General features: G+C 37.7%; 1 pseudogene; it reads right to left on the bottom strand.

Moving 5' to 3' along the window:
* Positions 1-12,571: 12,571 nt before the first annotated feature.
* Positions 12,572-54,242, bottom strand: LOC111825162 (annotated as a pseudogene).
* Positions 54,243-72,089: the final 17,847 nt, after the last annotated feature.

A 72,089-nucleotide genomic window follows, 5' to 3' on the forward strand; every position in this document is an offset into this window, starting at 1 on the left:
GGAGCATTAATAATACATTCTTTTTGTTGACAAATGTTATTTCATTGTATGGATATAAATATGTCATATTCAGTCTGTTCATTCACCAATTTTTGGACATTTGGGTTGTTTCAGTTTTTTGGCTATTACGAATAATGCTGCGGTAGACGTTTATGTGCAAGTGGACAGATGTTTTCAATTTCCTTGGATTTATTATCTAGGAGTTGAATTGTTGGGTCACGCGGTAACTCTATGTTTAACATTTTGATGCGTTATTTTTCAAAGTGGCTGCACCATTTTACATTCTCACCAGCAATGTATGAGAGTTCCAACTTCTCTACAGCCTCATGAAAAACACATTGTCTACCTTTTTTTAAATAATAGCTATCCTAGTGCTTGTGAAATGCTATCTCATTATGGTTTTAACTTCATTTCCCTAGTGACACATGATGGTGAACATCTTTGCATGTTCTTAGCACCTTGTATATCTTTTTAGGAGAAATGCCCATTAAAATGAATACCCGTTTTAATTGGGATGTTTATCTTTATTTAGATTAAGTTGCAGGAGTGTGTGTGTTTTTTTTCATTTCTTTCTGGATATTAGACCTTTATCAGATTGATTTAAAAAATATTTTGTCTCATTCTGTGTGTTGTTTTTCTCTTTCTTCATGATATTCTAATGCAGCAAAAACGCTTTTAAATTTGATAAAATCTAATTTATTTTTTTGACTTTGTCACTTGTGCTTTTGCAGATAAGACTATGATCTAATTTGAGTGATTTTTTTTTAGAATGGTGTAAGGTAGGTATCTAATTTCTTTCTTTTGCATCTGGGTGTCTATAATTTTAACTTATGTGAATGTTACTCAACATGGAAGTAATTGCCTTCTCTTGAGATTACTTGAGACCTTTAATTCTCTCTATATACTGTGTTTAGACTTGACATTAGATAGTTCAATAAAAGGTCTACAGGGATAACATTTAGGTTTATTTATCATATTATATCCTGTATCAAATTCATTCATTAAAATTAGTTTTGAGGACAGTGTGTAGCATGTTTATTTTCTAAAGTTATAGAAAGTCTAATGCCACCGAAGGACTTAAAGCATAGCAGGAATGGAAACCCTTTCTTTCTAAGTCACATCTTTGTTTTAGTGCTTGCAATAACTCATTTCTATATTGAGGCTAGAATTCAGAAAGTTTTCTCAGATCAAATGGTGTTAAAAAAATTTTATAGCAAGAAAGAGTAAAAATGAAATTGTCATTTTAACTGCTTTGGGATGGTATATTTACTTAGCCGGTCTTATCTTCGTTTTCCTCCTGGGTTTATGATTCAAACCCTTAAATTCACATAAAAAGAATTAAGGTTTTTTGATACGGAGATTTTTTTTAAAGTTCAAGTTTGTGCACATGAAAAGGACAATGAATCTTTTTAAAGGAAATGCATTTTATTAAGTGAATTATAATATTTTTTTCCTTTCAGTTGGGAACAACATTGATGTAAATGGAATTTAAGGTGCCAAATTTTGAAGAAAGAGGCTACTGACATTTGTAGTAACTATTATAAAAAACATATTAAATGAACTTTAATACATAGAAGTTAAAGATGGTCAATGCAAATCAATGGCCAGACCATTTAACATGACTTCAATAGATAATTTTTGGTGAAGCAATTTCACATAAATGACTTTGAGTCTGAATACATCAAATTTCACCCTCATGGCCAATAGAATTATTGAGAACTAGTGTCCCAATACATGGATTTGTGCACATGGAAAGGAAATTAGTCCCTCCGGTGCAGGGACTAATGCAGGCGGTCCCGGGTGGTGGCAGTAGGGGCAGGACAGGGCAAGATGGGCGGACATGCCCTGAAGCCAACCTCCCGTGGTCCCTCCCCAACCGGCCAAGTGAGTGGGGTCCTTCTGGCAGGTGGGGTCCCTTGGCCTGGCCTGCAGGGATTGGGCCAAAACCGGCTCTCCAACATCTCCCGAGGGGTCCCGGAGTGTAAGAGGAATTGCAAGGAATCGGGCTCCCTCCTCTTTGGTTCTGGGGTGCATCACCCAAGAACCGCCACTGCCAAGTGACCACAGCTCGGCAGCTCCTGTGTTGAGCGTCTGCCCCCCTGGTGGTCAGTGCGCATCATAGCTACTGGATGGTCGGATAGTCGTATGGTCGCTTAGCCTTTTATGTATATAGACTGTGTAAATTATTAAGTCCATTTGTTTGCATATATTCCCGGTGACTATCCAGGGAACATAAAGACACTGGACCAATAATAGCAATTCATCATGACTCAATTTAGCCTTCACCTGCTTAGCATTCAGTCTTAAATAGACATCTTTTCATTCTCTCAATTATTGATGGCAACTAACCCAAAAAAGTTTTGGTCCAGTACTTCACTAAGCTTAGATAAACAAATACCTCTCTGTCTCTCTCTCTCACCTAATTATCTTTCTTTTTTTGTTGTTGTTGTAATTAGTCATGATGTTTCTGTCCTGCTTTTGAATCCATTATAACTACTGGGAGTGATTTTCCTATAATTTGTTTCCCTCTGGCTGTCACGGAGGCAGGATGAGGTGGAGCTGGTGATTATTATGCTCAAAATACTAGGGGATAAGATGCAATTATCCCAGTTAGTGTGGACTTCGGCAAGCTTGTGCTGCTTCCTTTCAGTAGAGGGATTATTTTTAGACATTAAGCTCCTTTGTATGATGTTAACTTGTTCATTTAGGAGAAAAAAATCAGAAAACTCCAAGGGTGGAATTAACCTTGATGAATCAGCACTACTTATGAAAAGTAGTGAAGCAAAAACCAAAAGGTAATTTAGCAAAATGGCTCTTGAAATGATTAAAATTAATTACAGCCTCTGGCAAGAGTTTAGTCTTGAGCCAAGGCACCTTGCATCTCCTCTCTAGTCCACCCTAGCCGGCCAAGTATTTACCCTCAAACACTCCGTTCTGTCCTACCTCCCTTTCTTTAGTAACTCCCCATTTCCCCCAAGTTGGCTGCTTGATGTTCCTGAGGGCCCTTTCACTTCCTGTTCAGCACCCCTTTTGTTCTGTAACAGCCTAAGAATTATTCCAGTGCTGCTTCGTATGTTATAATTAAATATATAGGTATATATGCATTATATATAACATATATAATAAGTAAAATATAGCATGTATAGAATGATACCATTTTGTAAAATATTATCGCCACATGACAGATTCATAGAAACATTCTGGAAGAATAGATATTAAAAGTTTAATGTGGTAAAGGAATCGTGGGTGATTTTATTTTATTTATTTTTATATCTATTTTTAAAAATTAAAAAAAAAAAAAACCACATGAGGGAGATATATTAGTCTGCGGCCAGAACAAAATATTTCCACTAAAAACCTGTCAAAGTTTGGGAAAATTTTCTTCAGAGGCCCCAATTTCATTATAAAGGAAATTCAAAAAATATTTGAATGACAATAGCATTACTGGAAAAATAAGTACATATAGTACAAAGAAGGTAGACTATACTTTTATATATGTAAAATGTTGGTTTATTTTTAGAATTCAAATAAGCACTATATTGATTTATTTTTTTTTTTTGCCCCGAGCATACTTGAATTGTTACTCTCCACATTCAAAATTAATGGCAAATAAGAATTTGCAGTATTCAAAAATATACATCAGTTTACTTTGGCTTTGGATGAAGAGAAAAAATTCCTCATGCTTAAATAAGTTCAACCATTCTATTAAAACATTTAAAATGCCATCTTTATCCTCATTGGCTTCTTCACTTAGTTGACAAGTCTGGATGAATTTGGTTTTGTTCTAAGTGCAGAGCCAGTGGCCCTGAAGTGCAATGAAGTGTTTTTCAGGCTTTCTCATAGCTTTGTACTTTGATCTCACTCTTCTGTTCTCTTGGCCAAATCCTTCCCTTCCTTTTGTATCCCACAAAGCTTATTCCATATCTGAGTCCTTTGAAGTCAAAGGCAAAACAAGACTTGGATAAGTTGATTTTCCCACGTCTCTCCAGATGAGTTTTGCTAGAGACCGGATGTATTACCAAGGCTCAGGTAGACATGTTCTCCAGCAAACAGCTAAGGGTGATTCCTAGTGATTGTCTGTGATGAAGAATAGGGAGGAAGCATGGGTGTATATGTGTTTATAGACATAGGGTATAGCTTCCAAGTATGTTCTCTTTAAAATTAACGGAGGAAAAGCTATCATAAGTGTGTTTGCTGCAGAAAACCTGTAGACCAAGATAGGGAAAGACCCCCAGAGCTATGCGTCCTTTAAGATTCCTTATCCTGCCAAAAATGAAAACTCTTTTTTTTTCTTAGCAGGAAGTCAGGTTCATTATAAAATTATTTGTTATGTTATCATTTATCAATTTATCTTTATTTTCAGGTAATTGCATTATAATCTATAGAAAGTCAATAAATACCTATGAATAACTATTTTATTATTCATGTATTTGTTCAGATTAGTTATTAATAACTTTGAGAAATCCTTAATTTCAATATGAAGAACTATTTGAAATTAATATACATGGCAAAGGAAGATAAGTTGGATATAATTAAGTGATTTGGAATCCCACCCCTGCTGCATAATAATTCTTTTTTACCTTACTTTCCTGCTCTTCATACATTAGGATGAAAAAATGCTTTTTATAAACTTTTTTTGTTTGTCATTAAAGGGATTTCCTAATGTCTGGGCTAGTTGTACTGCTCTTCAGAAATCTTTGGCTTTTTGTGAAACTGTATTTTGGAATGAATACTACAACTCTATTTATATTGCAATAGTGCAATATTATAACTTACTGTTGTGATTTTTTTAAAACTGTGATGCAGATGGTTTGAGTGGGCAAACATTTATCTATCAAACACCCAGGATTTCCACAAATTGTTTTAAAAGCAGCCAGGATTTTATTGAATCCCCAAACAATTGTTGTTGCTTTTTCCAAAATAGAGTTTAAAATAAAGATATTTATATAAAACACTCAAATTTAATATTTAAAATAATTTTTTTAAAATTTTCTTATATTGTGAGAAATCCTTCAGGGGGTAAGTAGTAATTTTCTAGAAACTTGTAAGGTTTCCTTTAGAGTAACTTTGGATCATTTGTGATAGTTATATTATCTATAATAACAAAAGCGTAATATGCTAATTAGACTGGACAGCCAAACAGCCTTCTGGACGTCATTCCGGATGTCATTCCGGACGTCCTTCCGGACGAAACTGCAGTGGCGGGGGCCGAGGCAGAGGCAGTTAGGGGCGATCAGGCAGGCAGGCGAGAAGTTAGGGGCATCAGGCAGACAAGCAGAGTGGTTAGGGGCAATCAGGCAGACAGGCAGGCGAGTGGTTAGGAGCCAGCGGTCCCAGATTGCGAGAGGGTGCAGGCTGGGCTGAGGGACCCCCTCCCATGCACGAATTTCATGCACTGGGCCCCTAGTTCCTATATAATTATTTACACAGATTACCTATATGAATGCACAAGAAACAAAAAAGATTCTGCATGAGAAAGTTGCTAATTGATGCTTTAAATGTATTGTACTCATTACTAATTTCATTTTAGCCCATGACTAGATAATTATATCTTTTGAGGAGAGTTAAAAATTAATGCAAGATTTAAGAATTTGGGAAGGATGCATAGGAAACTTAAGAGTATTAAATCTAAGTGGAGTAAAACTACAGGGTTTTTTTTAAGTAAAGGGACTTTTAATTTTTGCTTTTTATCCTTCGAATAGCTTGAGATTTTTACAATGAGTATGTTTTACTATTATAATGAAATCAATTAAAAAATGCTGCTGGTGTGCTATTGAACTATTCCAGAAGAGAGAAATTTCATATGCATGTAGCCTTTAGTGGCCTGTAAGAATTCAAGAATAATTATATTTTAATTTTAGTAGTTGCCATTTAGGTCAGGTTCTCAGAAATCTGATTGTAAATAAGGGAAATTTCCTTCATAAAGATACACATAGATTTCCCATCAAATGACTTCTATCCCATTCCCATTTTTACATAGAACTGGTAATGAAATTTTCAGAGGCTGCCACTTAATATAAGCAATGTTATTGTTTAATAGTTATAACTTTTATGGTGTCCTGCTGTAGGGAGGAAACAGTCATTTTCCCTCTACCCTTCTGAGTTCTTAGCTGAGACCCCCTCAAATAAAAGACAGTAATAAGAGAAAATAAAAAACAAGTTTATCAACATGCACAATTCATGTATACCTGGGAGATATCTAGAAAAAAACGAGTTACTCAAAGAGGTGGTTTAGAATTCAGGCTTCAATGTTGTCTTAATAGGGAAAGGGATGAGGGAGTACAGGCCTCTTAAAGGAGAATAAATGATTTTAGGAAAGATTAATGGACCTTTAGAAGATAGATGGGAGGAATGGTAGTTTGTGACAAAGTTTGTCTGGGTGAAGTATGGACTGACTTCCAGTCTTCGCTCCTGTGATGAGAGTTTATTTTCCGATTGATGAAACTCCTGGAGAGGGAATTTATGACAATTGAGTTCCTTTTGAAGGACCTGTCTTTAGGAAGATAAGGGAAGTTCAGATAAAGCCTCTCTCTGCATTTGCTGTTTTTCAAGTGCTACACCTTAAAATAATCAATATGCCAAAGCGGCTTATTTTGGGGTGGCAAATTGTGCTACCCTCCACTGCCTTTCAGAATAACCATACTTACACCACAATTAGTTAATTTAATATCCTGTACTAGAGGCTACCTTCAAAGATCAACAAAATCTTGAGAATAGCTAACTTATGGCTCTCTAGTAAACAAACCCTTATATCCTAAGAATTTTTTACCCTTTTGTACTTCATGATAGTTTTTACCTAGATCCAGGAATCAGAGTTTAACCAAAATACAGCACAGAGCATTTTCAATGGTATTTGAAGGAGTTGGTCAATATCCCTAGACTGATTAACTTGATAAACCAATACATAAACATAAAAGGCAATAGCAAAAAAAAAATTAAAAATAAACCTAGTTCAAAAAAATCTTGCCAATATGTAAGGAGGAATTCCAAAATAATTTGCTATTGAATTGGATTTTTAAAAACACACATGACTCTTCCATTACTATTCCAATGTCTAATCTCCAAATTTAGAAACCCATGAGTATTGAAGCTAAGTTCACATTCATAAATAAAATCTCCAGAGCAGAAGATTAAAAGCACTAATGAAGATCACTTTACTACCAGGTCAATGCAATCAGTGGGTGGATTCCGGGACCCACCGAGTCACCTGCAGATGTTGTGTTGGTCTGTAATCCTCATGAAAGCCTGCATTGCTGTTCTCACCTTGGTATTCACATGGCCACCCCTGGTATTCACAGTAGCACAATGTGTTCTCCATGGAGTGCTTTTTCCCCCCCAGCTTTAAATGTGGTACAGGAAAATGCTGCATCTCTGACTTTGTCTTTGGGACATTGTCACAGTATTAAATATAATGGCATGTCATTTTGTGACACCAGACAATCTATTCAAAACTTTAAGAAAAAACAAGCATCTCTCAATCAAGAGACATGATCAGTTCTGTGAAAGTGTTTTATATAATGTTTCTTTCTTTCTTTCACTAATGTTACATTTCAGAAGTCCTTCTATGTATGAAATCTTTTTGTGTATATTTCTTTACTTAGAAAATAAGTGAAAAAATGTACTTGAAAATAAGTCATATTGAAAACAGTATAAAGCCTATATTTCATATTTGAGTGAAAGAGTAGTGAAAGTTATATATATATATTTTGGTGCTGATATTAAAAATATGGATATTCATATGCATGATCATTATCTTTTCTTACATGGGCTTTATATCTGAATGGTTTCCAAAATTAGTAGGGGCAAAGTAGAATTTAAATTGAAGTTATGAGTTATGGCCTTGAATTAATATAAATGAAATTTCTTCATTGCAAAGCTCAACCACAATCTCTAAATTTAATCCTTTTCCTGACTGCTTCTCAAGGCTGCTATTATCTTGAACCTATTTTATTTTCTTTCAGACCTTTTTATTCCCTCTTCAGAGCTCATATTTAGAGTCCCAAAAGTCCTTAAAAAGAAGTCAGCTTGTGGTAAATTTTCACTAAGATTGTTACCTATATTTAGATTTTACCTGGAAGTTATTTTTCTTTGAATCAATAAGATAAAATATTTTTCAGTATGCTGCACATTTGCCATTAAAAAGTATTTTCTTTGGAAGAAATAAAACTTGAAATTTACAATGTAACAATTTTCTTCCTCCTAAACAAAACACGAATAATTACTTGCTGAATTGTAGATTCAATATCTAGTATAAAACCTATATAATTCTATTAAAATTTTTAAATGATCTTCTCATTTGAAAAAAGATTGTATGTAGATTCTTTTCTTCATTGTTATTTGCTTTTGTAAGTTTTAATAATTAAGTATAATTTTGATAAAGTATGTCAGGAAAGAGGTTTTTAAATCGTAGCTTTTCCCCAGAAAATACACATACATGCTCCCCAATAATGAGTATCTAGGGGAAAAAATGATTTGAACCCTTTTGTTATAAACAAGCAATTTGTAAGGAATTTCCTACCAAGAAAGTTTCCTCTCTTTTTCATTTCTCCACATTTTTCACATCTTCCAGAAACAAATATCGTTAGGTAGTGTCAGCATAGTCAAGATACTAAGGAGAGGCATAACATAAAGAAACCAAATCATCCAAATGTGGTCTTTAGAAAGCAGAATGTAAACAAATAAACATTTTATAAAAATACATGGTGTCCCCTCAAAAATGTATACACATTTTTTTCTGATAGCTCAATTGATGTTTCTTTATTTTCAAATTTAATCAATTAGAACTAATAATTATTCAAAGTGTGTACACATTTTTTGGGGACACCCTATCTATACATATATATTTAAAAGGTAGTCTGATGCACGTAAATACTAATGAAATATGGCCTATCCCATAGAGAAAATGCTTTGACCCGCTAGTTCATACTCAGAATGGCATAGCCAATTGTATAATGTGCATAGCAACTGTGGATAATAAACGCTGGTTGCTTAGCCATAATGATAATATCTCATTGTTGAGTAGTACTTTTACAGTTTAAATATAGTGCTTTCATATCTCCAATAACATTATAAAATAGTTGCAATCACTTTTGGCAAATGAGAACACAGATGCTGGCAGATTGCAAATGTTCTATGGGGTTACTCACCAAGCAAATGCAGGCCATGCCTGAATCTCAAGGTTGTCTAAATTAAAAACGTTGGCTCTTTCCTCCAACTCATGCTGTCTCAATCTTGCAATGAAGAGTCCAGAGTCCACTAGTAATGATTTGGCAGTTAAATTCTTGGCAGGGACTCTGGCTCCTGAGGTGTGCATTTTCTGCCTGTTATCTTTCTCTTCTCAGCCACAGCTTGGTTTGGTCTGCTTTTGAATTGCCCCATAGGCAGCGGTAGGGCATTTAGTCCTGCCTTTCCTGGAAGACCTGAGTGAAAGGTGAGCCATGAAGTCCACTCAAGGTTTCAGTTCCTGGATTTATCTCCAGGGAAAGAAAATGACCCATGTGACACAGGGCTTCTTCAAATCTGTACTGTACAGACTGTAGTGACTCAGAATTCTAGTCTACTTCCAACCCTTGTTCTGTGCCTTGGCGGAATTCCTTCAGCATTGCTTTTTAATATTCCCTGAGGAAGAGTACAGCTAGTTCTGGAAGTGGAAGGCTGAGGGTTGAAGGATGAAGACCTTTCGGTGAGAGGCAGTGTAGTGCAGCAGCTAGGAGCTGACTGTGGACTCTGGGTTCTCTCTTTGGCTCTGTGGCTTTCTATCCCTGTGACTTTGACATTACAAGTCTCAGTTTCCCCATTTGTAAAATGGAGATGATGATGATGATGGTGATAATAATACCTATCTGACAATGGCCTTATGAGATAGGTATCTGTGAAGTCGTTACAGTGGTGCCAGCGGTTGCAGTGGATACAGTGGGTACAGAAGTGCTACATAAATGTTGGCTATCATTTGTCATTGAAGAACTTTTTCTGCATTTGAAAAAAATAGTGGCACAGCAAATTTGAAAAAATATTGAATTTATTGGGGTGACTTTTTAAGTATACAATTCTATAACACATTATATATGTACTAGGGGCCCGGTACACGAATTTGTGCATGGTAGGGTCCCTCAGGGTGGCCTGTGGGGATCAGGCCCCAGCTCGCACCCCCAGGCTTGCAGCCCCAGCTTACACCCCCAGCCTTGCAGCCCTGCAGCCCCACATGGCACCCCGCCTTGGCCTGGTGCCACTCCCTCACCTGCTCCACCATCCCGCCTGTGGGGTGATCAATTGGGGCTGGGCCCCCTACCTGGTTCCCATAGCACCTGAGAGTCGGGCGGTGGCCCTGCCCCTACAGCCGCTGCTTGTTGCCATCTGTGGGGTGATTGGGTCCCTGCTCACACCCACCTTGGCCTGGCGCCGCTTGCTCACTTGCTCCACCATCCCACCGCAGTCCCACTCTGTTTGGGACCTACTGGGGCCAGCAGTGCCTCCATTGCCGCCCACTGCCAGCGCCGCATGGCCTACACTCACCATGTTCCGCACCGCCCCCTGGTGGTCAGCGCACATCATAGTGAGTGGTCGAACTCCCGGTTGAACTCCTGGTTGAATTCCTGATTGAACAATTTGCATATTAGGCTTTTATTATATAGGATTGTATTGTGTGTTCACTACCCACAAGTCCCCTTCTGTCACCATTTAGCTTCACTTTACATGCTTCTACCTGCCCCTCCCCTCCACCATACTGTTGTCTGTGCTGTGAGGTTTTTTTTTTCTTAATCCTTCACTTTTTTCCTCCAGACTCCCTTCTCCTCTGACAGCCGTCAGTGTCTGAGTTTATTTCTATTTTGTTTGTTTATTTTATCATTAGATATGAGTGAAATCATATGGTATTTGCCTTTCTCTGCCTGGCTTACTTAATTTAACATAATACTCTCTAGGTCCATTCATGCTGTCATAAAAGGTAAGATTTCCTTTATTTTTTATTTTTTATGTCTGGGTAGTATTTTATTGTATAGATGTACCACAGCTTTTTTATTCACTCATCTACTGTTGGGTACACTTAGCCTGCTTCCAAATCTTGGCTATTGTAAATAATGTTGCAATGAGTTTAGGGGTGCATATATTCTTTCAAATTAGTGTTTTGGGTTTCTTCGGGTGTATTCCCAGAAGAGGAATCGCTGGATCATAAGAAAGCATATCTTTATGATGCCTAAAGATAATGTTCAAAAGTATAGCAAGAGCACAATTGTGTCAAATATACCCAGATCATTGCACTGGAATAGGATTACCATGTGTAAATCAGAACCAAGTACATGTACATAATCAGTGCATAGACCTAGGGATACTATTTGCAGTGGCTGAAATAGTGAAAAGGAAGTGTTGGGTAAATGATTTACAGATAGTTTGTTAAAGGAAAACCTCTCTAGTTCAATAAATCAGTCCACTAGCAAGTATGTATTGGTTTATGACTTCTAAAAAATTGATAATTTTTCATGCTAAACTCACATGCCTGAAGAATCAAGCAGGGAAACTGCTTATGGCAGTCTACAAACTTCTTATTTAAAAGTTAAAATGAAGAGCCCTAAAGCTGGTTTGGCTCAGTGGATAGAGCGTCGGAAGGGTCCCGGGTTCAATCTGGTCAAGGGCACCTACCTCTGTTATAGGTTCCTCCCTGGCTTGGGCCCTGTCAGGGCTCATGCAGGAGGCAACCAATCAATGTGTTTCTCTTACATGGATATTTCTCTCTGTTTTTTCCTCTCTTTCACTCTCTTGAAAAAATCAATGGAAAAATATCCTTGGGTGAAGATAAAAAAAAGTTGAAATGAAGGGGCGGAGCTATAAAGAATTACATATTTTAAAGGAGCGTCTAAGCCTGTATCTTTCTGTTTACTCAGCCATCTGAGTCATGTGAGAGGCAGCACATGATGGTCACTTTGCTTCCTGTGAAGGGCCATAGGTTGGCTTCAGCCCTCTCCGAGTTTGAATCCAGCTCTGCCACTTGCAAGATGTGTCAGTTTAGACATTTTAATCTTCCCTACACTCAGCAAAAATGGTCATGAGAGTAATAATACTTACCCCATAGAATTGTTTAATCTATGTGAAGTGTCTAGATCTGTTAACAATATAATTTAACTCTTTTAAACGAATAGTTTAATCTCCACTCTTGATGTTATTTCTCTGGAGTTCCCAAGACAGAAACCTGGGGATCATCTTCTATTTATTTTTCTCTCTTAAATCACTCCTAACACACATTCAGTTGTTTAGCTAGGGTCTTGCCAATGGTAATCTCCCTGATCCATCTTATAGTTAGCCTGTCATTTCTGCTTCCATTTTTCTTGATGGGGTTTTTTAATAATCTCTTACTTTATCTCCTACTCAATAAGTGTATATCGTAAGTACTTTAACTAACTACTTATGGGCGCAAGGGTGGTTTTGTTTATTTTTTTATGTTTGTAACCTAATGCCATCTCAGTGCCTTACACACCATAGATACTAAATACACGTGAGCGCGCATGCACACACACACACACACACACACACACACACTTTTTTAAATTGTGGTTTCATAATTTTATTTGACAATCAGTGATTAATTTCCATCCATATTAACAGTTTGTATGTGTTTTAAAGCGGTGACAGCTACGTAGGTAACCAATGTATGGGACTTGTTTGGTGACTCTTCATCCTCATTATGTTTTCTGGACAACCACACCTGGATACTGTATGGGACATTCCATATTCCTTTGGCCCAGACAGCTTTGTTGGGCCTGTTGTCAATGCACACATCTGGAGTTCCCATCTCCTTCAGGGCAAATTTCCAGATCTCTTTGAGTGCCCGAGGGGCACGCTTCTTGAAACCCACTCCATGGATGTGCTTGTGAATGTTGATGGTGCATTCTCTGCTCACTACCTTGTTGATGGCAGAATGGCCCTTCTTTTTGCTGCCCTTGTTTGTGGGAGCCTTTCTATCAAGCCTAGGTTGGAAAGGAACACACACACACACACACACACACACACACACACACACGCACACACACGCGTGCACACACACACACTTTTAAAAAAATTAACAAAATGTAAAATGGATCATGTTATTCTCTGCTTACAACCTTTTGGTGATTTTCCTTTTGTATTAATTGGGATTCTCTCAGAGAAATAGTGACACAAAATTAACATTGACATCATTGCTCAGAAAGTAATATCAAACTCTTGGCATCGAATTTAAGACCTTTCATGATTTGGTCTCTGTCTAGCTCTTCAACTGCATTGCCCACCATCCTAAAGCACTCACAGTGCCACTCATGAGTCGTGTAACATTACCCTTCTGAGCTGTGACAGCTGCTGCTTCCTCCACACCGAAGTCCCTGTCACCTTGCTACATGCCTTTACTCTTCAAAACTTTTAAAAAACATTTTTCCTTTTCTGAAGGCTTTCATTGTGTTTCTCATTCTGTCTCACTTGGAAGATTTGGGCCCTGCTAGCTTGTGCCTCTTCTGTTCCATGTGCATATGGAACTGATAGCACGAGTGTAATGATTGTTTCGTGGTTTCTTCTAGGACTTTCCTGCAAGCAAAGTCTAGGACTTTCCTGTTTTAGTCATCTTTTTTGTTGTTGTTAATCCTCACCTGAGGATATTTTTTCCATTGATTTTTTGAGAGAGTGGAAGGAACGGAGAGAGACAGAGAGAGAAACATTGATGTAAGAGAGACACATCGATTGATTGCCTCCCACATGTGCCCCAACCAGGGCCAGGAATTGAGCTTGGGATTGAGCCTGCAACTGAAGTATGTGCCCTTGACTAGAGTTGAACCAAGATACTTTATTTAGTCCATGGGCTGACGAGGAATTGAGCTTGGGGTTGAGCCTGCAACTGAAGTATGTGCCTTTGACCGGAGTTGAACCCAAGATACTTTAGTCCATGGGCTGACGCTCTAGCCACTGAGCTGAGCCGGCCAGGGCTGTTTTGGTCACCTTTTTATTTGCATCTCTATTAGGAAGACAAGTTCTTAGCAGGTGCCTAGTTAATGTTGTTGAATTTCTTCATGGGGAAATGAATTAGTGTGTTGATGATTTTTAAAAAATAGAACGCTCCCCATTTTTCTTATTCTTATTATTCTGCTTTTCTCTTTTTAGAATCCAAATCACATTTTGAATTATTGATGTTACAAGGTACTGTCTATCCCAAACTTCAGAGAGTTGAAATTCTCAGCAATAGAATTTCCAGAAGCTTCCATTATATCACAGACATCACCTCTGAGGGGTAACATACTAGTATAGGAAAGAGCCTTAAGAAAGAAACGGGTCATGAATAATAAAATTGTAATTTTACAAGCTTTTTTGACCCATGTTCTAGCAGCATGACTTTTAAGTTTTCAATGCACATATAAATAAAAACATGAATTTATGAAAGAACCACAGACTCAACTACCCATGATAATGATAAATAACTGCTGATGAGCAGGAGGGTACAGATAAATTTTCTCAGTCTAGTAACATGGAAATCATTTACATATGCTATTCAATTATTTACTGAAAGATATATACTGAGCATTGAAGCCATCAATTCAAATATATTTAAAATGTAACATAGATGGACCTGTAAGATGAATAAATTGCTTAATCATTTCATGCTTCATTCTTATAATTTTTGTGCTTTTTCAATTCTTATATATTTTTTTGGAATTTTAGCTAATGTATAATTGGTGCTGGCTTTCCATTTTCTCTAAAAAATGTGTAACTATAAAAATAATGTTTAAAGTCCCATTCTACTTAGAGATTAAAAGCTTATGCTAGTTATTCAGAGCTTATACTTAGGTGAATGCTGAAAATATTTCTGTAGCTAGCATGGCTCTCTAAAATGAAGATCCCCTCTATCCCTGGCATTATAGAATAGGCTGGAAAGGCATGATAACAAATATGTTTCATTTATTTGCTTTTCATGATAATTGAAACCAGGAACTGGGAAATAATTCCTGCATTATATTCTGCGCTGCTGTGGCACCAATTCAGACATTTCTCAGATATTCACACTGCAGATGAATTAATATTAAAAGGAAGAGGTGACCCCATTTCTTTTGCCAAGTTTCAGCTTCAGGAGGCATTAGAAAATCAAAGAGAATTTTCCTCCCCTGAGCTGTCTACTCCTAAGGTGATCTTTGGTAAATCAAGCTAAGCCGGTGTGCTTTCTTAGAGGGCGCTTTGTTGTTATGGGGAAAGCAGTCCCATTCCTCACACTCTGGAGGCTAGCACTGACTTGAAAAGGGCAGCGTGTGTGTTCTTTAACACAGAACTTCATGGCGCTTGGAGTCAGATGACCAGGTTCAAATTCAGGGCAAGTTATCTAACCATTCTAGGATTTCATTTCTTTAGCTTGAAAATCCAAATGTTTAATAGTACCAGTTCCTTGCATTGTTGTGAGCTTTGATAATCCACTTACCCTTGCACTAAGTATACAACAAATATTATCTATTTTTTAAAATATATTTTTATTGATTTCAGAGAGGAAGGGAAAGAAGAGAGAGATAGAAACATCATTGTTGAGACAATCATTGATCAGCTGCCTCCTGCATGTCCACACTGGGGATCAAGCCTACAACCCAGGCATGTGCCTTGACAGGGAATCGAATCGTGACCTCCTGGTTCATAGGTTCACGCTCAACCACTGAGCCATGCCAGCCGGGCCAAATATTATCTATTTTTATGATTCCCTCCCCCCTGTTTGGTTTTCTGTTTTGTTGTTTGTTTGTTTTTATTAACAAGCATTTTTGGAGAAAAGTCAGAGCCTGATTTTAAAATTTGGCAATCTTGGCAGTTTTATGAGTTATGTTTTTTATTGCAAAGATACAAATTTTGCTAGTTGGTTTGATATATATATATATATACACACACATATATATATATATATACATATATATATATATTTAACTTTTAGTTTATGTGTATAATGTCACTTTCCCATCCTCCTCCCCCTGATCTCCACCAACTCCTCACATTTAACATTTTTGGCTAGGATATATAAGAAGTTAGAGGCTGGGGGTGGTTTTTCTTCAATATTTCTCTCTATTTCTAAAATTTGTCTTTTCTCTCAGTTATATTTTGCTCCAGGTTCACACGTATGCAGGGAACTGATGACGAGGCAGTGCCATTCGATGCTGTGCTTCAGACTGGTGTGTTTATCAGTGGAGAGCCTGGCCGCCAGACCTAGATAAACACATGCTTATCAACAACCAACACCATATGGCAGGAAACAGCCTCTGACTTGGGCAGTGGCATCCAGGATCGGCTCTCCTGGTGTCTGCACGGGGCCCAGCTGCCAGAGTGAAGTACAAATTAATTGCTTCTCTTCTTTTTGCTCCCCTGGAAGGTACTAGTATATATATCCCAAAGCCTTTGTTCTGGCCATCATACTATTTTTACCAACCATTCTATGCCAGTGCTATCCCTTCTATGACAAGCAACTTCTAGTTGTTTAATCCATTAATCAACTAATTACCGTAAATAATTTATTAAGGTACCAAATTTAATCAACTTGGATTTGCAGAGGGATAGCTCAAGAGAATTATTCAGAATTATTTATTTTCCAAAGTATACAAATGTAATACTTAAAAAGATTTAGATATTTCTGATGTATTAAAAAATAATGCTCATTTAGACAACACACCAAATGATGATAATGAAGTTAACTTATAAAAGCAGTGGATCTTTGGTTCAGAGATATGTTTAGAGAGGCAATAAGAATTTGAAGTACTATTAAAATATGAGTCAAAGTCAATTGCTTGCTTCTTTTTCTTGGTCAATCGAATTGTCAACGAACATTATTGAGCTATTTTCTCATGAGAACTGTTCCTCCTTTGAAGGCCATGTGCTTTCAAATATTTTTCCTCCAGGTGTTTTGCCATCTTCCTGCAGGAATCAAGGTTTTGATGAATAAGGCTGATGTTTTCATACACTTTGGGAAGGCTGTCCTCTATTTCTAAGTGGTAAATTTCCTTCTCCCTTGAAGTTGCATTTCATGTTCTGGATATGGATCCGGATGTCTGTGGAGTCTTACCTGAAGCCTTTGAACTTCACTGTGAAATTTTAAATCTTCACATTACTCTGGTTGGAGGTTTTAAAATTCACACTATACATAATTTGTGCATGTAGTTTTCTTCATGTAATTAAAAATATTCCTTGTTTTTCTCTTTTGAGTTTAAGGTAACATTTAAGTTAATATAATCGATGAGTTTCTCAAATCAACATCTGACCGGTAATATTGGTCTCCATTTTCTGCTTCACTCTTGTTTCTATTTCCTGTTGCTACAGTCATGTAATGTTTTATAAAGAGAGCAGGTAAGTTTATCAGCTTCAGTCCGGATGCAGTCATGGGTTTTAATGGACTCTCTATCCTGTTTTCTCGTGTGTTGAAATGTTCAAGCATTTCTTTCTGTTCTTTCAGCTCTGCCACTCCTTTTTAATATGTCTTTATTGATTTTTTTAGAGGGGAAGGGAGAGGGAGAGAGAGATAGAAACATAGATGAGAGAGAAACATTGGTTGACTTCATCCTGCACACTTTCTACTGGGGATTGAGCCTGAAACCTGGGCATGTGCCCTGACCAGGAATCAAATTGGCAACCTCTTGATGCATGGGACAACGCTCAACCAACCAAGTCACACCAGCTGAGCCACACCAGCTGCCACTCTTTCATACCATTTAGCAATTGACTGTGTTAAGCAGGTTTAGGCTTTCCTGAAGCTGAACATTTTCTTCAAAACCTTTAACTATTTCTCTCTGATGCTGTTCTACATTCTTCTAAGATCCTTTCAGGTTATTTTTACCTTCAATCGCTTGGGACTAGAGAGGTTTTTATGTCTCTTTGATGACTATTTTTGTCCTTTAAGATGAGGCACCTTAACTCTATGAAGTAAAATTTTAGGAGACTTACTTTTCTGTTATTAGTTGAGAGATAACCTACTGTATCCCCCACAGGAAAGGTGGACCTGTTCACATCTCAATCTAAGTGCTGCCAAGCACAGAGTTTGTAACGTCAGAAGACTCATCGCCACTGCAGGTGACTTGAGGGCAACAAAGGCTTCTGTAATGAGTCTAATCCTCTCACTGGTTTTATGATACTTTTCAACTCTAGTAGAAAATCTTTGCTGGCTTATTTTCCCTCAAAGGGAGGAGACAGAGGGAAGCTAGGTAGTCAGGAATTGGGACCATGGGGGGGGGGAAGGAAATAAAACCAGGGCACCCAGCTAGGGGGAGTTACTAAGGCACCCCAACTGGGCAGGGAAGGGAGGGCATGGGTGAGAAACATGACATGACCTTTAAAACATACCAACGTTGCTAAGACAGACAATGTGCAGATAACCAATCACAAGGCAGTAAGGCATATAAACCAATCCCAAGGATGTTGCTAAGGCAGAATTCTTTGAAAAGACCAATTAGGAGCTCGCAAGGCTGTCTCAACACCCTAAATTAAAAGGTGCACTGTTCTCCCCCACCCGCAGTGGCAGGGGAGCACATCCCAGCACCAATGTGGCTTATGGCCATATGGGACTCTATACATGGACTAATACACTTTAATTCCCATTGATGCTCTCAATAAACTTTGGTTCCAATAACCATTTTTGTCTGCAACTTCATTCTTTGATTTTGCAAGATTACGAACTCTGACTCAACACCCCACATTTCGGTTTCAAAAGTACACCAGCATTTTTACTATCCAAACAATCGAAGCACTACACATCAGAATTTCCAAGGGAAGTTGAAATAGACTTGAGCCTTGTGTCCATAATTCAGATCACAACATCACTGCATAGCTGCCACAGGATTAACTGAAAACCTTTTTTTTGTGGCCATGAGGCAGCCTTCCCTGGCTCCAGTGGGCACTGCAGCTCTGCTTCTGGCCCGTGGCTACAACAGCCTTCTCAACCGCCAATGTCTGACAACCAGGATAGACTACTAGTGGGCTATGAGAGGGCTCCATGTTAAAAAAGTATTGCTTTTTAAATTTGCTCTGAAACTGCACACGTAGGAAGAATTCTTATTTGCACAGTGCAGTGGGGGAAAGACCTGGCTGGGAAGTTACCTGCTCTCTCCGGGAGCAGGGTTTCTGTGCCCTTCTCAGAAATGCTCCCTTTCTCTCATATGCCGCCCTCAGGAAATGACATAATAAAAGGTGTAAGCATTTGACATTCAATTCTCTAATGGATCCTGTCTCCTTCCTTTGTCTGATTAATTTCTCTGCTATTCAATTGGAAAAATTCTCACAGAGGGATTAGAGTTCTTTTCTGTCTCTCTGCCTCTGTGTGTGTGTGTGTGTGTGTGTGTGTGTGTGTGTGTGTGTGACTTACATTTAAAGTAATGGATATTTGAGGTAGTTCATCTCTATTTTTCTTTAATTTTTATCTCATTAACAACAGCAGAGTAAGGTTACTTTTCATATTCTCACTAAGGAAGGGAGGTACTATGAAAATAGTTTTGAATAATGAAAAGTATTGAGTGTACTTTGGAGCATGGGCAGCTATATAGGTTTCAGAGAAGTGAGGCCGTGGACAAGATGAACACTGCTTCCCTCCCAAAGTGTTTGCCTTAGGGAATTAGTGACTAACACCCTTAGGTCCTTGTGTTGTGTTCATGATACTCAGGTATATACTATTAGAATACTTTTCAAAGTGATTGCTTTATCAAATTCCATTTTTCAAGAGAGTTACGTGGTACAAGTAATTTAATCCAATCTGCTATAGAATTCCAAAAGTTTCAAAGTAATCCTTCTCAATTAAATCCATTTATTGATTCAGATCATACTTAATTTGCCTTAGTAGTGAATAAAGTAACTGCCACTTAAAATACATTTTTTTTCAAGAATGCTTTATCAGTGAGAAACTCTGAAACTCATTTTAAGAAACTCTTATTTAAGTAAACTAGAGGCCCGGCGCATGAATTTATGCACGGGTGGGGTCTCTCGGGGTAGCCTGCTGGGATTGAGCCCCAGCTCATGCCCCCAGGCTCGCACCCCCAGCCTCGCAGCCCCGAAGCTCCACCTGGCACCCTGCCTTGGCCTGGTGCTGCCTCCTCACCTGCTCCACCATCCCGCCTGCAGAGTGATCAATCAGGGCCGAGCCTCCCGCGCAACTCCCTCAGCGCCTGGGAGCTGGTGGCGGTGGTGGCCCCACCCCCCGCTCCACCGCCGCTGGCCGCTGTCTGTGGGGTGATCGGTGGGATGATCAGGCCCCCACTTGCACCTGCCTTGGCCTGGTACCACCTGCTCATCTGCTCCACCAGCCTCCACTGCCGCCTGCTGCCAGTGCTGTGTCACCAATGCCCGCCATGTTTTGCCCCGCCCCCTGGTGGTCAGCGCATATCATAGTGAGCGGTCAAACTCCTGGTTGAACCACTGCTTGAGGGGTCAATTTGCATATTAGGCTTTTATTATATAGGATTCATTTGGAGGATTTACAGGAAAGCAAATATATATTATGTATAGGGGATCATATACTGAACATAATGTAGAGTGAAATTGAAAAGTGGTAGCTACAATAAGGTTTGGGTTAATGTGAGGATCTCAGGAGCTTGGGAAAGATCAGACTAATAGGGAATATATGCATGTATTGTGGAGGGAATGAGTGCAAAGGTCTGTACAGGTAGGTGATTGACATCTTGTGAGCATTGTATTATGGCTGAGAGTGAGAGAGAAGGTGAAGTCTGTGGACTGGTAAAATTCTCAGTACACATGTTCTACATGCCTTTTTTCTAAGGTTACAGAGAGTGTAAATATTAACGATGAATCCTTAAAAACATAAGAAGAAATGGGGGAACAGTAAAAGAATACAGCTACTTATTATTCAGCAGAAATACTGCCTTTATGCAGATATTTAAATCAGTTATTTTGAATAAAAAATTCTCAAATTTAAGTATGGGCTTGGTAACAGGGAAATATACTGGGCATTATGTTCAATCGTAAAACTCAGTGTTCCCCAAGAAACTCTTTTGTGCTGTATATACATATTAAAAACCAGATGGAAAATCCTGTCCATTTTTCATTGTCCTCAGGGTGGCTGGTGTTTTATCACTTGCCAAGTCATGGCCACCTGTGGCTCTGCCTTGGCAGCTCTGTGTTTAATAGCCCAGGCGTCTGTTCACAGGAAGGGCCTCCTGAAGCCCAGCCTAAAAGCAAATCGTTCACATGACGAAGGTTCTGATAATAAGGATTTGCTGAATACATAATCTGATGTGTTTTGCTTTGAACAGACACACTATCCTGTGCTTTTGTTGGCATCACTGCCAAAGACGTTCACACACAAACAATTAGTAGCAAGTCGTTTGATTTTCCAAACAGGAAACCCAGCACAGAACAGTCAGTCCTCTAAAGATGTACCTTCTCTTTTCCCATTGTTCCATTCTGTTAAAACCCAGCCATTAATGCATTAATGGACTGATTACTAGGACATGGGTGGGACACCCCCCGCCCCCCCAGGTATAAAACAGTCATACTCCAAAGACTGTTCCCCAAATTAGGCCTTTCAGAATCACTTAAAATGCAAGATGGGCTTAGACGATTTAGTAAATAATCTGACCAGAGGGTGAAGAAGCAATAACTAGATAAGATGCATTGGCTAGTTCTTCTAAACGATTCTAAATGTTGCCATATTCTCATCTATTTTTGATAGTCTGAAAACTTTCTTTTATTTTCCCCCCCCACAAGGATTATTTTTTAATTCAATTTATTAGGATAACATTGGTTAATGTTATATAAATTTCAGGTGTACAACTTTATAATACAACATCTGTACACCCTATTTTTTTGTATTATAACCCAAGGTCTAGTCTCCTTCACCCTCTGTATCCTCTCCCTGTCCCCCTTCTCCTCTGGTAATCACCATTCTATTTTATATATATATATATATATATATATATATATATATATATATATATATATGTTTTTTGTTTGTTTTATTTGTTCATTTGTTAGTTTTTGTTTTACATACCACATATGAGTGAAATCATACAGTTCTTGTCCTTTTATATCTGACTTATTTTACTCTCAAATCCATTCATGTTGCAAATAGTACTGTTTCATTTTTTTATGGCTGAGTAGTATTCCATTTTCCACATGTACCACTTCTTCTTTATCCAAACATTGAAGGACACGGGTTGTTTCAATGTCTTGACCACTGTGAATAATGCTGCAGTAGACATAGCGATACATGTATCCTTATGAATAAGTGTTTTCAATTTTTTTTGGGTGGATACCCAGAAGAGGGACTGCTGGGTCCTATGGTAGCTTTATTCTTAATTTTTTGAGGAATCTCCATACAATTTTCCATAGTGGCTGTACCAATTCACATTCCTACCAGCAGTGTATGAGGGTTCCCTTTTCTCCACATCCTCACCAACACTTATTTATTGTCTTATTGAAAATAGTCATTCTAACAGGTGTGAGGTGATATCTCATGGTTTTGATTTGCTTTCTTTTTAAAAATGGTTTCTTCTGTTCTTTGAGTCCCTGTGCTAGATGTGGCCTGACCTGAAACATGGAATCTACTCAGCCATTTAACTTTGGATCACTTAGGTCTCAGTTATACTCACCCGTAAAACAGAGCTTGTGGAATTGATCTGAGGACACTTTCGGTGGTTCTCACACTGGTCTGCACATGAATTCACCCGGGGAGCTTTGGAAAATTCTCTTGCCCATGTCCTACCCCTGGAGATTCTAATTTTATGGTCTGGTCTGGTATCAAGCCCGAGTAATAGAGCATAAAAACTTGGCTGCACAGTAGAATCATCAGGGAGCTTTTAGAAATCAATGCCTACTCTGCAGCATTTCCTAAAACTTGCCAGGTGACTACGGTGCGCTGCCAAGGTTGAGAATCACTGCTCCAAAACAATATCATCTGTCATCTGAACAAAAATCAAGGACCTATGTGGCTATGTTGGCTGCACAGTGTGCATGTAAGATCGCTCATGCCATCTAGCTGATTACATTTTTAAAACCCACGCCCGAGGATATGCTTATTGATTTTAGAGAGAGGGGAAAGGAGGGAGAAGGAGAGGGAGAGAGATTGGCTGCCTCCCATACACTCCTGGACCAGGGGCTGAACCTGCAACCTCGGTATGTCCCCTGACTGGGAATCAAACCTGCCACCTTCCGGTGTATGGAGGATGCTGCTCCAAACATGGTCATTCATCCATTTCCTCAGAAAACATTTACTGACTATTCAGTGAATGCTGTGTTTACTAAGTATTGATCATTACGTTTATAATGCTGCCACTTGAATTAAAAGATTTCTTAAAATCACAAAATTAGAAAAACTGCAATATTTTATATTATGGGGGCAAAATTAAACTTCACTTCCAGACCAAGAAGTTCATGAATATACTTCACTTAAAAACTAATATGTAACATGCATAGATGATAATTAAAAAAAATAAGTATAATCTTTGACATAGCAATTCTACTCCTAGCACTTTATTTTAAGGATAAGTACACAGAAATATTTATCCATCTTTTGAAAAGTAGCCCCAAACCCTACAGAACAGGTAATATAAATTACAGTACATCTACATTATGACATTAATCATGATCTGAAATATGTAATTATTGATAGTAATATTTCCATGATAACATAGTCTGGATGAATGTGTATAAAAGAGATAACTGTTTTCCATTGCAGTAAGATTAGGAATGCTTTAAATTTGTAAGTTTTCTTTTACTTAAAGTTTTAAAAATGCTTCTGAGAACAAAAATCAGTTAAATGCTAAAGCCAGTTGTGTCCCATTAAGCATTTAGTTGGCACTTATTTATCTTTTGTTTTACCAATTCCTAAAAGGTCTACTAATTATTCCATAAAGTTTCTTGTAATGTTCGATCTGAGAGACACACATGGAAGGACAGGTATTGTGAATTTTTTTGGGGGGGAGTCCAGAAAAATAGTGAGCTAGTTGGGATTTTAAGGAGTACTGAGGGAAAGAAAGTATTGAGAGAAAGTAAGGTAGGCAGAAGAATCCCTCCCGGTGAAGATGTCCACACACTAATTCCCAGAACCTGTGACTATGCTGTGTTACGAGGCAAGGGGCACGGAGGCTGCAACTGGGGTTAATTCTGCCTTGAGCAGTGTAGCCGGGATGATCCAGGTGGGCCCAATGTAGTCACAGCGTCCTTATGAGTAAACAGGGTCTTGGGAGAGTCAGAGTGAGACCGAGTGTGGAAGACCCGACTCGCTGGACTGACTTTGAAAATGGAGAAAGGGGACTGTAAGTCGAAGAATACAGGCAGCCGCTAGCAGCTGGGAGAGGCAAGAAACCAGCTTCTCCCCTAGCGACTCCAGAAAGGAACACCCCTGACCACACCCCGATTTGAGCTCAGTGAGACCCATCTTGGATTCTGACCTTCAGACTGTAAGTTCACCCATTCGTGTTGTTTTTGCTCATTGAGTTTGTGATAATTTGTCGCAGCAGCAATAGGAAACAATATCTACTTATATGGTAGGTATTGTAAAAACAACTACTCCCTGAAATATTCATACTTTGGCTGTGAGTAAACCCTCTTCTCATCCCTTTCTCCGCTTTGCCCCTACCCCTACCCCTCCGTCAGATGAAACTTCTTGCTACTGTCCATCCTGTTTGCTGCTAAGAACCGTGATAGGGGTAGTGGGGAAACAAAATTTGATTTTCCTAAAAACCTGGGAGAGTTGTGGAAGAATGGAATGCATGTTATGAAGTGCCGATTTGGGAAAGAGAAAATAATGCAAGGGATTTGATTTTTAAAAACAAATTTTTTTTGTAATAGCCACGGAGTTATTCTATTTTATTAAATAAGGGAAAAGAAAAATTGTAAATAATTATATGAGTGAAAATGCAAAGTAATCTAGGCTAAGGAAGTTATTTTCATTAAGTACAAGATAAAAATCTATTTAATTGAATGAGGGCCTGGGGATTTTGCTTTATTGTGGTTCATTTGCTTGGTTGGCTTTTCAATTCTTGAATGATCAGGAGAGTTAGAGAGAAGTCATAAGGTCATAATAAGAAAATGCCAAAAGTATCAACTTGAACTAAATTCAGCGGCTGTAGCCAGAACACTGGGAAGCGGGGTTCAGTTTCTAAGGAATATCTGGATGAAAAAGTTAACAACAGGAAAAGGAGGTGGTGACCAGTCTGAATTAGAAAATAAAAGCTGAGTGTTAGTCAACAAATTGTAATCTCATGGCTGTTTCTGAGAGAGAAGACTGTGAAACTGGCAAACAAACAAACAAAAAAGCATTCAAAAGTGATAAAGATAAGGTAGATACATGTGAGTGGCCTTAATTGCTCTGTTAATTATTGAATTAATTAATCTCTAGTAATTTGAGACCACTGTTGAATTATTTGGTAAATATTCTCAAGTGCATCCAAAACAAACATTAGTTTTAAAGACAAAATATTCAAGTTCTAAATAAAGTCTGAATTACTTAAGAAGAAAGCACAACTTCACAAGCAGGCTAATAATTTGGCATGGCAGAACTTCCAAGAGATGTCATAGTAAGTCGCTGCCCTTTGAGCGAGTCTGATGCCTGACTTCATCAAGCCTGGAGTCAGATGGGCGTGCAGTCCAATTCCCACGTTGCCACCTAGAAGCTATTTTGTTAGGCTTCTCTGAGTCCCTGTTTTCTCATCTATGAGATGATGACAATGGCAATGATGGTAATCATAATATAAATAATCATAACAATAAAAGCAAACACCTGTAAGGTGCTTTTCATACCCCAGGCACTTTACTTATTGACTAATTTTATTCTTGCAACAACATTATGAAACATACACTATTCCTATCCTTACGTTACAGATAAGAGACATACACAGAGGTCAAGTTACCAAATATTGCACCACAGGAAGCGTGAGAACTGAAATATGAATCCAGAGTGCTGCCCACAAAGCTCATGCTTTTAATGAAAACTTTATGGTGTTTGCACCTTCTCACCGCACTCACGGAGATTTAATTAAATAAACATGGTGAGGATGTAGAGTAATAAAAACATTCCTTTAAATTATTAGGTTAGCAGCTCATTTTCACATTTGCTCTTGAAAGGTATGATTTCCTTGTATCGGGCAATGGCCAACGAAGTGATTTGGGCGTTGGAAGTTAGGAACCAGTTAGCTACCTCACACTGTTTGAATTAAATGTGGAAGGGGATAGCAGTGATACACGTTCACATAGTGTAAACCATTGAACTAAGAAAGTAAGGATCTCTTTGGATACAGCAGAAAGTGGCTCATAGCAGAGATCCTATTCCAGTTTTCACTAGAGTAAAAATGGGTGTCTTTGATTTCTCTAATGATCATAGGTCTCCTCCCTGTCCCCACAGGGCCTGGGTTAGAGATGAGGCATGGAGTCCCAGCGGGCTTCTTCCTGGCCCAGGAGTGGGATCTGGGTGTGTGTTTGTGTACACTCATAGTAGGTTGGGGTCTTTTTTTTTTAAATACTTGGCACAAAGCATATCTTGCCCCCTTTCAATGAAAAAAGACCGATGTTTCACTTCTGTCTTATAATAATCACATTCAGATCATAACTATAATCTAAGGGTTAGAATATAAAGAATTTGCTTGGCAGCAAAGTTAGTCCCAGTTTATGGAATAAAAATGAAAAAAATATGTGAGAAATGATTGATTCAAGAATATACTAATTGAAGAAATGCAGAAAATTCTATGTATCTATATATCTTTAAATTTACCTGTGTATTCATATCTGAGATACCTATAACAATCATTTATTGTGCCATTAATTATCATTATAAAAGTGAATGCAAAGCACTTATTAAAGAGATTGACACATGTTAAGAACTCAGTATATATTAGTTATAATTTTTAAAAATTATCTATCACTTTCTGACTGCTTACAGTAAGTATTTTGAGATGGTTAAGTTGAAGAAAATGATGACAAAACCTGAATGTGAATAACTGGAATCTAATACTAATTGCTGGCAAGAATACGTTTGAAGATCTAAAAGGGAGTAAGATTTTTAAAGACCTGTTTTAGGGATAAAGAAAGCAAAAGTGTATGGTGGGGTGAGGAGGAGAGGGAAAGAAAAGCAGAACTGAATTTAATAATTGGGGCACAACTGATCATTTGGGATGGAGATGGAGAAAAGAATCAAGTACAAAAACTCCCCAAAAACATGGGAGTGGATAAATGGTAATGGAATAGAATGACGAAAGGGGAATTTAGAAAGGTGATATTGAATAATAAAACCATCTATAATAATAAAAGGGTAATATGCTAATTATACCGGATGTCTTCCGGATGTCATTCCGGATGTCCTTCCTGATGAAGCTGGGGCTGCAGAAGCCAGCCGGGTCCCGCGTGCCTATGGGTGGCCCAGGGGGAAGCCAGCCAGGGTCCTGGGTGCCTGCCGGTGGCTAGAGGAGGGAAGCCCGGGTCCTGGGTGCTGGAGGGAAGCCAGTGCCAGCAGCCGGGGGAAGGAAGGCCTACTCTTGCATGAATTTTCGTGCATTGGGCCTCTAGTCCTTAATGTTTCTTTATAATTAACAAGGGAAATACTAGTAACTTAAATTTTTAAAGAAACTTTCCAAATAGGGGAGGAATAAACAGTTTTAAATAGCCTTAATTAGACTAGATTTCTTTGAAACAGCCCTATTGAAAATGATTCTGGATAAAGAATTGTTGAAGCTAAATCATTAGGAACAAAAGATTTCTGGAAGCAAAATATTTTAAAGGATTACTGACTTAGTTTATTATATCTACTTGGCTTTAATGAGTTCATACCCTTTTGGTGCTGTTAGTTGGGTCACCAGGTTTCATTCCTGAGGAAAATCTGTTGTAAAGCAACAAAGTAATGACAGTCAGGCCCAAAATACCACATGAGCTTGTACAGAATTTAAATGTCAACTAGTACAATGTGTTGAAAGATGATAACTGGAGGATTCCAAAGGCTAAGGCTTTACATAAAACCTTTAATGTCAGGAAGTAATATATTATAAAATGTCATTCTTTCATTTTAGGAATGAGTCAACTACAGAGTCTTTCATAATAAACTATTCTCTTCAAAATAATATACATTTCAATATTGCTTCTACTTATTAAAATAGGTTCAATTTTATTTAATCCCCAAAGGGATTTTTAAAAGGGCATATACTAGTTCTCTCTCTTTTTTTATTTTATCATGTTTCCAATTTCTTATATTGTCAGTAAGAAATAGACTTATTTTGTAATAGGAAATTTATGCCACATGCGAATAAAACTTCAAAAACTTAAAAAATTATAAAATCCTGGAGGCTGGGTACACGGATTCATGCACCGGTGGAGTCCCTCGGCCTGGTCTGTGGGGATCGGGCTGAAACTGGTTCTCTGACATCCCCCGAGGGGTCCCAGATTGCAAGAGGGTGGTTCTCGGGTGACGCACCCCGGAATCGGGCTCCCCCCTCTCTGGTTCTGGGTGCGTCACCTGAGAACCGCAGCTGCCAAGTCACCACAGCTCGGCAGCTGCTGTGTTGAGTGTCTGCTGCCTGGTGGTCATTGCGTGTCATAGCTACCGGTTGGATGGTTGAATGGTCAGACAGTCACTTAGGCTTTTATATATATAGATAATATTTTCAATTTTTACATTATGTGAGTATATAATGATGTATAATGATGCAGGGTGCTGTTAAGGTAAAGGGATATTTCTGTAGCCATAGTGAGGGTGTGTGTGTTTTTGTGTCTGTGTATAACTCATTAATAAAGATTTTCATTGTGTTATGGCAAACATATACATGGAAAAAAAATTTTGTTCATGACATTCTATGTTAAAGTTTTGTTTTTTATAAATTTTCAATATTAGCACATCAACAGAAATGAAAAAAATATTTTATATAAATACATGAAATATCCACCCCCCTAGATACTGTTAAGGGAATATACCCTTTTAATCTTTAGAGGGCTATTTTTGATGCATTAAAGTGTATAAAAATGCCTGGTAACAAATTCAACAGTTATAATAGCATTATAGCATTATGGCTGCTTTTAGAAACAGTGTCCAAGTCTCAATCTAGAAGAATCTTCTAGGGTTTATATTTCAAAAATTTTCATAAAATTTTCCCAAGTTCATCAACTTAGTTATAACATGAGATCCATAGGCCTCCTGGACCCTCATTGACACAGATCTTACAACTGACATTCCATTGGCCAGAGATCACCTTAGTGCAGCTCCATTGCAGAATTTTTTTTTATAGTAAAGACTCCTAAGTAGAAAGAATAGTAATTAAATATGATTTTGTTTATTTTAAAATGCTTTATTAAAATCTTCAGAGTGGTAGTTGAGCAATGAAGCAATATCATCTAAAAAGTTTAGTTCAAGGAATCCTAGTGGTGAGTACCATCTTCTCAACCTACTCATTTCCTTCAGATTTGATAGTGGCATCCCGGATGAGATAGCTCTCCATTCATTAATTCAGTGGAAAGATTAGCTGATTTCACATCCTCTTTTGTTGCTCCATGGATGGTAAATGATTGGGATGATTACATAGGATATACAGTAAAGACCAGTAGGGATTGAGACTCTCGCCTCTTCAACCAAAAATCAATGAGAAAGTCAATTTAAATAATAAAAATTTAAAATTTTAGAACTATGTGCCATTTAATGCTAGTGTGAGGGTTTACAATTTATTTATCTTAAATTTATCTAAAATCTTAAGAGTACAGAGAGGAAAGCATGAAATACATAAACCAATATAGCAATATTTCCATGAAATCAATTCAATTCACTTAAGTGAAGGACTTGTGGAAAGGGATATATTCAGAAAGGTTAGATAAGATAGCCCCAAAATACATGTTTTTGAAGCAGATGGTGGAACAAAACAGAAAAATTTTACTAGATTGTGAGTCCACTCATGGAATTTTTCAGTGACTAGTGACTAATGCTTCTGGGGCTAAGTAACTTTCAGTAACTTGATATGTTTCTAAGAGCCAGCTTTGTAGAGAATCTCTGTACCTAAATTCAGGGCTCTAAACTTGGATTTGAAACTGATTACCTATTAGATTCAGTGCAAAATTCTGATCTCTTATGAAGTTGTGGTAGTAAATATCACAATGACATATTTGGGTTTCCAAAACTGCAATAAACATAATGGTCAACTGGTCAGATTTTCTTCTATATAGAATTCATGCTATGAAGATGATCTGATATGTAACTCTTTAGTATTCATCTAGTTTAGAATGGATTTTAGTTCATTCCTGCTATATCCGTTCTGGAGTGGAGCCTTTAGTCTGTGACTTAACAAGTCTGGTACTGAAAAAAAAGATAACATATCATATGCTTTCATCCAAATGCTATTAAGTTTCATTTCATCAAGATTCCATTCTAGTTGCTTGGTGATACTGTGTCGATATCAGCAGATTCCATGAGACACTGGCAATTAACCAAATTAAACAAATTTTTATTTCCCCCCAATTTTATTTTGTATAGGTTTTGGGTGTATGTCTTAGTGTTTAGATAATCATTCTTTACATGATGCTCCCCTCGATATTTCCAGTACACCATACATGATTATCGCAATATTATTGAAATAATGATTGCAATATTATTTCCTATGCTTTACTTACACCCTCATGACTATTTTTTAACTACCAATTTGTGCTTCTTAATCTCTTCCCCTCTTTCACCCAGCCTCCAGATACCCCTTTCATCTGGCAACCACCAGTTCTCTCTCTGTATATGAGTCTTTTTCAATTTGTTCATTTATTTTGTTCTTTAGATTCCATAATATAATTGAAATCGTGGGACTGTATTTCTCTGACTGACTTATTTCACTGAGTATAACACCTAGGTCCATCCATGCTGTCACAGAAACAAAATTTCAATGAAAGAATACAATGAGATCATGCTGTTATGACATCAGGGCCTCTTTCATATTCTGGGACTATCAGCAATGTCAGAACAGGGTTATAAAAATTGTGGATAATTTAAAATATATATTAAAGCATACTTTTATCCAACTGTAAACTTTGGTATAGAAAAAATAATTAGTTTTCTTTAAGTGAACTTGATCTCTATTTGAGCCCTCATTTATTTCTGACAGAAAACATCTTGGTAAATTTCTTATTTGTCCCAGTTATTTTGTGAATTTGGAGTGCAAAAAGCAACTCTTTTTCTATAGTTTAACTTAATTTCTATTTCAAGTTTCTATTCTACATTGAGGCAGAAAATGCAGTGGGGAAAGGCATTTGGTGGTATGCTTTGGGGCAAGGCATTTGTTCTATGGTTCTCAACTTGTGTCTAAATTGGCATGAGCGAGATGTTCCATCTCATTTTCTGGTGTCAGCCTCCTCCAATTGGCGTCAGGCTCAGGTACACTTATTTTTACCTGTGCTTCAAACGACAATCCATGCTAATCTCCGGATACGTTTTTGTCTGAGTTGTGTCTTTGATATGAATTGGAATGCAGTGATCTTGTCCTCTCCTTGGAAACACATGGAAGGTTCAGCTGGTCCACTTCCTCCAGGTCAAGGCCACAGAAGATTCTGGGCTGCCTTGGGTCATCTGTGATGATGGACAATCTATTTAGCAACCTCTATTGTTTTTATTCTAGTATGATCTGTGAAACATTTTCCAAGGTGTCACTTCCCAGGTTTCTAGAAAGATATTGGACCCTGTTCTTTTCTCCACATAATTGAAATTTTTAAGGAATGTAATATGCACGATCCTGTATTGTCTGTTTCCTTTCAGTAGGATTGCTTCAGAGCCCAGTGTGCAGAAGCTCTTACTCTCTGCTTCTCCTTCCTTCTCTCCCCAAGCTCTTACATTCTTCAGGTCAGGGTAGGAAAACTGATACTTAACATCATCATTCATTCTTCTTAAATACATTATTCAAGCAGATATTTGCTTCCTTTCATCTTACTTTCTCTGCCAGGACTTTCACAAATTTTATTTTGATGTGGAAAGGTTGAGAACTGACTCTTTTACCCTCTGTCTTGATCAGCTATGACTTCACCTTTCTGGGGTGAGAAGCCAACGCTACCCTAGCTGTTAACTAAAATGAGGGTCCAATTATGATACAAAAGGGAGTTACTGAGTATAACAGACACATGAGTAATATGAAAATATTATTCCCACTACATTTTCATTTACAGTGAAATGTTTTAAATAAGAAAAAACACATAAGAAAAAACACTTGTAATATGTATTATAAGCATTAAGTAATTTGGAATAAGCTATTTGGGGAACACTTTCTTAAGTGTGAACCCAGACAAAATGTTTCTCCTGGCCCTATATGACAGGTCTTGCTTTGACCCACTCAAACATAAAAACGGAAGTATTGAAAAGGAAAGTACAAATTGCACCCAAATCAATATTGTGTACATAATGAAAGTCAAACCCCAAAGCAATACACTTGGCTGGCAAATCTTTCAAGAGAAAATTTGTGCGTCTACAAGGCATACATAGGTCATTGAATTTCATTAAGAGATTGGAAATGCAAAGTTGGTGTTCTTGTGTGAAGTGGCATTTGTTATATGAAGCAATAACGTGCATTATTTGAGGCTAACTAATAAGCTGTTTGACAAAGCGAGTGAAGATGAAAAATCAATCTTTACATTCATTTTTTAAAAAAAGGGCATTTCCCCCTATATTTTCATGTCTACTCCCCATTTGATTTTTAGTTAAGGTTTCTAGTTTTCTGCTATGATAACTTTGCCTGGAACAATAAGCATCTGATTAGAAGAGATAGTTCATTTTTTTTTCCTGAAGATTTTTGTGTGTGTATGTCACAGTCAACCCACTTTTATGACATAAGGAAGGGAATGAAGATGTTTGGGACTCTCAATTATCTTCACATGGTCTCATTATGACTTTCAAAATATGCCAAATAAAATTCCAACACCTATTTAACACACCCTGGAGGTCTCTTCTTCCCTAGCCCCGCAAAGCTCATTAATATCCTAAATAGCTAACATTATTAAGAGACTCTTTTCCTGATAGACATATCACTTCACCTGTAAAAAGAAACACAATCGGGCGATACTACATACAGCATGGCAAACAAAAAAATCACATGCAATCAAATAGCCCAGAGATAATTCTAACCTTTGAGAATTATATTCCGTTTTACCATAAAATATAAGTTTAAAATGTTCAATCTGTCAAAAAGTATGAATCTGTGAGCAGCAAATGTAAGAAAACTGCTGGCTGCCAGGCAGGCTGGGGAGAGGGGGTGGGATCACCCAAAAGAATTAGAGGTAATAGTGTCTGGTGCTCAAACAAGGACAAGAATAGTACCTACAAACTGCCTGTTCCCACTGGTCAGAATGGAAAACCTCAACATAAGCAAGACCTTGTGTAGGGAACACAGATCCCTTAACCTAGTCTCAGTAACTGGGAAATGTTAGGCCTGAAAAGAGGAGAGTAGTACCTGTAATAGAGGTTCAAAAAGTTTCAATGAAAAATTTGTTTTGCATATTGAACTCCAAATTTTTTTAATTTTGATTTTTTTAAAGCCAAAGTCATTGTATGGTTGAGGTTTTTATAAAAAAATATATTTTTATTGATTTCAGAGAGGAAGGGAGAGAGAGAGGAAGAGTCAGAAACATCAATGATGAGAGAGAATCATTGATAGAACTGCCTCCTGCACGCCCCACAATGGGGATTGAGCCTGCAAGCCTGGCATGTGCCCTGACCAGGAATCCAAGTGTGACCTCCTGGTTTACAGATGGATGCTCAACCACTGAGCCATGCCACCTGGGTGAGAGTTTTTTTTTTTTAAGGTAAAGTCTAAATTAAAATAAATAAATAAATAAATAAATAAATAAATAAATAAAGGCAAAGTCATATGCATGTTAATAAATTCTTTTAGCAAGTTAATAAAGCTGTGTTATAATGGGAGATATTTAGCCAAGCTGTGGCTACTTCTCTATCAGAAGAAGTCATTTTATTTTATTTGATATACTTGAACTGGAATCTTACCCTCAGGAAAACAATAACGTTTAGCTTGGTAAAGTAAATTCTGGAACCCATTATTCATACATATCTCAGAAAAGTCCACATTTTAAAGACTGAGAACTTAATAAAATAGATAAATTATATATTATTACTAACATTTTTGAAAGTTGTTATCTTCTTTAGAATTATTACTTGTTTGTTTAACAATTATTAGACCACAGTACTAAATAAAACAGTAATTACTTTCATGGAATATTATTTTATATCATAGAGGAAAATATTAAAAAGTTATAAATAAAATAAAAAGTCATTCAGGAAAATAACTTAGCAGGTACTAAAACTACTCATAATATAATATCTCAGAAGAGTAAGACACACACTTAATTGAAAAAATATATTGATTTATTGATTGGTTTCAGAGAGGAAGGGAGAGGGAGAGATAGAAGTATCAGTGATGGGAGAGAATCATTGATCGGCTGCCTCCTGCACACCCCACACAGGGGATCAAACCCACAACCGGGGCATGTGCCCTGTTGGGGAATCAAACCGCGACCTCCTGGTTCCTACGTCAGTTCTCAACCCGCTGACCCATGCTGGCCTGGTGGCACACATACTTACGTTTTATGTTATTGCTCCATGAATTCAACATATGGACAACGTTCTACCTGAGCCATGCTTGGCATGACACTACACACCGTACAAGTTCTTGCATTAAAAAGAAAGTGCTGCTGCAGATGGACACCACTGCAAGTTAGTGAATAGTAACCCTGGTGTGCTACTGTTTTCTAGGATGTATCAGCTATGAGTGGCTTTTAATTACAGTTTAAATATAAACATATGCAGTTTTAAAAATTTACAATCAAATATTAGTAGACGTTCAGCAGCACCCCTGTGGAATCCTTGGAATTTGGAGAACAGTTTTAAGTCTATAGAAATAGAAAGACTTTTCAAATGCCTGCTCCACAGTTTTGTTGGGAGTGATGAAAGGGAGATGCTTTCTCTAAAATTCTAGGTATTTTTCCCCTTAAGATATAAAAGCAAACATGGAAAAAATGGAATGGTATTTCATAATAATATTCTGTATCAAGTACTTTAAAAATCATATATTCCCAAGAATAGGATATTTGATGTAGGTCTTTCTTATTGAGCTATGAACAGTTGAACTTTTTCTGGGATAATTTAGTAAGCTCCAAAGATGAGGGAACCTGAGACCTGTTATGATACCTGTGAATATGGCAACTCATGTGAATTGGAACCCAATTCTGATGCCTTCAACTGCCCTATTTTGTGGGAAATTTCATTTTTCTATCTGTATGCCAAGAAAACAAGGCTTTTGTAAAGGAGAAAACAAAAACCAAACTTTAATTTTTTTTAAAAAAAGTCATTTCTAAAGCCACTATTCTCCTAACAAAAGACCCATACTGCAGTCAAATTTAGTTATCGCAATTGTTTCATAATCTCTGAGACATGCAAATAGATGGTTGCTGGTATTTGAAATCAGGTTCTAGGGAAAATATATTTTCGGGTGACTCATGATCCTTTGAAATGTCGGTAGCTAAATTTCCTATATGTAATGGAAGATTCCAAAAAGTAGGGAGTTCTTAATTAAACGTGTATTACTAATAGGGAAGAACTGTGGAGAGGATATTATAAATTTGTGTCTGAAAATTTCTTTAGTGTTATTCTTTAAACAGGAAGTGTGTGTCATCCCTTCCAGAGCCCCCTGATTGGGAGTGCTCTTCATTTGTTTTGTTTTGTTTTTCCTTTTAGCATCCTCTCCAGAGCAGCCTGTGTGCAGCTTGTCTCTTGGCTGCTACCTGCTGCTCCACCCCCACCTGCAGCCTTCACTCCCCACCACCACCTGGAACGTAGGACACATACTTCCGCCTTTTCATGACACGATTGCTGACGTTTGGAGCGCTAAGGACTGTTTCCTGTCATCTCCCATAACGGCAAACTATGTAGAACTCACCAACTGCTTTCTGTCAATGCTTAGGGTACCATGCTTCGTCTCTTCTGTCTTGCATCCAATAACTCTCTCATTCCTCTTTAACACAAGGATGTAAAATGCAGACTATACTAAACCTCTTCACCCCAAAGGATATTATGACTGGTTGCTAGGTCAGGAGGGACAATTTTAGATTCTTTGGAAGCCTGTTTTCTGTTTTTAGGACCCTAAAATAACAACAAAAGCAACACAAAAGCAATTATGTCATTAACTCACAATTAATATACAGAAGTGATGAATGAGGAATCAAGCTAGAAACTTTAAAGATCATAACTCAATTTATTGGAAAGTTGTTACAAAACAGCCCGTTCTGCTTTTTAAAGTGTTTGTATTCAGGGGAACCTGTAGAAAGCTCAAGCAAAAGAAAGTTATGGATTAAAATATAGATAGATAAAGGGAAAAAGAAAGAGGAACCTGGAGGACATTCTGTGTGACAAGTACTATCAAGCAAAGGCCACTTCTTGTTTCCTCCTCTTTGTAAAATTGGGCCAGTGTCCCTGGTTTGTGATCCCCCCTCCCCACAGCCTCACTCTGACATACCTTAAAGGGTGATGAGGTATTAACAATATTGACATTAAGTAGTTCTTTTAGAGTTAAATAGAGTATAGCATCTGCAGCCTTTGAAAAGAAAATTAGTCCTGACCTTAATTTTAGGAGCCCTTAATTCAGATGATGAATCTACCAAGAAAGACATAGCATGAAGAAAAATCATTAGAAAAAATACTTTATTATTTCTAGAATCTAGGTTAGTGTGCATGAGACAAATGTTAGGAAATATAAGATGTCCTTTAGTACAAGAGGTGCTGCTTTGGCATTCGCTGTTTACCCATATTTAGTGACTGTATGGCATTTTGCATCATAAATATGGAATCCAAGACAGGGACATAGAGTGGTTATTAATATATATGAGTGGGCTAGGATTTTAGATCATGCTGAAATGTGCGCTGAACTCAAGTTAAGTTTTAAAGCAAAGTAAAAAATGTGGGCTGACGGTAAGTAGATTTTTTTATGATGTTTTTTCTTTATTGATTAAGGTATTCCATATGTATCCTTATTGCCCCATTGCCCACCTCACCCCCCCCACTCATGCCTTCACTCCCTGTTGTCTGTGTCCATTGGTTAGGCTTATATGCATGCATACAAGTCCTTTGGTTGATCTCTCCCCCTTATTCCCACCCTCCCTACCTTCCCTGTGAGGTTTGAAGGTCTGATCGATGCTTCTCTGTCTCTGGATCTGTTTTTATTCATCAGTTTATGTTCATTATATTCCATAAATGAGTGAGATCATGTGATATTTATCTTTCTCTGACTGGCTTATTTCGCTTAGCATAATGCTCTCCAGTTCCATCCATGCTGTGGCAAATGATAAGAATTCCTTCTTTTTTACAGCAGCATAGTATTCCATTGTGTAGATGTACCACAGTTTTCTAATCCACTCATATGCTGATGGGCACTTAGGCTATTTCCAAATCTTAGCTATGGTTAATTGTGCCGCTATGAACATAGGGGTGCATATATCCTTTCTGATTGGTGTTTCTAGTTTCTTTAGATATATTCCTAGAAGTGGGATCACTGGGTCAAATGGGAGTTCCATTTTTAATTTTTTGAGGAAACTCCATACTGTTCTCCACAGTGGCTGCACCAGTCTGTATTCCCACCAGTAGTGCTAATAATTCATGTGCTACTTCATTTCTTTCTATTCATGTCTGATATTTATGGTAATGTAGGTAATTAATATCAATTCATAATTTCCTTTATCTTTCATTGAAATATAATGATATTGTTTAAGTTTATGTTGTACAGCATATTGATTTGATATATTTATATATTGCAATATGATTGCCACCATAGCATCAGCTAACACCTCTAGCACATCATATTATTATTTCTAGTCTTGGGGAGAATTAAGATCTAGTCTTCTTGCAACTCTGAAGTTTATAATACATATCATTGTTATCTATTCTCACTAAGATCTTCAGGATGTTTTTGTGTACTGGTTGTAAATTTATACTCTTAAACAACATCTCCCCAATTCCTTCAACCCCCAAACCCTGGTAATCACCATTCTTCTATTTTTACAAAGTTAATTTTTTTATATTCCACATATAAGGGATGTCATACAATATTTGTCTCACTTAGCACAATGCCATCAAGGCCCATCCATGTTGTCTCAAATGGCAGGATTTCCCTCTTTCTCATGGCTGAATAATATTTCATTCTATCTATATACAATAATATCTTTGTCCATAATTGCAACTTTATCCACTCATAACTCAGTGGACACTTGTTTCCATGTCTTGGTTATCCATAAGTAATTCTGCAAAAAACATGGGAGTGCTATATATCTCTTTGAGATAATGTTTTCATTTTATTTGGATCTATACCAAGAATGGGATAGCTAGATCATATGGTAGATCTATTTTTAATTTTGATGAACCTCCATACTGTTTTCCACAGTGGCTGAACCAATTACATTCCCACGAATAGTGCATGAGTGTTCTCTTATCTCCTCATGCTTGCCAACACATGTTATTTCTTGTCTTCTTGATGCTAGTCATTCTAACAGGTGTGTGATGATATCTCATTGTGGTTTTGATTTTCATTTTCCTGATTATTAGTGTATTGAGCATATTTTCAATACACTATGTTGGCCATTAGAGAGCTTTTTTGAAAAACTATTTAGGTCATCTACCCATTTTTATCACTTTTGTTATTGAGTTGTATGATTTCTTTATGTATTTTGGATATCAACCCCTTATTAGACATATTTTGCAAATATTTTCTTCCTTTTAGTAGATTGCCTTTCATTTTGTTGATGGATTCCTTTTCTGTTCAACTTTTTAGTTTGATGTCATCCCATTTGTTGATTTTTGCTTCTGTTACTTGAGCAAAAAAAAAATCATTGCCCAATCCAATGTCAAGGAGTTTCAACTCTATTTTTTTCTAGGAGTTTATGATATCATGTCTCATGTTTGAGTCTTTAATCCAGGAATTTCAAAGCCTTTATTTTATTCTATTCCTGGGTTCTTTCTTTTATCTCCTCCATTCCCATATCTTTCTCCACTCTGTCTTATCTAGTGATGCTTAAAGCCATGATTTGCCTCTCCTGGAACTTGTCAAGAAAATAAGTGAATGCTCATGACCCTTTAACCTGGCCATAACATATATTTGTTTAAATTGAGGCTAGTAATTAGCCAGATATAGTTTCTATTGATTAAACAAGGGTAATTTTTCTATTATGTTTTTGCTTTTAAACGAGATAAAGACAACTTTCCTGGGTTTATATTTCATTCAGATATATTTAAATTTTTTAATGTAGCTTTTACTAGAAAAATACACCCAAATCAAAAGTGCAAATTTCTAATTGTTCCATTATTTCCTTAAATGGTGCTTATATTGTTAATTTTGATAATATAGGCTATTTATATTGTAATTATAATGTCGTGACATATTTTATCTGGAAGAATTTGAAGGCAAATAAAATTGATAATAAACTTGGTCACATTTGTATATGTCATAATTACTTTTTATATAAATTAAAATGTAGGGAATTACATCATTTTACATATATGAAGCTTTTAAAAAATTACATTTTAATAAATCATGTTTAATAACTGCTAGTTAGTAAAAGTAAATTCCAGGGTGGATATTTTATTTTTTTTTTGTTGGCAGTAAAATCTTATTAAATATTTGGGGTAAAAAGTGATCTTCCTATAGTTCCTATTCTGGAATGTATTTTTTGCATGCTTAAAAGTTAAATATTTGGTTTATTTCTACTTATGTTTATAATATTCTTTTTATCAACTGTAGCATTATTTATCATCCTATATTTTATTCCAATAGCAGGTTGAAAACTTATGGAAAAGTATTTATTTTAGTGGTACTAACTTCCAAATGCACAACAAAACATGAAAATAATGATTTTGTATTTTTCAGTGAGTTTGATCCATGCATGTGATAAATCTACATCTTTTAAGAGAGGTTCTTCATGTACCTGACAGAATACCCGCCGCTTCTCACCTTGATAGACAAAATTGCGAAGTAACCACTCACTGTGGCTGATTCTGGATATAGCTCCAAATTTTTCTCAAACATGGCTCTCTGGGCAATCACTACCTCAGATAAAGTAGGCAAGTTAGGGGAAGCCCATCTGCCATCCTGGACATCACATGAGAATAAGTCTTGGAATTATAATTTCCTTTTTTTTCCAATTTCAATGAAAGTGATGAATTATCTACATGGCCACAGGACCTTGGTAACTGCTTTATCTTCTCTTTAATGGAATCTAAGAATCCACACGTTCATGTCAGTGACCTCCAGGAATTTGTGAAGGGTGCATTACTGTGCTAATTATCAAGGGGGAAGCAATTTTCCACTACATATATTTGGACTAGAAGTTTCCAGTGAAGAAGAGTAAGTCATGACTCCCCTGAAACTTAGAGCTCCTTTCCAGGACCTAATTATCAGACCATTTACTATAAATAAAAGAACATAATCAATGAAGTGAAGTCTCTGTTCTTTGGAGCATAGTCGCCAACCAGACAAATGGATATGAATTTTCTCTTTAGGCTCTCTTAATAGCGAGACTATTGCTTCACTTCCCTGGGTGATTTTGTGATAATACATAAATGAGAGTTCACAACTATGCTCCCCCTGCCCCATTGGGTGTCATGTTGATTGTTAACAACTGGCAGAATTTGTGTTTCTTCAAATCTGTGGGGTTTTTTTTTGAAACAGCTTAGCTTCTCTTCTTCTCCTTTGCTATGGTATTTTAGTTTCCATTCCAGTGTATTCTTAAATCTCTTGGAAGGTACAAAAAGAAGCATGTCCTGTCTGTAAATGGAGATGAGCTTGCTTCCCCTGTTTGAAGAACATGGGGATTGGCACTGAGATACAATTTACTTAATGAACATTACAGTGAAAATAGTTAATTTACTTTCAGTATTATAAAAATAAGCTTACCCACTGGATATCATCTGATCGTGATTAAATTAGGGAACCCAAAATAGATCTCTAAGGAAGAATCATGCTGTAATTTGTTAAAAGCTTGAATTTTACATGTTTACTCAGAGGACTTTTAAAAATAGTTTGATTTGTACAATTTGGGAAGGAAATGACAAGGATTTCTAAATGGTATTGTTTATAGGAATGAAATGCCATGGAGGGCCATTTCCTAGTACATTAAGTTGAACAAAATGACAATTTTAATTTTCTAAGTGATACTACTTAGTGATTTTCTTATGCTAGTCTTTGAATCAAATGTAAATGTCCTTTAGAATTAGTGTTTCAGGCTTCTTCAGATATATTCCTGAAAGTAGAATCTCTGGCTCAAACAGCAATTCCATTTTTAATTATTTTGAGGAAACTGTATACTGTTTTCCACAGTGACTGTACCAGTCTTCATTCCCACCAGCATTGTACTAGGGTTCCCTTTTCTCCACATCCTCACCAACACTTGTTTATTTCTTTTTGATGATAGCCATTCTAACAGGTGAAAGGTGATACCTCATTGTGGTTTTAATTTGCGTTTCTCGGTTGATAAGTGATGTTGAGCACTTTTCCTATGTTTATTGGCCATCTTTGGAGAGTGTCTATTCAGATCCTTTGCCCATTTTTTAATTGGACTGTTTGGGTTTTTTTTGGTGTTGTATATGTAATTTTTATAATTAATTTTCTTTTATAATAATTTTTATAATTTTTTTCTTTTTGTTTTTTTCCCTCTTCTTTATAATTTTTTGATGTTAACCTTTTATCATATATACTATATCATTGCCAGATATATTCTACCATTCAGTGGGTTGTCTTTTCATTTTGTTGATGGTTTCCATATTTGTTTATTTTTTCTTTTGTTTCCTTTGCCCAAGGAGATATATCACTAAAAATATTACTACAAGAAATGTCCGAGATTTTACTGCCTATATTTTCTTCTAGAATGTTATGGTTTTATACCTAACATTTAAGTCTTCTAGCCATTCTGAGTTTATTCTTGTGTATGATGTAAGGATGTGGCCTAGTTTCATTTTTTGCATCTATCTGTTCAATTTTCGCGACACCATTTATTTGAAAGAATATATGCATCCCTGTGATCATTGCAGCATTAATTACAATAGCCAATATTTTGAAGCAGTCCAAGTGCCCATCAGTAAATGAGTGAGTAGATAAAAAAACTGTGGTACATTTACACAATGGACTACTACTCAGCCGTAAGAAAGAAGGAAATCTTACCTTTTGCAACAGCATGGATGGACCTGGAGAGTATTATGCTAAGTGAAAAAATCCAGAGAAAGACAAATACCATATGATTTAAATCATATGTGGAATGTAATGAAAAAAATAAACAAAATAGAAACAAGCTCATGGATAGAGAGAATAGCTGTCAGAAGGGAGGGGGTCTGGGAGATTGGGTGCAAACAAACAAACAATTAAACAAACAAACAAACAAACAAACAAACAAATAACATTATGGTGATTGCCAGAGGGGAAGCAAAGTAGGGGGAGGTGGAAGAAGACAAAGGGGGGATAAATGGTGGCAGAAAAAGACCTGACTTTGGGTGGTGAGCACACAATGCAGTATGCAGATGATGTGCTATGGAGTTGTCCACTTGAAACCTGCATGGTTTTATTAACCAATGTCACCACAGTAAATTCAATAAAAAAGATCAATGTACCAAATCTGATTTTTCTGCTAGATTTTTATTTCAGATTCTTTCTAATAAGTAGAATAAGTGTGAAAATAATCTATTAATCTCCCTGACATCTATTTCCATAATGTATTTTTCACCCAGCAATAAAGAGGGAGATAATCATGTTCTTAGCAATTTCAACCTCTGGAAAATTGACCAAATTTTTACCTGATAGTTTATTTATCCTACAACTTGTATTGATCTATTACTAAAAGAAAAAGGGTAACAAACAATTTTAATAAAATGAAAAAATCATCTAAAACAAAACCCAAAACCAAAACAAATATAAATGTCCTGTGGCAAATTGCTGGAATCTTTTTGATAGGACACTTAATTACATGGTTCACATCTGTTAAGGGCCATAATCATCTCAATGAATATTTTCTACACTGTTTTGCATGTAAAAGGTGTGCAATAACTCAATTATTATTTTTTATAGTTCAGATTCTTTGACCTAAGAAAAAGTTATATCCAAATGAAATTTGAAGTATTACGACTTTATTAAAAATTGAATAACTTAAAAAAAAGTTCTGAGAAGTTACTTGGGCCCTTCACACCTGTAGCTATTGATACTTCACTTCTGGGGGGTGGGAGACATGGATCAGAGGAATGAATAAAGTGAACTGGAAATTACTGAGGGTTACTACTAAATGAAGACCTAGATTACTTATTTCTTTGATTCTTACAGAGGGACTAACCCAATGTTGTGAATATAGCAAGTTGCTAATACTTTTCTTTTAAAGATTAAAGACAGTAATCTGAGCCTTGCTTTTTAACAAACTGTTACTTTCTTACCTTCACTTACTACATGCCCCAAGTGGTATTATAATATACTGCTCTAGCTCACTTGAATTTTTTGAACCCAGAATAAGACAATATGTAAAAATCTTTGTACGAGACAATTGGAAGTCAGGTGTCATTTTCATTACATGTCTTTTTAAATGAATCGGAATAGATCTGACTGAAAGAGCAAAATGCAAGATATTTAGTTATTCATGTCATTATCACTTTCAAAGATTCAAAAACAAATGAAGTTTTAAGAACCTGGGGACTGTTATTGAACTACTTATTGTTTTTTGTGTATGTGCATTTATTTGCAAAAATTCACGTAAGAGACTTAGTTGGATATTTGGTTAATTTGGTTGTTGATATATAATTTTTGTTTTCAGATAATGTTTTTGAAATGGGTTATTTCTCATTTTCTAGTTTGAAATATTCAAAGCAAAGTGTCATTTGTGATGATACAATGACTCACTAAGCCCATTCCTGCCTTTTCTTTTAATCAAAGAAAACTTAATCAATACTTATAAAATCACATGTTAGTCTAAATCAGCGGTCAAATGACCCTTTCACAGGGGTCGCCTAAGACCATCCTGCATATCAGATATTTACATTACAATTCATAATAGTAGCAACATTACAGTTATGAAGTAGCAACGAAAATAATTTTATGGTTGGGTCACAACATGAGGAACTGTATTTAAAGGGCCAGAAGGTTGAGAACCACTGGTCTAAATTATATTGGCTGTGGAATATTGGAACAAATTCCTGGTGAGTCAGTGCCTTATAAAATTTCTAATAATTTCTTTATAATTCTGATCCCAGTCAAGGTTCTATAACCCTTTCCTTAAAGCAGATCCAAAGTGAAATTCACCCACAAGACTTGCAACCAGGGGAACAATGGTCAGTGGCAGCTCATCTATCTCCAAGGCCCCCTTTCCTCTGACTCTCCAGGGAACTGACAGCAGCCCCACCTTGTCAAACTTCTGTTTCTTCTGCTACCCTAGGCCCTTCTTGTCCCCAACTCTGCTAAATGCATTCTCAAAATCACCTGAACTTGTGTTATGAAAGCTTCCCGACATGATGTCAAGAACTCACATACCACAGGCCTGCCTGAGGCAGACCCACCCCAGCATGGTCCCTTCCCGGTAACAATATGACATTTTAGAATAATCAAGTTAGTCAGCAATGACAGAGAACAGATCTGCGGCTGATTCTGGCAGAAGACGTGGGAGATTGAACTTCTGCTGTGATGGAAATATTTGCACCTTCATTGTTATGACAGTGTTAACCTAAAAATAAAAGGCCAAAATGAGGACAAAAAAAAACAGTGAAATTCAATTTGTATTACCTACACCTATTTTTGTTTCCTATATGGGAGGACAAGAGGAAAGGAAGCAAGAGCAATAGAGATAGAAAACTTTTATGCCTGTCACTTTTTTACTCCAGTATTATCTTACTTTCATAGTCCTCTTCTTCTCTGGGAAAATTCTGAAAATTAATTGCTTTCTCTGGTACTATATACTGAGGAGCAGGGGTGAGCATGAGAAAGTCACCACTAAAATGGCCATTGAAGATAGCCATTCTGACAGGTGTGAGGTGATATCTCGAGGTTTTAATTTGCATTTTCCTGATGATTACTGATGTTGAGATGTTTTCATATGCCTGTTGGCTATCTGTATGTCCTCTTTGGAGGAGTGTCTTATTTCCATCCTCTGCCCATTTTCAAATAAGCTTTTTTATTTTTTGATACTAAGTTGTATGAGTTCCTTATATATTATTGGATGTATCATTGGTAAATATCTTCTTCCTTTCAGTAAGTTGTCTTTTTGTTTTGTCAGTGACTTCCCTTGCTGTGTAGAAACGTTTTAATTTGATGCAGTCTTTTTTGTTGTTGTTGGGTTTTGTTTGCTCAAGGAGACATCCAAAAAATTTTCACAGAGTTTACTGCCCATATTAACTTATAGTAAGTAGTTTTATGGTTTTAGGTCTTACATTTAAATCTTTAATCCATTTTGCATTTATTCATATGTAAGGTATAAGAAAGTGGCCTAGTTTCATTTTTTGCACTTATTTATGCAGTTTTACCAATACCATTTATTGAAGAGACTCTTTACTGTAATATAGGAGGTGGTAACTTTATCACTCTTTAACTGTGATAAATAAATATAGGTTTCCCACATTAATTACCTGAAAATCTTACAGGACAGTGATCAAGAAAATGGCTCTTTAAGATAATTAATTACAATGCTAAAGAAGCAAAACATATGTACATTAAATGATCATTGTATGAGTATAAAGGGTAAGCAAATTAGATTAACTTCTATTATTTGTTTTATCTGTAAATTTTGATAGCTATTTAAGGCCTAAAAGAAATTAAGATGAACCTGCTATAAATTATACAAGATGTCTAACAAGACATTGATATGAACATCAGTTTATAAAATACAGAAGAATCCATTAGAGTAATGTTTCCCAGTGTCTTCTGAGCATCATTTATATCCGCATCACTTGTTTCTGACATTTTATTAAAAATGCAGAATCCTTGGCATTACTCACCCCTATTGAATCAGGAACTCTGGAGCTAACTCATCAGTTACCTGTATTTTTTTTTAATCCTCACCCAAGGATATTTTCCCATTGGTTTTTCAGAGAGAGTGGAAGAGAGAGGGAAAGACAGAGAAAAATATCAATGTGAGAGAAACACATCAATTGGTTGCCTCCTGCATGTGCCCCAACCAGAACCTTGGCTGGTGAGGAGTCTGCAACTGAGGTACATGTACTTGACCAGGACTCTTCGGTCTGTAGGCCGATGCTCTATCCACTGAGACAAACCGGCTAGGGCAGTCACCTGTATTTTTAAACATGTCTTCTGGGCAATTTTTATGTATGCTGAAATTTGGGAAGTTCTCTTCTAAAGCTAGTCAAAACATTTCCCTACCTCCAACTTGAAGTAAGATATAATCTCTAAAGTCCTTGAGCTTGTTTCCTGCAGATAGCATGCAATGGGAGCCTGTTTTTGCACTAGTGTTGTGAACTGTACTATTCTCTGGGTCCCTGTAGCCAATCCACATGAGCCGTGGAAGCTCCAGGCTGATGCCTCCCACCTTGAAGCTGTAAGATGGTAGTATTTCTCAGTGTGTCCTACAGTCACCAGGTTCAAACTCATCCTTGGGCTAGCTAAAAGCAGGTTCTAGGAACACTCCTGAGACCCTCTGGTTTAGGATGTCTAATGATAAGATTGGAATCCATTAAAAAATAAAGTCTGAGCCCTAGCTGGTTTGGCTCAATGGATAGAGTGTCAGCCTGCAGACTGAAGGGTCTTGAGTTCGATTCCGGTCAAGGGCACATGCCTGGGTTGTGGGCTTGATCCCCAGTAGGGGGCATGCAGGAGGCAACCAATCAATGATTCTCTCTCATCATTGATGTTTCTAACTCTCTCTCCCTCTCCCTTCCTCTCTGAAATCAATAAAAATATATTAAAAAATAAACTCTGAAAAGTAACTTTTTATGCATATATTTGATAATAAAAATGTTTCACTAAATCTTTCAATTAATTTCATCCTCATGAATTTCATATATTTTAATATATGAGAGCTACTACCCTTTAATGGCAAAACATGTTTAAGACCAGTCCTAGGATTTGAATCATGACCTCACAGGAATGATCTGTTTTAAACCTTCCTCACCTTTATCTCCTATTCCTCTCCTCATGCTCATTGAAACTATTGCTGCCTGATGGCACTCTGGCGTTTCCACTTGGTACCTTTATATTTGTTGTTTCCTCACTTACCCCTCTTCTTGGTAATGGCATGTTTTATCACACCCTGCATAGCATGTTAAATTTGTGAAGATTTTTCCAGTACCTATAGATACATTTTTTTGGCCATTGTACTTTCACATTATTGCTATACGTTCATAATGACATTTATCAAGTTGTGGTATAATTATGATAATAGTCCAAATTGCTTTCTCTCCATAAACAGTTTCCCCAGAACACGAGCGGGATCTTGCTCCTATTAGTATGCCATGCGGTGGTCAGCACATTACATGGCATGAATACTGGTGACTCCTCTTCCTCCTGTGCTTCTAAATTCAACTTCCCTTGGCTGCATTCAGAAGAAAATATCCCAGAAATGTGACATGCCATTTTGAAACAACTTCTTCCCTCTCTCACAAATGGTTTAGTTAATGATTTTTTTTTGACTAATGGAGAACGCTTATGCTCTATTTTAGGAGTCTATGAAGGAAAAATCACTTCATACATATTCTCTGTTACTCATATTTTAGAGCACATGAAGGGAAAGTCACTTCTTACTTGTTTCTGTTACTCATGTTTTTGTTTCAGGTCTCTGCTTGTAGAAGATTGAGGCCGGTGTTTAGAACATGTTATCCTTGGTTTAGGAAAGACTAAGTGAGGCAAAACACATTGGCCATCGTTCAAGGCATTAGAAGAGATATCAAGAAATCCCCAAACTTCCAATGAATGAGATTCGTTTATAGATACTAAACTTAAAATAACATGTTTATGTTGCTATGCATGCCTGTGATCAATCAGTTTAGTAAATATGTGAGAACAACTAAGAAGAAAAAATGCAGATAAAACATTGCAATTTATATATATTCAAAGCATGTCTGGCCCTGGGTCAAATAACTCAACAACATGTACATTTTTCTAATTTTTACCTGTATATGATGAATTATTTCAGGTGTCTCCCTAATGGGTAATCTCATAAAGAGCCTTCTCAAAGTTCTGTCAGTTATAGCTTATCTCTATGTTAGGAGATGTAGGGTGCTGAGATAAATTCTAGATAGCATATGGAAAAGTACACAGGATTTTCAGTTAGAGACCTCTTGCTTATATTTCATCCCCCCCCCCCCAGTTTCATGCTATGTGAACTTAACTTATCCAAGGCCCCATCTTCTCAGCTATAAACCTTAGACAAATTTTAAAGGTTTCCTTGGAGGGTTGTTTTGTGGATTAAATAATAAGATGCATGTGAACCTTCCCTGTCTGGACTGTGTGAAGCAGACTTAAGGCTGGTTGATCTACAAATTACTATGGGAAGAAGTCATCCTTTCGGATCTATATCTGGAAAAGGACTGGAATCCAATGGCCTTGAGCATTACCTGAGGTTTCTGTGGTAATTTTCTTTCAATTTGGTTATCATCTAGCATGTTATTACTTCTCAAGTACAACCAGTTGTTCAAAAATGTCAAACTTCTTTTAGCTGACCATTACCTGGGAATGAATTATAAGACTTTGTGTTGAAGCAATGTGTATTTCCCATAACACTGAAATGAGCAATTGGAAGAAATCTTGCCTCTGACTCTAATTAAGGATTACTTTGTTTCACAACTGACTCTCACAGTCACAGGAACATTAAATGTAGCTCTTAAAATAGTTAAAGATGTTTAAAGTTAGATTCAAATATCAGCTGTGTCCTTTTAATACTTGATAAATGGTTACACTTTGGAACCACCTATCATTCTTTTTCTAGTTTAATGTATACCTAAGTTATATATATATAGCTTATTATAATCTCTGCTACCCATATGAAAAGAATAGTGAATTAGAGTAAAGGTACTATTTCATGTTTCACTTAGTCTATTTCCCAATCCTTCAATTAATTTGAGACATGATATAAAACTTAAATTCCAGGAGACTTTTGTTTCTGAACAATTTGTTACTTTCTTGGGTCGCCACATAAAATACACTTATGTAAAATAGTTCACTAATGTTTTACTTGTACTTAAGGATTAAAGGGACATATTCTTGGAGCCCAGACAGATTACATCTCTTCTACGTTATTTCCACCATGACTCATAGGATAGTTTTATGAAATTTATCATTGTTTACTCACCATTTATGAGATGGAGAAAGACTTCTATTGGGAGACACCTGTATTTGAACACATGCATATATTAAAGTGGTGTCACAGTAGAATGACTTTTAACTTGGCAAGCTAAGATTTCCCTTAAGTCACACTGTTAGTGACATGTTGTGGGGAAAGCAGTAGTTCAGAGCACAGCATAGAACCAAACTGCCTTGGGTGGATGCCCAGTGCTATCTGTTATTGCCTCTAGATCTTGACAATTCTCTTGGTCTTTCTGACTCTCAAATTTGTCTGTAACATGTAGATAGTAATATTAGTTCCCAATATGTACATAGCACTGAAATGAGACTCTATATGTACAAAACAGTCTAGAAGACTATGTATTAACATGTACAAAATAGTCTGGAAGACTATGAATAAATGTTAGAATTGATCGCACTTGTGCAAAGATCATCCTGGTAACTTCAGACAGCTTTTGGATGGGAAACACACCACAATATCTCATGTTAAAACTGCAGGATGCTTGCAGATTTTTAAAGAGTGCCGGAAAGGAATAAGTCACTGGTGTAGATTGAATATTAGGGCATAAAAAGAAGTATATTTAACAGGAGAAGGTATAGAGAAGAGAAATAAAAACAAGGAGAGTATAGAGGAGAAAATTCGTATGATTCTTGGAAGGAAGTTAAAGGTTCATTTAAGAGTTATGGGGAGTAAATAGTAGGAAGTATACTTAGAGCTGAGTTTAAATCCCCCCCCCCGTTTACATGAAAGGGACTTGAGCGTGGAGAGGAGATCTATCAATGTGGAGTGTGCCCTTCCTTTTCTGATTAGAAGTCAAAGGATCCCTTCTGAAAAGACAGGAGCACACAGAGAAAGGCCCCTGACATTGGGAAGAAAAGTGAAGTCTTCTGACTTCTGCTGGGGGATTTCTGCACACTGTCAGCAGGAAGGGGGTGGGGGGAAGGAGTGTCAGAAGACAGTTTCTCGGAATTTTGTGAGTTTGCCCTAACTTGCCTTGCAGAAAGTCAAGCCCAAATGCTTAAACCTCCTCTAGGTAATTGCAAGTTGGGTGCATTTTAGAAGAAAAGTTGACATTTTAAAAGCAGGAAATCTGATAATTTGACCCAATTTTACAAGGTGAATGAATAATAAACTAGTTGTGCTGTTTTGTGGAAACTCCATTGAAATAGGTCATCTTTATTTCTCTTGGCTACCAGAAGGGACAAACGTATTTATCCGCTAACTTTCTTCTACTGTGCGCATAATTATATGCAGCTCTCCGCTGAGCGGGCCCAAGTCCCCATAGCCCTTCACCATGGTGGGGAGCGGTGTGTAACATTTCTCTAGGAACATATTAGGAAACTAGTTTTCTAAACAAAGGAACAGGTCTCCAAGTCAACTATTATGGTTAACATCAGATTCAGACACGGGAAACAGCTTGATTAGTAAATCCAAATAGAAGTCACCAGTTTCCTAAAAGGAAAATAATTTCTATTCCAATTCACTTAACATTTTTTTTTAAAAAAAAGCCTTGTCAGTTGATTAGTTTATCAATTCAACTATAATATAGCAGAGGCAGTGTTGGGTTCCCAAGTTACATTAAAAAAATACTATAGTCATTGACATTAACTAAGCCAGACTTCTTTTTCCTGCTGCTTCCTTTTTCATGCCTGTTGCAGACACTAAAGGTTTCCTTTAGCTCATTGCACACTAGCCAGGAGCCTCACTCAAAAGCCCTTTGCTCCGTTCAAGTTAATACTCATGCTTTGTGCCATGTTAGCCACTAATCCTATTCCTCAGTGTACACATAGTTGTTTTGTATTGAGATAAATAATCCAATAGAGTAGGGTCTGGCAACAGGTGCTATTCCATATTATTGGCAATACAGGTCATAATGTCTTAACCCAAAGAAATCATTCTAATGATGCATGTTTCATTCTGTAGCAAAGGGATGAAAGGTAACGGCTTAGGCAGGCACACACTTATGATACTCTGAGTTAAAGTTCGGAGTAGTTACCAAGTTATTTATGAGAGAGGCGGAGCCTTGATGGGTAGCGTATGATTTCATTTATAATGAATGTCCAGAAGAGGTAAATCTGTAGGGTCAGAAAATGGATTTGTTGTTGCCCAGGGGAGGGAGGCTAGAGGGACTGAGGGTGACTTAAAGCCTGCAGGGCTTCTTTGAAAGGGATGGAGATGTTCTAAAATTAATTTGGTGTCAATTGCACAACTTTGTAGATACTAACGTTTTGAATTGTGCCCTTTAAATGAGTGAATTGTATGACATATGAATTACATCTCAAATCGGTTAAAAAAGCATACAGATTGCTTGACTTCACTTCCATAGTCTCTGAATTTGTATGTCTGAGGAATCATCTAAGAAACTATATTTCTAATGAATTTCCAGGACTTGCCAATGATGCCCAGGGACCCCTGCATTGGAGATGTATAATCTTAGCTGCCTGTCAGGATCACTGGAGAGCAGGAAAAGAGCTGGGTGCCCAGGATTAAATCAGCATCTCTGAGGGTGAGGCCCCAGTAATTGTTAAGGCTCCCCAGGTAATTCAAACCAGTGGACCATAGAGTTTAGAATCCTGGAAAATTTAACACCAGTAATTATGAGAGATGATGAGCAAAATACATAGGAAGAGAGGTCTGGAGTCTCAGCTCAGAAGTACCTACACCTCACAATATCCCAAATACAAAAGTAGTATAAGTGGAAGCTAAGAAAATAATTCAAACACTGTTTTGACAAATAAGTGGAATTGCCCCTCCAACTCTCACTCAGAGCATTAGCCTATCTCAAAGGCAAATAAAATTCAACACATTCTTAAGGTACCCACTTAAAGGCACTCCAGATTCTTTTCATTGTTGGTTTCTAAGATCATAGGGGCTCTTCTTACGTAAATGTTCCCACACTAGAATAGTGTCTGATTCTGCTATTTGTCTCCTCATCATGTAAACAAATATATTTCTGTTACACTCTTTTAAAAAAACAACAAAAGTTTCAGTAAAAAACTTAAAGCAGTTATAAATATTAGTGACTCTCATGCCCATTATCATAATTTTCTAGATGTTCAACCCAGGTACACAGCACAGATAAAGGTCAGGGACTCGCTTGGCTTGACAGTGGAAGGCCAGCTTAGGCAGGAACACATTCCAAGGACGTGGGGATGAGGCAGGGCTTGGCCCTCAAACCTAGCATGAAGGCACAGTTAAGGCATGACATTCAGACAAACAGACTGGGAGCAAGCAGGCAAGTTAGCTCGGTAACAAAACTAGTGGGTGCAGGCTGATCCATGGGAAGCCCTGCCAAGCCGGAGTCAGTTCTGCAGGTGTGAGGAGTGCATGGGAGGTCAAGTGCTCTGCAGTGTCCCCAGATGGCCCCAAGCTCCCACTTTTGCCATTTCTTCCTAAGGTTGGTCATCTGCCAATTGATATTTTGATTGAAAGAACAAGAAAAAAAAATCATCCTGCCTGTGGAGTTGGCTAATACCCAATTCTTACCTACAGAACTTGAATATCAAATGTTTTCAAGGAGCCGAAACCGGTTTGGCTCAGTGGATAGAGCGTTGGCCTGCGGACTGAAGGGTCCCGGGTTCTATTCCGGTCAAGGGCATGTACCTGGGTTGTGGGCACATCCCCAGTGGGGGTTGTGCAGGAGGCAGCTGATCGATGTTTCTCTCTCATCGATGTTTCTGACTCTCTCTCTCCTTTCCTCTCTGTAAAAAATCAATAAAATATATTTAAAAAAAATGTTTTCAAGGATTCAAATTATTTTGATTCCTGAAATAATTAGGTGAATTACAAATGTAAATGTAATCATAGTCTCAAGATTCAGTTATATCAGCCATTCCCTGGATTTAGGTCTAAACATCAACTTGAAACAAAACAACAATAAAAACCTAAATGTTCTCTTTTTTTCCTCTCCTTCTCATTGAACTTCAACATGTTTACTTTTCATAATGTTCTCTGCTCCCTGCTAGTTCTGGGTTTACCACATAGATCTGTATAATAATGAAATACTGGAAGTGCAATTTAAAAACACTTGGTTAATAGAACAGCAGCTAAATAATAATAATACTTCTGAATATTAAAAATGGGAAAAATCTTGCTGAAATAACACTAGCACATGTATTTGTTAAACTCATCTTAGTTTGGGCCCCTTAAATGTTCCTATTTTGACTGCATTGACATAGCTGGACAAATTGCAGCCAAGAAGTGATACCACAATGTATAGGAAAACTGTTAGTGAATAAAATATTCTAGTCTGGCTGGCATGTCTCAGTGGTTGAGCATTGGCCTGTGAACCAGGAAGTCTGGGTTTGAGTCCCAGTTGGGGCACATGCCTGGGTTATAGGCTCGATCCCCAGAGTGGGGTGTGCAGGAAACAGTCTCCTCATCATTGATGTCTCTCTCTCTTTCTCCCTCTCCCTTCTTCTCTGTAATCAATACAAATATATTTTAAAAAATTCTAAATTGACAAGGTAAAGGACAAGATAAGCACCATTTTATTATAAAAAATAATTTATTATAAAAGTAAATAACTTTAATTTTATGTTTACTTTAAGATAGTAAATGAAAGTGATATATTTAGAATAAAAAAAGTCCTCAAAAGGAAAAAGAAATCATAGGAAGCATCTAATTTGCCAGTATTGCTTGGAAAATTTACTTATATTCTGAATTAGTAGTAAGTGTCCATAAATATTGTATTTTTATTAAATCAAATTTCCTTCTGACCATGAACAGTACTCAGTACCATCCTTAGATCCTGACTATAGTATGTATTCAGCCTGCTGATCTCAGAACCAGAAAAATGTAAAAATATCCTCCCTTGGCATTTTCTCCCCAAAGTTTATTTCTTCTCTCCTCTGCATCCTTCTTATACATATTTTTGTTCTTGGCTTTTTTTCCTGGCAGGCTCCTTTTCCTCACTTTTGCCTTCTCTTGCCCACGGTGAGATCATCGTCTTCCTGAACAAGATGATAATCGTATTTAGATGTGGGATTTGGACAGAAACCTACACTGGAAAAGTCCACAGCATGATGATAGAGAAGAGACATACAGCACAGTTTATTTTCCCTGATGAGCGCTTTGCTCTTCTATTTTTGTCATTTTAGTAATCTGTGATGATAAATAGGGCAATTGTGCTAAAGTCACCACTCCCTGCAAGTACCCTCTGTTCAACCTCACCACCTCCCTCCCTCATCAACTGCTTTTTCCCAAAAGACTCACGAGGGAGTCAGAGCATTTACAAAAACATTATTTAACTTCAGGGGTATAAACGGGATATGTTCAAAAGTTCCTTCCTAATTGCCTCCAAATTTTAAAATGTCACACCTTCACTGCATGCAGTGGTATTACCTAGACTCCAATATTCTATTAGGAAAAAAAAATTAAGAAAACGCTGTGTGAAACTTTCTGTGCAAACGACTACGATGTGCTAAGGATGGATTTTTTGTGAGGTCAGCCTCTAGGAACCACACAGTGTAGATATCATTGAGAGATGTAAAGATGTTCATTTAATGTGAAATATACCCTACACAGTGCCTGGAACACAGTAAATACTCAATAAAATTTTAATTCTTTTTTATTTTCTCCCTCTTCTTTCCCAACCTTAAGTCAGAAATATTGCCCGAATCATGAAAACCAAAATCCAATCATACTACTTTAAATATTTTTCAATGATTTTCACCACCTACAGTTGGAGCTCCCCTCTTTGGCATGCGCTTAATTTTGAACTTCCAAACTTATTCCTAAGATTATTAGGAAATAAAGAAAAGAAAAAGATAAAAACTTGATGAAAAATTGTTTCAGAACATAGGAGGCTTATTATCCTCTCTGAACTTTTATACAATGTTCCTCCTTCCTGGAATGCTCATTCCTTGCCTTTGTGGTCACTACCCTCCCCCACGCCCCCACCTTAGGTTTTTGCTTGGTTAGTTCTTATTCTTCAAGAGCTACATCAAAGTCATTTCCTCAAAAATGCCTTCTCCACAACTCTCCCTCAGACACCTCTCCCTCAATCTGAGTTTGGTACCCCTACCAGGTAGATCTGATCCTACTGTGGTACCACATTTTTGCATATTTTATTGCTGCTCTTGTCTCATTGCTTTCTCATGCTTACAGAGAGGAAGGCGGAGGGAGGGAGGGAGGGAGGGAGAGAGAGAAAGAGAGAGAGAGAGAGAGAGAGAGAGAGAGAGAGAGAGAGAGAGAGAGAAGAGGAGAATTGATGTGAAAGAGAAATGTTGATTGGTTACCTTTTGTAGGTTTCCCAACTGGGGATTGAATGAAACCCAGATATGTGCCCTGATGGGAATTGAACCAGCAACCTTTCGGGGCACAGGATGACACTCAACTAACTGAACCACTTTGGCTGGGTTCATTGCTTTCCTGATGGCCTCCTATGAGTTGAGGATGGAGATGCTGTCCTTTAATGCTATGTCTCCATGTACCTCAGACCTAACTTGTGTTTAAACATTCTTGTTGGCTAGATAGATGCTGACGTGTGTGCTATGGTGGAGGGCTTAAAGAAGAGAGGCTAAACTCAGAAACTATTTCTGAATTAGAACCCATAGAATTATTTTAAATTAAGCTACTTACATGTATCTTTCTTATATGTATATATATTTTCTTTTAACATTTAAAAATTGAGAGGTTATATAGATTTTGTCTCTTGGTGGGAGAGGGGTGATAAAGACAATATAAACAAGAGAAATGATAACCCTTAACTTAATGAAAACAAAGGATAAGGATTAGCATTATGCTTCAGTGAGGTATAGCTGCAATGCCTTTGGCCTTTTAAGCCATTTTTTCCAGCTGAGTGATTCTGAGATACTTTAAATCCATGATCCCATGATAGCACCATTTAGCAGGCTTTTTTTTTTCTTTATAAACTAAGTGACTTACACTTTTCACAGTGCAAAAAAATGAGGTCAGGGATGAATAGTGGGCCCAATTCCTGTGAGATCGGTTCTAATTTGGTCTGTTAGTACCTGACCCTGCTGACTTCTCCATGTTAGTGGTTATGGGAATTGTGTGTAACTTTTATGATAAAAAACAAAACGGTGGTATCATTGAACTAATTAGACAAGAGCACAATTAGAAATGAGAGCGCTTCAGTTTCCTAACAGCTAATGGTAGAAAATGCAGTACAATAAATATACTCCAAGTTTTGATGAACTTTACTTTTGATTAATTACCAGATTTGAATGGCCTTCCATAATGTGACAATTATTCTGTTGATCCACCTAATTAGGGATCATAAGAGTAAAAAGGACTCTTCTTTACTTTTATGAATGAATTTCCCCTTGAGTCATTTAAATTACTCAGAATAATGTTGGCAATGTTACATGTGACTTTCAGTATATATATATTCATGTGAGGCATGTCTACTGTACATTTTTATTTCACTTTTGTTAGATTGAGATGAAGACAATGAAATGCTGGGAAAGAGACAATGATTTCAAACTATATACTACCCCATCAAATGCCCTGCAAAGAGTAGATTTAATTATTTATAGCTATTGATCGAAAATCCATTTGACATCACATTAATTCATCTCGTGCTCATTCCAGCATGAGGTACTATAAAAAAGACTGGCATATTATATTAAAATGTGCAATAGCTGGGAGACCATGCATGAGGAGTGTGTGATATTTCTTAAGCAATTCGATGCTGCATGAGAGATAATTGTACGTGCTAAGACCTCTTTTTACCTCAATAAAATGGCATAAAATAAAACATAGGGGAGAACCACCAATAAACCACGTGTGACAGTCAGGGTCTCTTTCTGTCTGCAAAGGGAAGGAGGGTGGGATGCCACCTTGCCTGGGGAAAAGCATTCTGCAGTGAGGTATGCAAATACCTCTGGGCCTGCAGCCTGTCCTTTCTATTTCTCTCCTTCATTCCTTTTCTTTTTCTATCTTCTGCCTCGTCATATTAGTTGGTGCCATTGTGAAACTTTTCAAATGCTGTACTACAGGGAATGGTAAGATAAGGGCATAATGGTAAAAGAGAGCATAATATTAAATGAAAGTATTTTAGAAACGGAGACACCTATGAATGGATTTAAAATTTAAAAAGAAAATAGCATGTATAGTCTGATTATTATAGTGGGTTTAAAGCTTATTTTCTATAAAGTAAGAATTATCTTGATTAAAGCAGATACGTTTTTCACAGTGGGTATTGCAGTTCTTTAGAAAACTACATGAAGAATTAGAGTTTTGTATAATTTCAAATACTTCATTTGTTTATTTATTTTTAAAAATGTTTTTATTGATTTTTTTTTTGAGAGAGAGAGAAAGGGAGAGAAATATTGGTTGGCACCCAGCCTGAAACCCGGGCATGTGCCCTGACCTGGAATCGAACCAGTGACCTTTTGGTACATAGGACAATGCTCAACCGACTGAGCTACATCAGCCAGGACTTTAAAGACCAGTTAGCCTAGCAGTTTGAACACAATAACATAGTAGTTCAATTTCTGCATCACACCCAGTAAAGTACTTCAGTAAATATTTTTTGATATTAAAAAATGTATAAGTGAAATGCCAGGCTACTTTGAATCACTGATGGAAAGTTTTGAAAGTCTGAGCATCTGGTGAGTCAGTTAAAGGAAAATGTAACCCCCCCCATTTTAAATAGAATATTGACAATTTATATAGACAGCATGGAGCTTAATATACTTCTTTTAATGAACTGGGTTATTAAATTTTGAAAAAGAAAATGTAGTAAACTATGAAAATACAAGAACTTAATATTTTTTGTTCAAAAGCAAAAAACCTATTATGATCAACCTGCAGACATGGCTCATCTTAACTAAGAATTTGGTAAAGCTGTACAATTTTGCAAAAGCTACGTAGCAGGAGTAAAACACTGTACACTGATCAATATAGTACTAGAAATACGATGCTTTCAGTGTACAAAGTTAGAAATCCCAGGACTGCAACATCTGGGATTCTAAATTATGAATAATGAGGAAGGAGTCAATAGAAATTTGTTTCTTTGGGTAAATATTTTTCATTTATACTTCTTTTTTTCTTAAATATATATATTTTTTATTGATTCTTCACAGAAAGGAAGGGAGAGGGACAGAGAGTTAGAAACATCGATGAGAGAGAAAGACCGATCAGCTGCCTCCTGCACACTCCCCACTGGGGATGTGCCCGCAACCAAGGTACATGCCCTTGACCGGAATCGAACCTGGGACTCCCGAGTCTGCAGGCCGATGCTCTATCCACTGAGCCAAACCGGTTAGGGCAATATTTTTCATTTATAAAAATTCACTTTTCTTCCTTCCTCCTGACAATTATCTCCAAGGCCAACATTGTGGACATTGGGAACATGGGTCTCTATGTACCTTAAATTGCAAATGATTTTTTTTTTTCAGTTGTGGGAACATGACCAAAGTAGCAAATGTTTTAAAAATTATACTCCATTTCCAAGTCCCCTGAGCAACAAAGCAGAACAAAGCTTTTGTGCGGGGGATGTTGGCCCTGCCAGGGAGTACCAGGCTTTTTGATGCTCTAGGATGACCTTGTATCTGGTGACCACATCCAGGAAGATGATATCTGAGCTCAGACCTGATTCGCCCCTGACACTTTGTCTCCCCTTTCTCCCTCCCGCAGTTGCCGGAGGAATTATGCGGAAGTCCTGCTCTCCTTATGTCTTGCTGGGTCTTCTGCTTCATCCTGGCCAGCAGTCCAGGTCTTGGGGAGTTGGGACAATGCCTTAGCCCCTCTCTGAACTTCCGGACTTAGAGTTCTGACAGCTGTCACCCATTGGACCCCAAGCTGGCATAAGTTAGTCAGAGTTGTCCTTTCCCTTATAATCTTGCCCCTGGGTGGTGAGAGGGTAGCTGCTCTGACTACCCCTCCCAGCTGATAACTGACAGAGCAAACTTCTTTTTCTTGTTGTCATTCCTGCCTTTTGAGGAGGGGATTTGTCATGGATTTGGACACTGTTTCTGAGCACCACAGCCCTTCTCCTAGAGCACTTGGGTGAATAATCCGCATCCTCTATACTTTTATGGGGCCAGTAGCTAGATATGCGGTTGACTCAGACGGTCCTTCCTTTGATCTTTAGCCCATTAAAATGGATGACAACCAGAATCATGCTTCTCTAGACTTCAAAGCAATGATGAAACAGAATCCTTTGGACTCACAAGTCCCCTTGTCTCCTAGGAAATGAATGTTAATATTTCCTTGTATTGTGAGAATACATAAAAGGCTTCCCCCTTCAGTTGATTCCGAAGGAAGACCTTGAGAAAAGTCCTTGAACGTGGAGTGCTAGATACCCAAGCTGGGTGTGCTGCTGATTGAGCTCGCAGGTCAGTTTTATGTTAGTAAAGCGTCCATCCCTGCCGCCTAGGGCTTCACACACACATGGCAGGTTCTGGAAGTTCTGGAAGTGGCCTGCATGGTGTACACTTGGGCCTGTCCCCTAACACTTATATTTTATATAACTAATGTAGTTCAGATTGTTTTAGAATTATGCATATATGAAAGAAAAGAGTAAATTTGTCTAAGACTGATCTGCAAGCTGGTATCTTCGAAACAGAGTTGCCTCCTACGAAACACCATAGAGGTCAGTTATGACTTCCTGCTGGGAGCACTTGTCGGCCACTGGGCTGGGCCACAACTTCCCAGTCATGCCAGGGCAGGGGTTAGTGCTTTCCTGAGCAGGATGCCTGTGTGATGAATTCTGCTGGATTTCTATGTCTTGCAGCTGCAATTTTTTAAATGTATATTTCTATTGATTTCAGAGAGGAAGGGAGAGGGAGAGAGAGATAGAAACATCAATGATGAGAGAGAATCATTGATTGACTGCCTCCTGGACATCCCCCACTGGGGATTGAGCCCACAACAGGGGCACGTGCCCCTGACTGGAATGAAACCTGGGACCCTTCAGTCTGCAGGTCCACGCTCTATCCACTGAGCCAAACCAGCGAGGGCGCAGCTGCAATTTTAAGGCTTGGATGCCTGACCATATGAAGGACTACACTTAGCCCCACAAACACTAGGTTTGCAGGTTAGGACTGGAAACAAGATTCTGCGATGGCATACAATTATAATTTCTTGGCATACGATTCTTAGAAGCCCCTCAGCACAACACATCTAGGAGGATTCAGATGTCTGGCCCTGTGAGGTGCTATGCACTGCCCCAGGGTGTGATGGCGGGAGGGAGACCGGTGTACTTGCTACACATCCTGAATCCGTGAGCTTTCCCCAGTGAACTCCCCTCCAGCAGGTCAGATCCACACCCTGCTTCACTGATTCCCACTGAGAAAAATACAAATGCCAAAGAGTTTCTCAAAAAGGCAATTTGTTCAATTCATTCTGCAAATGGTTGAGTGTCTGCCCATTGTGCATAGAGAATGTACTGGGATTGTCTTAATGGTAAGAACAGATCCTGCTTTCATTCTTGCAGGGAAGCAGACCTATTCCCTAATCCTGATAATGAAAGATAGATGTAGTAAGAAAAAATATAAAAGGTGTTATGAGAGTTACAGAGGGAAGAAGTATTGCTTTTACTGGCAGTTTCTTGCAAGGCTTTTGATGGCTTTAAAGATAAGTCCAATTTAAGTGTTTAAAAGCCAACTAAATGGCATTCTACCTGGAAGTGGGAAAGCAAAAGGGAATAAAGTGGGAAGAGTTTGGCCAATGCTTATGGGAGGCACAGTGGGAAATTAACTTTGAAAGACAAGTTGTATCAAGACATGGAAGGCTGTGCCTGGCTAAATCACTTACATTTTATTGGAATTAGTCCCCAGGAAGATTAATTTGGCAATGGTGTATAAAATGTTTGGCATAGGAAGATATGTCACAAGGCTGAGAGAATCTAGGTGAAAGGTACTAACTTGCTATGCCCCTTGGTTTGAATAAAGTACAAATCTATATATGTAAAAGGCTAAGTGACTGTCCAACTGCCCGACCAGCCGGTACTTATGACATGCACTGACCACCAGGGGCAGATGCTCAATGCAGGAGCTGCTGAGCTGCAGTGACTTGGCAGCGAAGGTTCTTGGGTGATGCACTCCGGGACCCCTTGGGGGATATCGGAGAGTCGGCCCGATCCCTGCAGGCCAGGCTGAGAGACCCCAACTGCTGGAGGGACCCCGCTCACTCCACAGATGCCCTTTGAGCCACAGCGCTGCCCCAGGTGCGGCCGGCCGGGAAGGGACCATGGGAGGTTGGCTCCAGGGCATGTCCGACCTGTCTCGCCCAATCCCACCCTGCCAGCCACCACCCGGGACTGCCTGCATTAGTCCCTGCACAGGAGCTAGTGCCACAAGTCTGAAGATCCAAGTGTGAGTTTTCTTTCTTTTCCTCCCTCTTCCCCCCCCCACCCACCTCCCCTCAGTACACAGATGCCCTTCGAGCTGTGGCGCCACCCCAGGAATTCTAATTAATTTTTTTTCAATGTGCACAAATCTGTGTACCAGGCCACTAGTCCTATATAATAAAAGCGTAGTATGCAAATTGTCCCCTTGACTGGGAGTTGTCCAGGAGTTTTTCCAGGGGGTGGGGCCAGGTGGAGGAAGGGAGGGAAACCCTGGTGGCAACAGGCAGCCAGGGGAAGGGAGGAAGTAACTGGCTGGCAGCTGCTAGGGACCCTACCAGTGCAGGAATTTTGTGCACTCGGCCTCTAGTAGGGGAATAGAATCTAACCTACAAGGAAGGCTATGAGAGGCACTGTTTGACATACTGAATAAAACAGCATATTATTAAGGTTGAGCAGGACAAGATAATAATGGCCATACTCAGAGCAAGTGCAACAAGGTGTATAAATATATCAAACTTATCAGTGTACATTGGTAAGCTGTCTTGACTTTGTGCTTGTACCACGTAAATTTGTGATTTTGAATATTTATATGAATTAGTGGGTCAGCAAACTAGCTTGAATTCCCCACCAGCCGTAATGCAAAGACATTCATTATAAAACCACACCTGCCTTTGTCATTTTAGTTATTATTTCTAGTCTAAGTGTTTCCAAAAAGGATTTGATGTACTTATGATTAAAGAAAAAAACATTATTAAAGTAAGAATAAAGGGTCAATGAAAGTTAATATGTTTCAGAACAAAATGTGTCCTTGGGATTTCAGGTAGCCAAGACAAATCTTCTTATGATAAATTATAACCCTCAGTAGCAAATTCTTTGGAAATTTTTTTCTGACACTGAGTGCTGTGAAAAATATATTGCTCGTTATAAAAAGGGCATTGAACAAAATGGACATCGTTGCCTGTCAATCAGAGTTTCACAAAAGGCAAAATGGTTCTTCATATAATCACTTCATATAGTAACTTTTCACAAACACCAGGAAAGCCAAGCCAATTACAATTCTATGAAACCACTTCTGTGGTAAATTATAGTAATTAGTCCATGTGCAGATGATCTCATGATATGATCTGGTAAATGCATAAAGTTGAAGGACACGTAGTGCCTCTCAAGATCTGATCCTTACCATCACTTGCTATGCCTGTTGGAAACAAGATATTCAGCCCAATGAATCATCCCTCTGGAAATACACATTTTAATATGCCTCCCAGTGTTGTGGGTGTAGGTAAGTGTGTATTTTCCTCTTCAAAATTTGAGAACTAACGATCTTGAGCAACAACTAAAGAGCTTGTCTCAATCGCTCTTCAATGTGGATTTCCTCAGTTAAGGTTTTTTCCAAAAAATATATTTTATTGATTTTTTACAGAGAGGAAGGGAGAGTGATAGTGAGTTAGAAACATCGATGAGAGAGAAACATCAATCAGTTGCCTCCTGCACACCCCCTACTGGGGACGTGCCCACAACCAAGGTACATGCCCTTGACCAGAATCTAACCTGGGACCCTTGAGTCCTCAGGCTGACGCTCTATCCACTGAGCCAAACCGGTTAGGGCAGTTAAGGTTTTAATAGAAACATGAACCAGTGCCTTCATCACAAGCTAACCTGTTTCTAAAAGTCAGGTCCACTCTATTTTTGACCAAGAGGAGATCTGTAAGCTTTGAATGGCGAAGCTGGCTTTGTGTTCTAAAGAGCTTGCCTTGTATGCTCGCCCCGTTGGGCACCATTTCTCTATAGCCAGCTGGTGTCCTCTGGGGACTTCCCAATGAGCAATACCCCAGCTCGGCATGACAGAAGTAAACAAGATGTGCCTTCCCTCGTACACTTTCAAATTTAATGAACAATTACAAGTATCAAAGTGAAGAAGGAAGAAAACTTAACCTCAGTTATTTGAAAGAAAAAAATCTGTTTCAGATGTAAACCTTTCTATTTTATGACAAGTAACAGCAGTTGCTCAGCCGCGTACACACATTACCAATCCCTTGTAAAAATGTGTAGGTAAATAAAGGAGCCAGGGAAATTTGCATACAGAGGGTTTTCCTCTAATTCTAGCCTCTCCTTAGAGACCGCTGCCCTACTTTCCTACCATGAGTAACAGTCTCCAACCTGGCAGCATCTTTGTATAAAACCCAAAGAGAAAGCAGCCTGGGCCAGATTCCCCGCTGTCTGTATTCAAAAGTTATCAGCTTCCCAGAAGAGTTGAGGGCATTGAATTCCTCCCCCTGGAAGCCATGTTGTGGTATCTGAGGTCAGCTTTAATTTGTTCCTGGCTGCGAAAGGACAAGAGGATTTCATTACACCATCCTTGATTTTACAGACAGAGACATGCAGATGTGTAAAGACTTTTTTTTTCTATAATTGAGGGCAATATTTAGCTTTGCTTATTGTATTTAGGTCAAGTCGATTCCTCATATATCCAGTTAGTGCTCATAATCAATTATTATTTCAATAGAAATATCCTAAAATTTCTGATAAAACTTAGCTCCGATTTAATCTGCTCAGTGATTATGGAAACAAAGATACTTTTGTTTCTTTGTAAGAAAAAATGACTAACTGGTCACAGACCACGATGAGCGTGGGGCTCAGGCAATTTATATATAACTTCTGATTCCATCAAAGACTGCATGTACAATAACTACATTCTGTTTCTCTAGGGGTAACACAAAAATAACATTTTGGTGCTTTAAAATAGTTGTTGAAGCGCCAATGAATAAATAACCCCTTTGGCATGGGTAGTATCAGGCTCAATAAATGTGAAGTAGCATTTTCCTTTCATAGATTGTACATTTGTCAGATATATCATCTCTCATATCTTTACATGTCAGTAACAATTGAATGTAAGGCATTTTTACATTATTCGTAAATGATGCAATATTCTTTTATTCTTTCTTTCTTTTAGAATTTTGGGAGCTGTCATTTATTTTCTAGGGTATTTCTTCTAACACCCTCCCTGTTTCTCATATCTTTTTTTTAAATATATATTTTATTGATTTTTTACAGAGAGGAAGGGAGAGGGATAGAGAGTTAGAAACATCGATGAGAGAGAAACATTGATCAGCTGCCTCCTGCACACCCCCTACTGGGGATGCGCCCACAACCAAGGTACATGCCCTTGACCAGAATCGAACCTGGGACCTTTTAGTCCAAAGGCCGACGCTCTATCCACTGAGCCAAACCAGTTACGGCTCTCATATCTTTTTATGTTAGTACAGAACTTTAGAATGTATGCGCCTGACTTAAGTTGTGCTGTCTCTGTTTTAAAGTTTTAATTAATGTTGCGATCATTTATATCCATACGTTCTTGTCTAGCATAAAGACATTAATGCTCAGATTAAACAGACAAGCAAGACATCGATGGTAGGATCTGTAAACAATTTAACAAACCCAATTTAACATAGAATAGATTACATTTCAAGTCAGATATGCCAGCAGGCATCAGGCACTTGGACCAGTGGGAAATGCATTTGCTCATGGCATTTTGCCTCAATCAAAGCGATATTCCTTAGGTTATCTCATTTGATCCTCTCGATATTAAAAAACACACATGGCCAATAAAATTGCTCTGAAAGCATAAAGCATAGGATATTTAAGGATCCCGGTGGACAAACTAGCAGTTAAGAGCTCAGGGCCAGCAAGTTGGACCTGAGCTGCAACTTATTAGCTGTGTGACCTTGAGGAAAGTTAACTATTTACTCCTTACGTTGCCATTTATTGATAAAATTTGGGGTTAAGGTGTGAGGAGTAAGTGAGATGTTCTATGTACTTTTATAAATAAAGACAGGATTTAGATTGAAAACAAGGGAAAGGATAGAATTATTGGCTCATACAAGGTGTAGAGCTGGCCTAATGGAGTACTAGAATCAAGGACCACTTACATGCCTAAACCCTACAGCACTCCCTCTCTCCATTTCTTGTCCCCGCTTCTCTCTTTGTGTTTATGTCTTCATGAGGTGAAGCTTCTAGGCATTTGCATCCCCAAGGATCACATTTTTACAGTTTCATTGTCAGGAAGGATAAAGTCCTTTCTTCTATGTCCCGATTGGGAAATACTAGAGAGTGTTTTGATTGCTTGTATCCTTTGCCAATTTCTGAAGTGTGTGTGTGTGTGTGTGTGTGTGTGTGTGTGTGTGTGTGTGTGTGGTGATGTACACTACCCAACTTGGCTTTGCATAACTCAGTGACCATGCCTTTTGGTAGCATGCCCACGTTCTAAGACTGGCACTCCTAGCACAACCACACAATTAGAAAAACATTTTGCAAAGGGAGGTGGGGAGAGGTCGACCTAAAATTTGATGAAAATGAAGCAGTAACAACCAGTACAGTAAGCGAAGGGATAGTGCCTGGCGTACAGAAGCACTCCACACACAATGGGCTGCTTTTATTACTTAGTTGTTGTTATTGTTAGTAGTAGAACTGCCTTCTGTGTCCTGCCTGAAATGTATCCAGTGTCCTTTCTACCATAGCCTCAGATCCAAGAAAAAGTGACTGCCAACAACGGGCAAAATTGCCAAGTAGGTAAACTATCTTCTCCAGTTTCTCTTTGTTATCTCTCTGCCAAGGGTCACTCACCAGGCGTGCTCGCCTTTAAATATCTCAGACTTCAAAATTACTTCTCCCACCATCATAGGGATGGAACAACTCACATTTAAATATGATCGATCTCACTCGCCCTCAGTGATTACTTTCTATTCAAGAGAAATTTATAAATCCTGCAGAATCTTTGGCTAAGAATATATTTCTGAATTTGAAAGGTCAACAGTGAGCATGGTGATTGTCCAAGTTTTTTGCCTACTATGGCCACTGCCTCCTCCCCATGACACAGACATTTCCTCACATTTGTTCTTCCTGCCCCTGGTCTCCTTCCACTACACAACCAAGGACCAGTACCATAACCACGTATTTTATGAAAGACTAGAGGCCCGGTGAACGACATTCGTGCACTTGGGGTGGGGGGTCCCTCAGCATGGCCTGCGCCCTCTCGCAGTCCGGGACTCCTTGGGGGATGTCCACAGTCAGACATCCCTCTTGCAGTCTGGGGCTCTCGCAGTCTGGGACCCCTCGCTCCTAACCTTCTAAACTTCTATTATTTTTAATTGACGATTAGATGCTTCAGAGATCTCTAACCACTGGGATCCCAGGCCTGGCTTTGGATAAAAATAGGATATGCAGGAGGACCAGAAAGATAATCAACTATCTCTGACTCAAAGATGAATATTTATCAAATGCTCTTTATATGGAAATTACCAGTGTTAGGTCTAGAGAGGATTAGCCCTGACAAGGGAAGGTTTCAGGCCCCAGAGGACAAAAGCAGCCATTCCTTATTTCCATGAATTTTTCTATGTGTGGTATCCTTGTCCAAGTCTTTTGGCTCCCTTGATATTTATACAGAACTGTATAATTTTAAATCACATTCGCATGTATTCTTTCTTGATCCCCATTCCTTTTTTTCTTTCTTTGTTAGGGAAGGAAGGGAAAAAGTAGGAGAATATAGATTGAATAATATATAAGTGCTTTGTAGTTTCTTTGATGGAAATTCTTCCAGACACAAGACAGTGGGTTTGCCTCACAAGACTGCTGCAGTCCAGCATCAAAGACACACACACACACACACACACACACACACACACACACACACACACACAGAGAGAGAGAGAGAGAGAGAGAGAGAGAGAGAGAGAAAAGATGGGCCTTAGCTGCTTGCTGTTGTCAAAGGAAAACTCAGAGGTTGATGTGATACATATAGCTTATTAAAGACTTCCTGAAAGCATCTCTAAAGTATGTTCATCTCCCATGTGCAAAATTTCCTGAATAGAAACATGTTTATGGATAATGTATCCCTAGTTCATGTGCTCCAAGACAACATTGTAACTCTTGATTTTAAATAATTTTCAGGGATGGGCTCAGGAATTTAACATCTGGCTTTGTTTTTTCTCATACTCTTTGTAAAATAGTCATAATTATGATGATGCATTTTGTAGGAAATCTGCTCCATGCCATGAAGAAATGGAACAGGGATCAATATTCCAATTTTGGTCATCAGAAAATTAGTTGATGATTTGCTTATAATTGCATATGATTGTGAAAATAGGAAAATAAAGATTTCTAGGTAAATTGATTTAATGGGCTTTTATGAAAACTTTAGAATGAAGGTGGGGTTTGGAAGACATGCCAAAATTAAAGATAAACAGCAGGGCATAATGAAGCAAGGACTGAGTGCACAGAAAAGACAAGTGAGTTCTAGTTGGGTCATTTTGAAGAAGTCTCTAAAACTTCCCTACATCTTGCTTTCCTTATATGTAAAGTAAGCAGATTGTAACTCTAAAAATCCTCAACAGCTCTTATTTTTTTAAAAAAATATTTTTATTGACTTCAGAGAGGAAGGGAGAGGAAGAGAGAGATAGAAACATCAATAATGAGAGGGAATCATTGATGGGCTGCCTCCTGCACACCCCCAAATGGGGGTTGAGCCCGCAACCCCGGCACGTGCCCTTGACCAGAATAGAACTTGGGACCCTTCAGTTCACAGGCTGACGCTCTATCCACTGAGCCAAACCAGCTAGGGCCAGCTCTTATTTTTCTTACAACTAAACCATAAATACAGAGAAGGCCAATTTAAATTAGAATAAGAGGAAAGGCTTCAGTGGCAATGATCCTGGACTGAATTAAAAATATGGTGGGGCAGCTGAAGCAAAAACCCCTGCAGAAAGAGATCTCAGTAGGCATATATTAAATGCTCCTTGGATAAAAACTTGCTGTACCATGCCATGTTGCATCTGCAAAGAGAAACAAAATAAACCCAGATTTATCTCTGCTATTTCCATCACAGTTTCTTTGTCCAGGATTATATATATATCCACATACATCCTACTTATATTTCTAAAATTTTTTAGTGGGCATTATTAATATTTCAAAATATTTTGGAACCTTGAAGGAAAATGCTACATACATATGATTGGGGAATGCACTCATATCTTTTGGTGCTTTCTATGAATGCATGTATTTATAATCCTCTCTGCAATTCTTGTTAAATAAGAAAATATCCTGGAGTTCTAGGAAGACACGAGATGGGAAATCAAATTCTGCATTTGGGCATTATAATTTAATTTTCTGTTTCTGCTAGGTGCATGAGTGTGAGAAGATTCTATCTATCCTTCACGTGTATGAACAGGCAGGGTTAGACAACAAACAACCCCTTTGTCAAACAGAAAGGTATAAACACACTAAATTGCACAAGCAGGACTGACTCCCCTTCAGGCTGATGCATATACTTAATGAAGGACACGTGCAAACTCAGCCAGGAGCTCAACAAGTCTGTACAGTTCATCCTAAAGGAACCTGACTTAAAATAGCTTTGTATGACTCAGTTGTTTGCCTGTGGCTTCTTTTAAGAACCATCTGAAAAGGAGAGTCAAATACTCCTATATGATCCACCAAAATCTTGACATCTCAAGAGCTGCTAGCTTGCCCTCTTTTTTCCCTGCAGGGGTATTCCAGAAACCAGAGTGACCTTGTCTGCACACGTGGAAGGTCAATGAGATGCAAAGATCCAGGAAAAACTTTTCCAGGCTGTTACTATAGCATGTCTGCTTCCCACTTAAATATTTAGAAAATATGGTTTCAAATACACCAACTAGGATGTAAGTTCTTATCCACTTATGATTCAAGATAGATTTAAATGTAGTGTTCGGTCCCCTGTTCTCTTGGACTTTTATAATACAGTATAAATTATTGTCCAAGATTCAAATCTGTCTCTATCTATACATCTATATCTTGGATTAGATTGGGATGTTTAAGCACAAACAAAAGTTCTTCTCTTTTAAAAGTTACATTTCAAAATGACACAGTCAGTGGTCACTGTTTATTTACAAACACCAAGTGGTATTTGCAAAAAAAAAGGACAAATTTTAACCATTTTAAATATTTAAAAATCCAACCAAGGAATGCAAACACTTAGGGAGCTCAGAAAGACATGTGACATTTTAAAAGGCTGTGTTGCTTCTTTTGCGATTGGTCTTTAGATAGAATGTTGGTCATAATAGGAAAAACAGCCACTGGATTTTTAATTAAAGAAGAGAGATCTAGTTGTGGACCTCAAAATGTGACCTTGGTTAAGTCATTTATTGTAGATTCTATTGTAGTCACCTTTAAAATGGGACTAATGACACCTGTCCTCCTTGCCTTACAGGAGGGATATAAAGATAAGAGAATTAAAGTAGGAGAAAGTGCTTGGCAAGCAATGAAGTCATATGTCAATTTCAAGGCAGACATTATGTTGCTTATGTAAATAATAGCTTGTTTTGTTTCATCTGGATTGGTTTGCTTGGCCATGTTGATCTGATCCAAGCAATAATTAACCTAGACCTCCAAAAGAGAATTGGTCTTGGAATAAGAATCATAAAACATCGGAGTGCAGATGTGTGCCAAGTATTCAGTGGTGAGAAATAGCTACCATCTGGATCGTTCTAAGACGTTTATGCCGTCATTGTAGACATGTCCCAGAAACAAATTTCCGTAGATTTTTCCTTCACTCACTGTCTTTGAGGGGAGGAAGGGTAACATTTAACTATTTTATTTTGGAATTTGATGTGTATCTATATTTAGATACAAAGCAGCCTTATAAAAATGCTTACGTGTTTATGATGTTTTTCATGTTTTTGATAGCCATTTATAGATAGATAGATCTCAAGCCTTAAAAACAATCCCATTAGATATGTATGGCAGATGTTATGCCCATTTTACCAATAAGAAAACCTAGTCACAGATTAACAAAGCGACTTCTCTAAACTGACAAAATCCATTGTTTATTGTTATGGTGGAAGGAGGATTAGAATTCAAATTCTTAAGTAAATATTTCTTATTCTATACTATGTTATGGCTCCATCATTTTACATGTTTTTACTGTAGCTGTGCCATATACCTGATTTATTCAACTCCTTTGCTTATCTAAGGCCTACTTGCCAATAGCAGAGCCAACATTACCTCCTCAGAGACACATTCTGTCATGAGGTTAGCTGCCCCTCCTACGTGCGCTCATTCTTCTAACAAAGCATTGATCACATTCCATTGTTGGTTTTCTTCTGCCTCACCCACTGGTCTGTGAAAGTCTTGATCATTCCCAGAACAAAGTGCATAGTGGATAAGTGAATACACTTTTCATGATGAGAAACAATGTAGATCTAGCCGATTCTCAAGACTTACCTGTAGTTTCTCATAAATTGCAGCTGGTTGGCTTTACTTAGAGTTCAGAGTCTGTATCTTTTTTCCACCATTTGGGGATACATATGCCCAAATTTATACATGCTCACTATTGTCTCAGTACCAATCTTTAAATAGGCAGGAGGTGTTTTAAGAAGTTTTATCCTGACTGTATTTTACTTTTACACTCGCTATGTAGACTGGTTCTTAGTTCACGATTCAGTAGGTTGTTGGTTTGTTTTCCTGAAGTTCAACCCCCAACTTTAATACTTGCTCCCAAGTCCTCATATCTGTATCCATGTGACGAAATCTTGGTATGCCAATCTCCTCACACCGTACTCTCCCCAGTAAACTTTTCAGTGTTCTAAACTATTTTTTTTAGTATTCTAAAGTCCTTCCAGGTATGTCTCCACTTTTGTACATTAATTTTCCCCTCTTATACAAGCCTAGTGGTCATGAGCTTTGCCTCCTAAGGAAAAATTTTCTTAATACTGATTGCTTTCTTTCCGGTAGGTGCTTTAAAATCTAATCTATACATGGATTACCTGTTACCAACTTTAACTTACCTGATTCCATATACTTGCTAATGTGTATTAAACTTTTAGCATCTCCCTTGTTTAATTTCTTAAAATAACTTCTTTTCTGGACTATCTTGCACACATTTGATAGGAAAATAATTATATTAATCTTTATTCAAAACTTGAGCTTATCTTCTCAGGAATATTCACAGCTCATTGAGTCTTAACTATATCCTTTATCTTCATGAACTTCATTATTCAACGTACTGTCTCTATCTTCTCCCTACCCTAACCACAATGTGTTCATATAGAGCAGCTCATCCACTTATAGAGCAGGTAGAATAACAAGAACCTGTGAATGGCAATGAGAGAGAACAATACAAATGAGAGGGAACTTTTTTTTCCTCCAGAGAGTCTCCTCCATTTATAGGTATTTGTGAGATCACCTAATTAGTCTCATTAAACATCATATTTGATAATAATACTTTCCTGGATAATTTAAGTGAATCACATATGAATTCATTTCTTCCAATTACTCAATAAGGCATATGCAGATGTAAGTATTAACAGAAAATAATCTAATAGATTTACTAGATTGAAAGAAATAATATTGTTGATATGGGATTAAAACAAAATTAATCTATAAAACAATTATTTAGTATCCAAAAGTGTTCCGTGCCTATATCGATGGGACAAATTAGTTAATATGCAACTTATCACAAAGATATATTTCTATATATGTAAATACTCCTATTAGGCAACCTTAGGGAAACAAAATGTGTTTATTTGTGATTAACCTTAATTTACATTTTTATTTTAAAATTTAATAGGCACCCCATCATTTTTTTTCTTTTTACCCAAGG

Source organism: Myotis lucifugus, unplaced genomic scaffold (assembly GCF_000147115.1).
Source record: "Myotis lucifugus unplaced genomic scaffold, Myoluc2.0 scaffold_15, whole genome shotgun sequence".
Classification (NCBI taxonomy): Eukaryota; Metazoa; Chordata; class Mammalia; order Chiroptera; family Vespertilionidae; genus Myotis; species Myotis lucifugus.